Source organism: Aythya fuligula, chromosome 8 (assembly GCF_009819795.1).
Source record: "Aythya fuligula isolate bAytFul2 chromosome 8, bAytFul2.pri, whole genome shotgun sequence".
NCBI lineage: Eukaryota > Metazoa > Chordata > Aves > Anseriformes > Anatidae > Aythya > Aythya fuligula.
The window spans coordinates 26288455-26352987 of record NC_045566.1 but is presented as its reverse complement, the minus strand read 5'-3'; the positions used below and the strand labels follow the sequence as shown (position 1 = coordinate 26352987).

Sequence of the window (64533 nt, the reverse complement as noted above, 5' to 3'; positions counted from 1 at the left end):
ATAAGAACAAATTAAAATATAGGTGTGACTCAGGAACATGTTCTGCATTCAGAAAGAGTACATACTTAACTTTCAACAACTAAAGTTACACCTGTACTTCTGTGTTTTCCTGAATTAGTTATGTTTTTTTTTTTAATATACTTTGGAACTAAGTTACATATAAGACACTAAAAAGTATTTTACCTGATATGGATTTTTTACATTGTTTCTGGAAAGCCTGTTTAATCCCTCCTGTATATATAACAACAAACACCTGGAATTCAGGAGCTTTAAAACCTCAAATGATTAGACCTAAAACAAGTTCCTATGTTCCAAGTCACTTGCTTCTTGTATGACTAAGAAAATACCTAAAAGTTAGGTTGACTTACAGGAAGACATGTTTATGAAAATTCTAAGGCCATCATTTAGGTATGATGGGTATGGGTCCACTGTAAAAGGTCACAAGATTTTAAAAGCCCCAGAAGAATTTTTGGAAAAGGTGGGCTGTGGTAAGTGTAATAAAAATGTTTTTAGCTTGCTTTTAGAAGTGAACACATGGATATGAAGTCTGTGTAAGTGAAAAAGACCACCACCACTGGTTGCTCGTGCAAGTTCTGCTTTTGCAAACGTGCCAGATGTGATCTTGCTTACTGCATTGTCAAAGATAACAACAGTCAACATGGAAAACGATTAAAATTTAATTGTCCAGAGCAGATGAGCAGAAAAACTGAGCAAGGACTCATCCCCTTCTGCTTTGTTCCTGTCTATTCATTTCAAAATGTTTTAAATAGTGATAATCTCTTCTGTACACAATCTTTTTGTTGCAAAGTATTTTATACTTTAAAGTTTATTCCAAGTGGAAATGCGAAGCATTAAGAAATAAAACCAGCAGCTCCCAGATGTCTTTTCCTTCATATTCCCTTCCTTTGCTCACCTTCCCTCTCCCCTGGATTAGAAACCCATTTGCCCAGTTTTATTCTGAACTTATATCATAGACCTGATTCTTCACTGTCACGTGCCTGGTCATGCACCCAGCAGTTGTACCGAGCCTGTAGCCAGTGTCAGGCACCAGGAACAGATCTGACCACGAAGCTATGGATAATGGTGTGGATGATGGCTGTTGCTAATAGTTGTTGCTAACAGTCTTAACCTCGGGAGATAGTGGAACGAACCTTGACTAACAATGATGTATCTTGGTTTTCTCACTTGTGTCAAGATTTCACAGGGCTTCTGAAGAAGCTGTGTCTAGAGTACATGTCCTTAGTCTAAATTAGGGCTAGCACTAGAGTAGGGAATGTTCAGGCTGGAATAAGATCTAATGCATATATATGTATATATTTTTAATAATACTGTGTGATAACAGTGAAGTAAAATGTTTTAATTGACAATACCAACCAGCAACAGCTGCTTTAAACTACTGTAGTAGGGAAAATCCACAAACAGCAGTTTATGGAAAGTTTTCTAGCCTGTAGTACCTTAGTCCTGATGTTGGAAAAAGGCTAGGAAGAACACCGTGGGGATATTATCTTTAATTACTACTATGAAATTTGCCTACGTAAGATGCTCCCATTTATTTTTCTTAGCTCTTCTAGAGGTTACAGCACTCGTGACAGAAAGGGCAGCAGCTGAGGGGTGAGGTGTGCCCTGTAGCCCCTGGTGAAGAGGCAGCGTGACCAGGTTGATGTGATGCTGCCAGGCTGGCAATGTGCAGATGAAAGACCAGTCACATCCTGCTGCAATCCTTAGAAGTGTGCTTGTTGACTTTAGCAGGCTCTGGGTTGGATGTACATGTATGAGACTGAGCAAGCAGTCTATAAAGGATTCACTGATAGATACTACAATGTAAGGATGATGTCTGAAATTGAATCTCTGGTATGTGGATATATATGTTATATGATATGTTGTATATCACTGGACGTCAGGAGGGGGTTCTTCACAGAGAGCGTGGTTGCACACTGGAACAGGCTCCCCAGGGAAGTGGTCACTGCACCGAGCCTGTCTGAATTTAAGAAGAGATTGGACTGTGCACTTAGTCACATGGTCTGAACTTTTGGGTAGACCTGTGCGGTGCCAGAAGTCGGACTTGATGATCCTATGGGTCCCTTCCAACTCAGGATATTCTATGATTCTATGATATGCCAGCCTTTAAATCTTACTGTTACAGTATTTTTTTAAAATACTTCTTCATAAGTGATGATAAGAGCAGTAAAAGCGGGAGAGTTAGGAAAGTATATTTTTTTAATAGGTGTTGCTAAATGCAAGTGATTGTCTGAATAATTAAACTTCGGTGTCATTATGGAAATGTACGTGTATGTATGCAGTTTCTGCAAGGTAGGAGTTTTCTCAGGGCATGATTTTGGAGGGGAGTGTGCTCTTCCTGTTTCAGGATGATACAAAAGTGCAGGAACAGTTAAGTATTTTTCATGTTTCAACTTCTGTTAATTTGCAATCAGAAATGAAAACTTTCAGCTTGCTTGATACTTACAATGTGTTGGTTTGTCTCCCGTTGTCCTTTTTGCTCTGCTTACTTTTGTGTCTTTTCCAAGATTTTTTTGTTTGTTGGTTTACATCTGTTTTTCCCATTGGCAGCTTTCATGTCCTGCCCATCTCCTGGAATTGTACTTGTGCCAGGGGTTTTTCGATGACTTCTCTTTCTGGGCACTGTGTAGTACTCCCTAATTCCACTGTTCTCTTCTTAACGTTCCAATACCATCAGGGTGTGTGTGCAGAGAGAGAATACTACTGTTTCCCCTACTATAACTGATGTTTTTTATTGGAAACCTACGGAATAGATCCTGCCCTCTTTCAGTAAGAGAGATCTATTTCCTTTATGGCCATCTAGGTGCCTGAACTGTTTTCTGAGGAAAATCCTAAGCGTGATTTTATAAATGTTACCTTTAAAGACTAGAGCTAGCTTAGCTGCACTGTAAGATAAATTTTATAATGGGTAATTTAATTCAAAAAACACGTTGTAGAAAAATAAAATGCAGTGTTATTACCATAATGACAGCTGTTAGGTAAAGCTTTATTTGTACTCTAGTTCAGAGGAAAATGGATATGTCTCTAGTTTTTGAATTGTGTATTCAGGTCTAAGAAGTTTAAAGCAGTTAGCAAGAGTTTTTTACCAAGTGTGAATGAGAGCAAGTACTAAATTGTGTGCTTTTTCCTGTTGAATTATCCTGAACTATACTGAAGTGACTGAATGTTTTGTTTTTCATTCTGCTTCTGTATGTGAAGAAAGTTTTCAGTGCTCAAAAGAGGTAATTTGTTGGAAGCATATGCGTGTTTGTTGGTGGAGCATGAATAGACTTTAGTTTTCCATCTTCTGGTCCTGCTTTCAGTTTTCCTTGAAGCCTGTGTGTGTCTGAGTGAAACCAGCAGCAAATACTAGAGAATGGCTCTGTTAGAATGGGAAAATTTAATTGCAACAGAATTATGTTTTTAGAAGGCATGGTAGTGAAGGTGGATGAAGAGGAAAGCAAGAGAATAACATAGAACTACCTGAAGAAGTTTTTTTATTCTATTTATCTACTTCAAAACATCATTATCTAATCCACTGAATTTTTAGGCAGTTTCTAAGTTTCCCTTAACTTCCAGAGAGGTTGCATGTTATTGAGGATTTTTTAAAGATTTTGGTAGGAAAGAAGTACAAATAGCTGGAATGCTTTTTGAAAAGTGGCGGCGGAAAGTGTGCTTCACAAAGAGTTGTGCTGTGTCCATTCATCGGTATATTGTGACCCTCGCTGTTCCTGGAGATTTTGGTTATGCACACATGGGAAGGTCATCACAATTTGAGTGCACAGAATTCTACTTCATTTAGTTCTCTTCTGCCATCTTTTTAATTTGTTTATAATATTTTCTGAGTAGCTTTAAAGAAGTATACCTTAGAGTTAATTTGGAAACGTTTTCAATGTACGAAACTGTATAGGATGTCTAAGCCTCATGTAGAACAACTTGATTTAAATAGTCTCCTATTTCAATATATATTAGAAACATGGAAAGAGCAACAATTACTTTAATGGTCGCCCTAAACTAAATGTATGTGTTTACATTTATATTTAGTAATAAATACTAGGCTCCAACAAAGATTTTTAAGGTTAATTGTATGTGTAGTTCCCATTTGAAATCACTGCCACTACAGACGTGATTAAATTTAAGTCTGTATGTAATTGGCTTTCTGGGTTAAAGGTGTCATGCAGAATATTTGTTCTTGAAGAAATAACCCATATGATTTCTTTCTTCTACAGAGTCTCAAAAGAGAAATTAACTACAAAAGATTTATGCATCTGTCTGGTTGTTCTGTCCTCTACTTGTTTAGTCTTCACTGCTCTGGTTAACCTTCACATAATCACTTAGCCTACCACCCAACAGTTCGGGGTACTTACATCCCCATCTGTTATACGTGGGATGCTTTACCTACTCTGATGTGACAGCTTTTCCAGCATTTAATATCCTGCACTTTGTTTCCAGCAGGTTGAAAAACTGCTAAGTGGATTGGATGGTTACTTTTCTATTAGCTGTTTATTCAGCAAGAAGGCATGTAAAGAGTTCCTCTGTTATGTCAGCACCTTTCACACCACTGTTTAAGGTTAGAATTTTATTTTTTTTTAATACCATCTGTAACGGTTTGCTGTAACTTTGCTGTTTTCTTGAAGGCTTCTGTATAATTTCGCTTTTCCCTCTGTCATTTCCCTTGTACCCATCCAGCAGCGTGCAGCCCCCTGCATCTTTAAGCCCCTCCAGTCATATGACTCCAGTATTACATTTGGTCTGTTTGTTTGGTTGGTTAGTGACTATCTATTGCTAAATGATTCATAAAGAGCGTTTTGTTTTTATGTGAATAACTGTAATGTTAAAGAGATTTTTACTTCACCTTTACTATAACACCTATAGAAATTTATTGGAAATGGATAGAATTACAACTTCTTGCTGCAGATCTGTTTGACCAGTTAACATAAACATGTAAATATCATAGTCCATTACTGCAGACACTAATCCGGGTGCTCTCCTGCTGAAACAAATGTTGATCCTAATAGGATTCTGCTCATTTAAGAATTGCACAATTTAATTCTCTGCCCATTCTGTTAATGTCAGTAATGATGCTTCTTGACAGCTTCTTAAAAGCTGTGTGTGAATACTGCCCTATATTGTGTGTGGATATTACCATACAGTCACCATATATTACCATATCTTCATTTACTGATGTTATGAAGTGGAGCCCATTTCTTTAGGATGACTTCAGCTGACTATATGCTTAACTGCAGACTCTCATCAACTGCTCCACCCCAGTACCTATCAACTAGCTCTTTCTCAGCTGCCCTAAAGCAACCAGAGGCCGGGTTGCTCTGCTGCCATACAGTATACACAGCTGTGGTGAAGCACAAGGCATTCTCTTGGCTCTTACCTGGGCAGGGCAGGGAGCAGCCATGGTTCCACTGTTAGCACTGAGTATGGAAGTGGCAGTCGAAATCAAGGGTGCCAGAATCGGAGCCATCTCTTTGTAGTACCCAGTGTAGTTGAATGAGGATGAAGGAAGGCTGAAACTTCCTCTTTAAGGGAATATGTGAGCCCGGGTTGTGACGGTCATTGCCCTGCACACAGTTAAGCCAGACAAAGAACATCTGGGGCTCTTAGTTCTGCACAGTTCTTCATAATCCCGCATAATACAGGCTTTGTCTTAACAGCCACAGTACAGTCCTTACAGCTGACAATTTACTAAATGAGGGAAGATGCAGCCAGGGTAAGAGCATGCCTGTAGGCATTGCATTGAATCAAGGGGATGGTTATGTGAAGCAACAGAAGTAACCCCTGGAGATTTTGTACAAGAAAGTGGAGATGATGGGGTATATATCTGTAAGTTTCTCTTTGGTCTGGCAAATTTTGTCTGTGGCAAGCTCTTCCCTGCTTTATTTTCTGTTCTTAACAGAAAGGAAGCAATTGCCTGACTGGAGAATGTAAGGTAGCAGGAGAGATATCATTGCAATGAACCCCTGCGTTGATGCAGGTCCAGCTTGTTCAGTTGAGTGAGCAGTTTGCTATGCATAGGGCGTCTGTTGGGATTGGGTACTTAAGTCTCTGTCTCAGCTGGCAGTGTTTTCTTTTAGGATTGGGAAGAGCAGTAAGTTGTGGTCACCAGAAGAGAGGCACTGGGAAGCAAAAACTGGCTTAGTAAGAAAGCGTACGCAAAGTAGAGAGCACAGTGCCGTATTTTCTTCCTTTTTACCACCAAGGCTTTAAGTGTTTTTTTGCTGGTATAATTAGCAACACTATTTGTCTTCTTTGAGGGAAGAGATGAATTGGAGGTGGGATATCGAAGCACAAAGAGGTGAAAAACAAGAATTATAAATACTATTTTTGTTGTGTTGTGTTGTAGAAGCTCTAGTCAGAGGCCAGGATGTCACAGTGCAGAACAAAGTGATGAACTATGTTAGTTCAGAGTCAGAATGATAATGTTTTAGGTAGCAAGCAGTAGCAAATAAGGCTTTGATATTATTATATTGCTCTGATTTCATTACTTGAGTCCCACAGAAATACCCTCGCTGCTGCTGGAGAGCAGGTTTCCTGTGTATCAGCAGAAGATTAAGAGCCATCTGCATGGAGATGCTGTGTGTCTGCACTTCTGCTGGCTCTTTAATCATTGAAGACACACTGTCATGCTTCCCAGGGCCAACACCCTCTTATAACCACTGCCTACCTTTGCAGCTTCTTGCAGAACAGACGGTGTTGGTAACACAGAAGCCTTTTCTCTACCTTATGTTTTTTGCTCCCAGTCCCACTGATCTGGTAGGAGCTCTTTGTTCTTACTTGTCTCTTGTCTGTCTAGCCACACTTTTTCCTTGTTCAGGTTGTATAGTGCAGCAATGCTCTATTTTCAAGTATTTAAATCACTAATGTCAAGGGGAGATGTTTCCCTGCAGCTTTAGTTTACTCTGAAGCTGAATGGAATGAGAATGAGAGCCATGACTTAACTCCTCGTCATTTCACACAGGCTACTTGGGACCGGTGAAGCATGTCTCTGGCCTTTTTCCTTACATATCCAGCATGTTTGGCTGAATTGCAAATATTGTCAGCGGAATTGCTGTTTCATAGGCTTACTTAGTATTAATTTGTGCTTAACTGTAAGGCAGGCAGAGATATTCTGGGGGCCAACATGCTCTAGACATCCCCCCCACCTTCTCTCCAAGGAAAAAAGAAATTAGCCTAGAGAGCAGAAACATTTCTGGGCTACTTTTGTCTGTTGGTATTTTCTGGCCCTGTTCCTTCCAGTATTTCCTTTGAAATGATCTCACCAGACATATCCAGAACATACCAATTGATTGGTATATTTTCATTCTCTCTCTTAGTTTTTAATTGCTGAGAGGTTTCTTCCTCTTGGGCATGAGCCTAAGCCACCACCTTTCCACAGCTCTTTTCAGTGCTTGGGCAACTGTCGTAGCCTTCTTGCTTCTTGATACCTCACCATTGCCTGAAAGAGAGCTTCTTTAGCATGGGCTTCGGCCTCTGTTGTGTCTGAAATCTAATTTCTATGTATCTTGCTAGTTGCCACTGAAAACAATATTGCCGTGGCAAGAAACTGTACAGAATGACCTTGTCCTAATAGGTTGTGTGCCAGAAAAGAAAGCTGGAGCAGTGAAATTGGACTTTAGCACAGCTCAGTTTTGAATCATTGGATTTAAACAAAACCAAACCATTTTAACATGGAAATTCTAAGCTTGCGTTGTGTAAGAATGGTGTGTTATTTTGCCAATTTTTTCACAACCTATCCTAACACCCAAGTCAGCTGAGTTGTATTACGAATTTGCACAGATTTAATCCACTGAGTTGTTCAGCAGATAGAATCCCATGAGTCTTTCATAAGAATTTCATATTGCTTTCCTTAAAAAGAAAATACGTCAGTGGAGTCTTTAACATATAGCACAAAAGTCTCCTTTTACACTGCAGTACTTCAGACTTTAATACCCAAAGGGTTAGAAAACACGTAGTGATCGGGAGTGCAAAGTTGCTAATCAGAATTATTTTCAATATAAAAACTAAAAATGCATAAAGTGCTAAATTGTTTATTTAGTATAAATTTAAGTGATTCCAAAATTTAGAAGTATATATTAAAACTTATAATCTGAGTTGAAGCAGGCATTATCATGCTGGAATTTTTTGTAGCCAATTTACAAATCCCAGAAAAATAAGGTTTGCATGGAAAGTTCTTGGCAGATCTCTCTTGGAACAGTACAAACTAAACTGCTTAACAAGGAGGCATTCATTATTTCTGTCTTGCTACCCTCTGTTATTGTGGAGTCACCAGCTGTAAGGTTACTGGCATCTTTGAATTTTTCTAATAAAAAGCATAGGGAGCAGTCATTCAAGTGTGGTAGTGAGAGATCTGTTGTGTATTTTAGGCTCACTTTCTTTTTTAATAGCTGCCATACTTTATCAACCTGAGCTATCGCCTGCATGTTCTCACAGCAAACAAAGTTCAGGAAACTTGCTGAATTTCAGGACAAATCTGTGGCTTTATCTTCAGAGCTTCATGGACCTGCAACCTGTGATTAAACAGCCTGACAACTTAGGGCCACAACGTGCGAGAAGTGGAGGTTTGTCTGCTTAGTGTAACTAAGTGGTAAATAGTGATAAATGGTTCATAGAAACAAAAGCTCAAGAGAGTTAAAGGCTTTATATTCTTGAGCATTTAGTGATATAATCTCCTTTTTTTTTGGTAACCTTGAATACTGTAGTCTTGTATAATTGCTGTTTATTAGTAATTCCACTTACTCAGTCCTTTCAAGGCCTCAGCTTTATCACACCTTAACTGTATTTGCTGTTATGCGTTGTCTAAAAGAGACAACATTCTCTTTTATGCTGTAAAGCTTAATTATACATTACTGAGTTTAGATATATCCCATAAGATAATAGTTCTTCAGTTTTATGTTTTCATATTTAATAGTGTTCTTCCTTGCTGAGCTGTGTAAGAATTACATTTATGTGAAAAACCCATACGTTATCCAGTATTTGGTGCAGTGCCATTCTCTGATCAGAGGAGCCAAGCTATGTTCCGAGAGTGTCTTCACTGGACTTGGAGGGGATGGAGTGGAAGCTGTTTTCAAATTCAAGAATAATTTCTACTTTTTAGGTTTGGATTTGAGGGGATATTCTGAATTAATGTCCTGGTACCAGCAAGTGCGGAATTAGCTGAACTTGAACTTGGAGCTCAGTTGTTTTGTCTGAACTGGGTTTCTTAGAAGAATGTAAATAAGAACAACCTGAGAAACCTGTAATTAGAGCCAAGTTTTGACAAGGTATGTGTTCAGAGATGGACTACTAAGGCCTAGGGTGAAGTTAATTTTCGATTTACACAGATTGCTCCTTTTCTTGTTTACCCAGTCCATCTTCAGACTGATCCATGGGGCTTTGGTTTTCTCAGATTAGGATGTAGCATAAAATGTTTTACTCCCTTACATCCTAGGCACTTTATGCCAGGAGATAGGTATAAATAACTCCAAGACTTGCTATTCAGTGCTGTTACTCTGTCATTCTTTAATCTCTGCTTTTGTGTTTTGTAGGATGACTGTTGCACATCTATGCATACAGTAGCATTTGTCTGGGAGGACAGTTCATCCTTGCCATGCATGAATATCCAAGTGCCAGGATAAATTTAGTTAAATGATCACATTAATGGTAATTATTTGTATTGATGAAGCAAGAAAAATAACTGAGCAAATTGAAATATTGGAATTTTAACATATGCTTTCACACATTGCCCAGGTGTTTTAAGTCCATAAAATCTGAGTAGTGCATTGGTTCTGTAATGGCTCGATTGTGGCATTTTTAGCTATATTGAAATACATTTTTAGAAAAAATAAAGAAGTTCTACTACACGGGAAGCTATCTTATTTCATCTTTGCATAGAAATACTTAGAAAATGATTATATGAAGAACTAAAGGGGCAGAACTATATTTGAAGTCTTAGTTAAATGACACTGAATCATTTCTGGCACTAACAGTGCTATATAATGCAAACCATTTGTCCACTATAAAATTGTTTTTCCCTTTCAAATTTCAGCATGGTAGCTTTCTGTTGATAGGTTCTACATGGAGTTAGGTGTTGTCCATACTGGTGCAGCTGGCATAAACACTCTATTGTGTATTCTGGCTGTTAGGACAGAAAGGTGATGCTGCTAAGGCCACATCCAGATTACTTTTTTACCACTATGTTATTTGTTACAGCTAATGAAAACCACGGCCTCACAGGTGATAGGAAAACAAACAAACAAACCTTTGGGCAAGTGTTTATACATTATTTAGTACAGAGGAACTGGCAGGAGGCTCTAGCCTTGCTTTTCTAGCTTCTCAAATTTATATATATGGTGTTTATGAAAAAAGTTATGGGAAAAAATGAGTGTTAGCCATAGCAAATGTTAACAGTTGTTTTGCTCATTCTTTTCTCTGTGTAAGAGAAGTAAACAGGAAAGAAACACTTCTAGGGAAGGAGCAGTGAAAATGATGCACATTATTTTGGAGATAAATTAAAGTAATAAAATGTTTTCCTTTTGAGCTCTGGTATACTTTTCTGTTAAAAAGTCATGGACAAAGGGTCGGCTCAGTGACCAAGTATCTATATTGCAAGAAAATGCTTTTGGGAACGATTTTAGCTGAAGATGCAAATTTATTTAGGTAAATTAGTCACAATTACTTCATCCTCTGTTTTGCTTGGAAGTCATGTACAAAGTATTTAGCACGTGACAAAGATTTCTGCTAGTGAGAAGAATGCCAAATAAGTTACAGGTCTGCAAAATGAACGTCAGAGATCTTCACGGTGAGTCAGTGGAAAAAATTATCCCTGAAGTGTATTTTTTTTTTTAATTGAACTATTAAGACTGCATTGAATACTCTGTGTACAGGGTGACGTTTTAGATTTTAAAAATCTGTAGGCTAGAGCCCAACAATAACAGTCACTCTGAGCAGTAGCGGAGGCTGACATAAAGGAAGCTTTTGAGACTTGAATCCTAGAGCTGTGTAGCCACCTAGCCAGCCGCTAGCAGAAAGTACAGGCGCTGGAAGGCTCCTCTGTTTTGTAACAGCTGCCACTGGCTGCCAGAGCCAGGAGTGGCAGCTGGCAGTCAGCAGCAAAGACAGCCTGAATTTGCCTTCTACCCTGGCAGCAGTGAGTTAGCTTTTGTAGATTCATTTAGAGCCTTTCTGCCCTCTAATAATTTCTGTGTGAAGGATTCAAGTAGGCCTTCATGGGTAGGCAGAATAGGACCAAACGTATTGTAGGGAAATAAGGTTAAACACAATGATTAATATTGGCATAGATTTTAAACAAGACTGGTAAAAAGTCTAGTTTCTAGCAGCTCCCTTGCATGTTTCCCAGTACATTCTTAGTCCAGCGATTTCTGTTTTCAAAATTAGTAATGCTGGTAAGAGCTTTAGTGATGTCATGGACATTTTTATCCAGTTATTCAAAAAGCTTATAATGGATTTTTCTTTTCAGTCTGCCACAGTAATGGATCACAACTGTCCCTGTAGTGCAAATGCAACATACCAGAGCATAAACTCTTAAGTTTATTGGACTTGCTGGTTAATGAGAAAAGGGCTTCATCTCTTAAGAAGCAATATGGTTGGAAAGGGTTTATTGGGGAGGGAGGTAGAAATGCACGTCAAACATAGGTCATCTACCTTTTGTAGAATACTTCCGTGGATCTACGCTAGTATCACAGTCACATAATGGAAAAACATGGATAAAAGTTTAGTCTAGCCACCTAAGGAATTGTACAGTGTAATAGTTGGATCTGTAACATTAATAGAGGAGAAAGAAAACTGATGACAGAAAAAAAAGCCAAGCTGAGAAACCCAGAAGCAGTGTGTTTTGTGTTTTGTAAACATGACATTTAAAACTCCTAAGTAAAACAAGAAGCAGTAAATGAAATAAAAGGAGAAACAAGAAGTAAAACAAAAATACAAATAGCAGAAATAGGTGATGATTACTGCTTCTCATCTGGCAGGCTTAGCACAGAAAAATCAATATATTCTGTACCTGTGGGAATCTGGCATTCAGTGCCAGAGCTTCAGGGTTGGACTGCTGTTTGCTTTTTAAAAACAAACAAACCCACAGCTCAGTAATATACTTTAAGTATTCAGATTTAAATAGACTTGCATTAATTCCAATTTTACTGCAAATTTCTGCAGAGACTAGTGTCAACCAATGTCTCCATAGAAAGTGGCTATTCAAACAAAGAATGCTCAGGAAGCCTAAAAATTTCAGTACAGGCTTTCTTTTACTTATTATTTACTGTTTTTTTTTACTGATTATTTACTAACAGGAGTTTGCATTAAGCAAAATTTTTAAAAAAATAAAAATCTGGGCCTCAAAATAAATGTGTGTTAAATGTCAGTACTACATCAGGACAATTTATATGAATAATAGCAAAATCGACTAGTTAATGGTTAGCTACCATTGTTTATTTTTAGATTATCTAGTTTTTTTTTTCCTGTGTGGTTGCTTCAAAGCTGTAATTCAGAAACCAGTGGAGTCATTGACTCACTGATTCACTCAGTCAAAGAACTATTCATTAAGCGTGCTTTGGCTTTGAGCTGCTGTTGACTACCTTACCTACAAATCTGCAAAGTGGCTTCTAAATCCCTAAACACGATAGAAACAAACAAAAACAAGAGTTTTGTAGCATCAGGTTGAGCAGACAAAGGGCCAATCCCCAGGTAAAGGTGTGTTTGATTCCATGTGGTCTGAACGGAAAGGCAGCCTCCTTCCTTTTCCCCCTACCAGCAGATGTTTTGTTGCCACCACATATAGGTGCTGTGGCATGTGCTTTTTTTTTTTTTTTTATTTTTTTAATTGCAGGGAATCATTCTGTAAGTGACATCATTGTAAATTTCTTGCTCTTTATCCTGATCCATAGGATACATATGGGGACAATTAAAATAATACCATAAAGAAAACCTAAAATACCACCCTTGATACATTCTTTTGAGGCATAATTTAATTTTTAGATTTGTCAGTACTGCCACTTGCCACTTGAGGGAGTGACGTGTTAGGCTCTATTTTGACACTAATTTCAGTTCATTCTCAGGATGTTTACCTACACTGGGAGTTCACTCCATTTGGAAGATGCAGACTTTGCATGAGGGTATTTTCGCTACAAAGAAAACTTAAAATGTACCGTATTAAAACATTTTGGACACGTACCTTTTGAGGTGTATTTATCTGTTAATCAGACCCTGTAAGGAACTTGTGAATACCTTCCTTGCCAGATTCTTGGAAAGCTGCCTACAGGTTGTGTTCTGGTAGAGGTTTTAATTAATAGGGGTCGCTCTGGGCAGGTATCACTGTGGAGAGCTGCTACAGCTAAGCAGCTCCTTGAAATGCTTGTGATACCATCTCTGATTTACTATGCACAACACCTGTTTCTTCTGAACATGCCTGGGAATAGAGGGATTTTAGTCTCCTGATTTAATCCAGTCTTGTGTTACTGAATTATTTACTGTTTACAAGTGATGCAAAAAGTCTGTTCATACTTCTTCTATAGAAGGGCTGTGAGATGTTAGAAACTGTAGGGCAAAGTATCTGGTATTAACTTGAGGGCAGGAATCCGAGATGCCACACTTGCTTTCTGTGTATTTGATATGGAAGCCATGAATGAACATGGAAAAATCTTTTTGGTATCATTTAAAATAGACCAAAAAGTGGCATCATTTAATGTTGGTAATTTGTGTTTGAATGAGTTTTCATTATTTGCCTTTTCGTCTGTAGTGAACGTCTTCACTATTCCAACAGAAAATTGTATAAATTTATGAATTGAAATTATCTGTTGTGGTAAATCTGTGTCAGTATGCATTAGCTCATTTGCACGTGTGGGTTTGTGTGTGCTCTATTACATTGCTATAACATTAACTCCTAATATTTGTTTAAGAAGTTACTCTGAAGAGTCATATTAATTAGATAAGGAGTATGTTTGGACAGGGATTTTTAATAACAATACTTGATGGATTTCTAGTAACCACGCATGATAATTTTTGTAGCAGCTATTGTACTGTAACACATGCAGCATAGAGTGTGAAGCTCATTTCACTGCTAAGACAAGGCGATTGTAAATTTTTAGTGCTTTAAAAAGTAAAAACATGACTACACTAAATCCAGATGCTAGTACTATTTTTTTAACATGACCTGGAAACCTTAAGATTTTTTGATAAAGATATCCCTGGATAAATTGTGCAGAGTATGCTTAAATGATTGTCCTAATTATTAATGGCTTTCTAACAGGACTTAAAACCAACTTAGTTCAGCAAGCGTTTGAACTAACTAGTTTTCAGGAGGAAGGATACCAATACAAAACTCCCATAGGATTTTTAAGAGTATCTTATCTGGGCATATTTTGTACAATCTGGTGAACTCTAGAGGTACAAAACTTGAAGTTCAAAATTTTATTTAGATGTCATTAGCAGCATCAAGAGCTGGAAGAAGGGGAATGAAATTTGCCAAGGTTATCTATTCTTATATTTTTCAGCATTCTTTTTTTAAGCTTGGGAAAGTGAGAGGAATAGAACGTGTATTATCAACAACAGTCAAGACAGGCTTTCTGTTTGGACAAGCCCAATTTGTGTTACATTTATAATTGTGTGTTACATAACAGTGGTGTTAAAAATGCAACATAACATGTGCATCTCCAAAATTATGATATAAAAAAAGTACCTAATCAGAAAATATTCATTATTAACCAAACAGCGTTCTCGTGGAACAAATACGGTGTTGAGCAAAAACTGCAAGTCATGCATCCCGAAATGAATCACGGAATACACCCACCAGCTACATTATTCCTTCTGCACTTGGCAGCTCAGAGTGTCAGGAATATGCACTACAAACAAAACCAATAAGGAGCTGTGCTATGTGTGGCAGGTATTAGCTGGTCTTAGGAGTTTGGGTGTAATTGAAGGGAGAACTTTTCTCTCATGGCAGGTTGAGGCAGAATGGTAGCTTTCTGCAAAACAAACAAGCGATTTTACTATTATAAAAAGTTATTTTAATGTTCTTTATATTCACTTGTTTCCGTTAGGCTAACATTTCTGTCACAGAAATCTACTGTTAGCAAAGAAGTAGAAATAGCTGATACCCCAAATAAAACATCCCATATGTATATGGTCTTTATAGAATACGAAGCATATTGAACATTGTTCAAATATTGGTCTTTATTTAGTAAATGATGTTTTGAATTTCTGGAAAGGACTGCTCAAAAATGGAAGTAAGAACAGGAAATTACTCCATGTTAGAAGCTTTCTGGGAGGGAAAAAAGTCAGTGCAAACAAAGAGGAATAAAAGAGGCTGAATTAGGGAAAGGTAGAGATTTTTTCAGGCAATGAAGAATGCAAAGAGCGTCTTGACAGCTTTTTCGGTTCTAGAAATGCCTATTTAATCTTTCCAGTATCTTATTGGTGTCCTCTAATTGTACCAGTTAATTAAAAATCCCTCACAGACGAAACCCTCCCACATGCACAAGATTAACCTTGCTCTTGTGAGAAATCCACCACAGCGGAATCCAGCGTAGCGTAGGCCAAGCCGCTGTGTAAGCGTGACTGGATCCTCAGAGGTGCAGAGCCCAGGGCCAGCTGCTGCTGGGGCGCCTCACCTGCCCGCCTGCCCCAGCTTTGTGTGCATGTTTGAACCCTGTTCCCGGCTCCTCTGGTCCACTTGACTGCCACAAAAGTTGGCAGACGGGCTGCCAGCACTTATCAGCTGATAGCAGGAAGGCAGTGGTGGTGGTCACCAACTTTCTGAAAGCTGCTGCTGCCCTTCTGCAAAATGTGATAAATTCTGGTGTTCTCCACCGTGACATAGCAACAGGATAAGTACTGAAATAAAATCATTTCCTTGATTGCCGTATATGAACAGCTCTGTCATGCCCTTGCACCTGTTTTAAGTGGGCAAACAGACGTGCTAGGCATTTATTTAGCGTATTTTGCGCCTCTGTCACACGCAGTGATGTGTTCTGCGAATAACTCGGTGTGTGTCCGCGGCACCTCAGGCAGCCCCGGAGCGGCCCAACGCCGCTCCCCCCGGCGGGCCGCTCCCCGCTCCCTCGGCGCTCCCTTCCCTCAGTTCGCCCCGCCCGCCGCCATTTTGTGAGGGGAGGCGGGCGGCGGGGCGGGAGGCGGTGCCGCTGCTGCTGTGACGGGGAGGAGGAGGAGGAGGAGGAGGAGAAGGAGGAAGGAGGAAGGAGGCAGAGGCGGCGGGCTCCCCCTGGCAGCACGGAGGTGGGGGTGCGGGCAGGGCGGGGGGCGGCTGGCGGCCCGGGAGGGGGGCAGCGGGGGGAATTTGGCTCCCAGTCCCACAGCGAGCGGGGGGCGGCCATCCCCGAGGCCCCCGGCATCGGCCTGTGTGCCCGGGCGGCGGTTTTAGCTAATCCGGCGTCGCTGATGGTCCTTCCTCGTTCAGAATTGCTTTGAATCGCACAGGGGAAAAAAAAGCTCTCTGTAAACACGGGGGTGGCTTCCTGTGCCTTTAGAAAACTGGTGTGCAAAGGCGCTGACGGATTGGTGTGCATGGCGTGATTCATTCCGAGTAAAGTTACAGTATTTTGTGCTTTGCTTGTGGATTGTGCTATACCGAATGATCACTGAGAGCATCTGACGTTTGCACAGAAATCACAGAATTTCTAGGTTGGAAGAGACCTCAAGATCATCGAGTCCAACCTCTGACCTAACACTAACAGTCCCCACTAAACCATATCCCTAAGCTCTACATCTAAACATCCCCCAAAGACTTCCAGGGATGGTGACTCCACCACTTCCCTGGGCAGCCTGTTCCAGTGCCTCACAACCCTTTCAGTGAAGAAGTTCTTCCTAACATCCAACCTAAAACTCCCCTGGCGCAACTTAAGCCCATTCCCCCTCGTCCTGTCACCAGGCACGTGGGAGAACAGACCAACCCCCACCTCGCTACAGCCTCCTTTAAGGTACCCGTAGAGAGCGATAAGGTCGCCCCTGAGCCTCCTCTTCTCCAGGTTGAACAAGCCCAGCTCCCTCAGCCGCTCCTCGTAGGACTTGTTCTCCAGGCCCCTCACCAGCTTCTTCGCCCTTCTCTGGACCCGCTCAAGCACCTCCATGTCCTTCTTGTAGCGAGGGGCCCAAAACTGAACACAGTACTCGAGGTGCGGCCTCACCAGAGCTGAGTACAGGGGGACGATCACCTCCCTAGCCCTGCTGGTCACACTGTTCCTGATACAAGCCAGGATGCTGTTGGCCTTCTTGGCCACCTGAGCACACTGCTGGCTCATATTCAGCCGACTATCCACCATCACTCCCAGGTCCTTCTCTGCCTGGCAGCTCTCCAACCATTCCTCTCCCAGCCTATAACTCTGTTTTGTTCCATGCTTCCATTTTGTTTTAAAGTATTACTTTACATTATATCAACATGGCAAAGACCAAAATCATTTAAAGGATTATCCTCCTACAACTTGTTGAGGATTAAGGGTTGGTTCCTAGGTTTGAAAATTTATTTCTTCAACTTCTTACCTTTCTCAATGATAGTAGTTTCTAACATCTAACAATTTTCTTTCCACTGTACAGAAGCATGTTTTTGCCAAGATCTGTTAAAGTCAAGAGGAGTGCTGATGAGGACAAAAGTTGTACAGCTAAGAAAAATAAGTTGTCTTCTGGAGAACCTTTGTTAAAGGAGAATGCTGAGCTCCAAGACTGTAAATCAGTTACAACAGAAACTTCTGCTTCAAGATGCGATTCTAATGAACTTGTACAAGAATGCACAGAACCTGTAGCTATTCCATCAAATCTTGCTTTGGGTAATACATCTTTGGGAAAGGACAACCAAAACACCAATGAAGATGGCTCTTTGGAAGAGCCCATCAAATCCTTCAGCAAATCCCAGCGTTGGGCAGAGCCTGGAGAACCTGTATGTGTTGTCTGTGGTCGATACGGAGAGTATATCTGCGATAAAACGGATGAAGATATTTGTAGCCTGGAGTGTAAAGCCAAACACCTTCTGCAAATTCAAGAGAAGGAGAAAAAGCTGAAATCTGATCAGCCCACAAAAGCAGAATCTCAAGCAGAAGCTGACCTGCTTAATACCCCTTATTTCTACAAAGATCACTCCTTTATTTTAGGCTTGCAAGATGAGCAGGTTGAGAACCTTAAACTGCAATTAGGTATTGCAATCCAGGGCCAGCAAGTTCCAAGACCCATTATAGAGTTTGAACACTGTGGTTTTCCTGAAACTTTAAACAGCAATTTAAAGAATTCTGGTTATGAAGTCCCAACTCCCATCCAAATGCAAATGATCCCTGTTGGTCTGTTAGGGAGGGATATTGTGGCTAGTGCAGACACAGGCTCAGGAAAAACAGCGGCCTTCCTACTCCCTGTTATTATGAAGGTTTTAAAAGAGGTAATAAAACTGCATGTATTTAGATAAAGTGGTTTGCAGCTTTGTCTCCAGGATTCTCAGTGTAATTGAGAATGTAATTGCAGTATTTTTTTTTTTAATTGTAAATCGTTTATTTATTTTACTTTTGACTCATGAGCATTGGTTCTTGGGGGGGTGGGGAGTGTGGAGTGGTCTGTTGATTATTTTTAATGATTTTGAATGTTTTTTCACCTTAGTCAGGAGCTAAATCATCTCCATTAATATTACTTAGTGATGGTTTCTGCTTGTTAAGAAAGCTAAATACATTTTGAGGTAAACTTCCTAATGACTTAAAATAGGAAATGAAAATGATTCCAGCTACTCTGCAAGTAGTTGTTGCAAGATTGTAATGCATCAGGTGACTGAAAAAAGATTTTTGACATTTATGTGATTCCTTGGAGTAATTTGTGTTGAAATAGTCTTAGCTGACCATCAAATAACTACGGTAATTTGGGGTAATATAACTCCCCATATCATCTGGTTTTACAAAGAGCTTGTAATATCAGAGGGAAGAAAGGAGTTAAGAAAACCTTTGCTTCAGAAGAATGTGAATTTATGATGAAAAATAATAGCAAATGGTGTTCTGTACCTTGTATATTAGTTCACTGTTGCTTTAGTGGCTTTATTGAAAAAGTGATGAATTAGAATATATTTGAAAATTCTATACCTTATTCTAATAGATGTTTTGGACTGTTTAGATGTCTAAGTCATTTAAAATATATATATACATATATAAAATAAAAAAAATAAAGTAACTTAATCTTCAAAGTACTATATATCATTAGGGATTATACAGAAGCATTTATCAACAGGAGTATTATACTCTAGTACCTCTTCTGTCTGATTATCATTAAAATTTGCATGACAGTTATATTCTTATAATGGCAAGCACAAAATTGGATTCTCAATGATCAGTATTTTACTACAAGATCTCTTTAATTCTCCCTCTTTGGGATACGCATTGATGTACTTGGCAAGAAAAGATTTTGTTTGTTTAAAATAATTTTCATTTTGATGTAACAGAGCGATGAGGCATTAAGAACATAATGGTAATCTGGTTATGAGATAATATTTGATGGTTCCTGTCTTTTCTTCATCTACTTAGAAGCCTTTTTTGTGTGGTGGTGAGTTTTCAGTTATTTCCGACTAGGCAGCGGTGTTTAATTTAACCAAGTTCTTCTGGATACAAGTATTTAACTATGTAGCTTCTCTGATAATGCAGCAAGAAAGGAATAACCTGCTTCTGTTGGTCATTTGTAGATATTCCAGTTGAAGAACAGAAATAAACAAATAATGATCCAGAAAAATACTGGATCCAGAAAAATACTAACGTCCTGTATTTTGAGTTCATGTGGAATTTATTCTGAATTTCTGTTGTAAATTCAGTGCAGTAACTAAAATACAAAACTAAACAAACAAAACCAAAACAAATCCCAGCAGGTTTCTTTGTTTCTGGGCCTTTTTTATTGTCAGGAAGCTATTCTAACAGTGCACTTATTCATTATTTTTTGTTTTTAGAAGTTGAGTAATTGAGGGGTAGACTTCCTCGGTATATATTGTTTCAGGTATAATCCCTTTCTATATTCTGTCTTCAGATCACACAGAAAGGATATTAGCAGTCTAATTGTATCTGCACTATATATTTTGTATTTTCGTTTTCTGAGATGTAATCTTGAAAGCTTCTAACCTAAGAATTAAAGCAATTCTGAGTTCAACAGATTTCCTACCTCCCCCTCCTTTCTAGGCAGAAACTCCATCTGCCCTTATTTTGGCACCGACACGAGAATTAGCAATTCAGATAGAGAGACAAGCTAAAGAACTGATGGCTGGTTTACCAAACATGAGGACGGTTCTCCTGGTAGGAGGTTTACCACTGCCACCGCAGCTTCATCGTCTCAAGCAAAGTGTGAAGGTAAGGACCACAGGGGGAAAGGTCCTTTAGAGAGTTGTGTTTCCATGATATTCACAGCAAAGAAAAATGTTACTGTTGACATATATACAAAGATGCGGAGTTTTTCCTAAGTAAGTGTAAAGTGTTAAAACTATTGTTGACTATTGAAATTTTTACAATAATGCTTTTTTACATTTTACGTTAAACATACAGTAGCCTTTTTGGTTTTGAAAAAGATTTGCGCATAACATTCCACTTTCAAGGACTGAAACATGCCATTTTATTAGTCAAAGAGTTGTAGTTTACAGCAAAAATAGTTCTTTTTAATGCAGGTTACAGTGCTGGTACTTAGACATTACCATTAGAGTACTAAAAATCCATTTCTTTTTAAGTCTTCATAATTCATGAAGTTATCTATAAAAGTTTCTGGAGTTATTTGAACATAAGTAATTTCACCAATTATTGCCCTTCTTACCTTAGTGTTGTAACTTTATAGTTTTTCTAGGACGATCATCTCTCCTTTAAGGGAATTTTTAATTCCTGTTACTGTCTTTTTTTTTTTTTAAGGTTATAATAGCAACACCTGGAAGACTTCTAGAGATCTTAAAGCAAAATTCTGTTCAACTTCATGGCATAAAAATTGTTGTCGTGGATGAAGTAAGTTTTTAGTTACGAAGGCTGTACTGCCTATGCAGAGGTCCTTGAAGAGTCACTGTGGGTGCCTAGTCAAAATGATTAAACGTAAAGAATGCCTGCTATAAAGATAAAATACATTTCTTATGTATGAGACAATTTCATTTTAACAATTTTAAATGCATTTGAACAATGTATATTGTTTTGGCTACAGAGGGCTTGCATACCTGACAGCTAAGATAATACTGCTAGACCATTGTGAACCAGTTATTTTTAATTTTCCCATGGTAGCTTTTCTTCTAACTCAAAGTACTCCGCATTTGGATTATTACATGCTGATCATACACATTACGGTTCCTCTTTGAATTTGAGCTCAGGATTTTGCTCTTTATTAAGGAGTCTGGTACAGATCTAGTGTTTTTCACTCAGGTGGACACCATGTTAAAAATGGGTTTCCAGCAGCAAGTGCTGGATATTTTGGAAGACATCTCTCACGATCATCAAACCATCCTGGTGTCAGCCACAATTCCAGTGGGCATTGAACACCTAGCAAATCAGCTTCTGCACAATTTTGTAAGAATAACAGTTGGAGAAAAGAATCAGCCATGTTCCAATGTTCGCCAGATTATTTTGTGGGTAGAAGAACCATCTAAAAAGAAGAAACTGTTTGAAATTCTAAATGTAAGTGTAATATTTTCCTCATGACAACTTACAAAAGTGCTTGTGTGTCTTTACAAAGCTCTGTTAGGTTCTCATCTTTAATTCTGATTGGTATGTAGTGAGGAGGTGGAATGATGTTGAACATGTAACTGCACTATTTCAGTAGTGCTGCAATGCAAGAACTTTAGTGGCAGTTTTAGGAATTACTCCAGCCCTGTCACTCACACCTCCTTTTCTGCAGCGAACTGAGTTAAAAAAGACAATTTTGATACTTTTGTGATTCACAGAATGGCACCTCAAAGATTTGCACTGGTTATCTGTGAATAGAGGAGGAACAGGATTTTCTTAAACTGTCCTAGTTGCTTTATGGCATAGGGGTGGTTTGTCATTTTAAAGATCATGGAAAAAAAAAACAGAACAGTGAAAGCTTTTTTTTTTTTTTTCTTGAATCTTCTATGTATGGATAATACAGACCTTAATTTCATATGAATATTTTAAGAGTACTTTGGGGAGGGTGGCTGAGGTTATGCAAGAAATAAATAAGAATTTTTAATTGAACCTCAAAACTTAAAGGAAGTCAGAATTATCATGTAGCTTTTTTTTTAAAGAAGGCTTCAGACTTCTGAAAAGTGTATGTATTGAGAAAAATTTTGGTTCTGACTTTACAAATAATTATATGTTCATGATGTACAAATTTGTGTAGTTCCATGGCTGGCATCATTTTCCTTCTTATCTAGAATGTAAGAATATTTATTCATCTAAAAGTGTTGTTACTATTAGAGATAATCAGTAGAGATTGAATCCAAGTTTCTGATGATGAGCAGCAAACTGTTGCAGTACCTTCTATAAACTGTTTTATTTTCCAGGATAAGAAACTCTTCAAGCCCCCAGTGTTGGTATTTGTGGACTGCAAGTTAGGAGCAGATCTGCTGAGTGATGCTGTTCATAAGATTACAGGACTACAGTGTACATCTATGCATTCCGAAAAGTCTCAGGTGGAAAGAACAGCCATATTACAGGTTTGTGCCTCATATAGTACAATGGTTTTGATAGATTTAAAATGGCCAATGTAGTTTTAAAGGTGGCATAATTTGAATGAGTTACATCATAATTTACTGCTTTTCTGCAGTAAAACCTGCAGTATTGCTGGGGGAGAAGAGGAAGATGGATGGGACCAGGCAAAATTACAGATGAGACCATTTTAAATGTAAATAAATACTGGACACTACTATTTCCTTTGTTATTTGCTTTGAAACAGGAATTTGAAGATGCATTTAACCTTAGTTGATGCTTTTTTATTAGTATTGTGGTTTTGGTCTCTCTCTAGCTCTTCATAAATGATACTCCTGTTTAAATCAAGAATAAAAGGGGGCTATTCTTTCTTTCACAATGGAACAAAATCATTGGTCCTCGTTACATCCAACATACAGATTTGTATATTCTCATCACCACTATCCCCTGTGCCTTAACAGATATATAAATACTGTCTTCCATTTCCATGGGCCTCTCTCAATTCCCAACATGTCCGTAAGAACCAGCAGTGACTTAGGCCCCATCTGTTCAAGTGGTCACTCAGGACAGGAGAAGCAGCTTGGATTGCTGTGTTCACTCAAATCCTTGTGAGGTTAGCTCTTTGTTGCTTCTGCAGTGTCTTGCTACACCATACAACTTAGAATACAGGTTAGTTTCACCCGTCTCCTTGAGGCACACACTGGATATCCCCATCTTTCTACATCAACCACCAAGTGCACCCGGGTCCTTGAGCAAAGCCAATCCCACAAATAGGTTTGTGTTTTCCTAAAGGAGAAGCCCACAGTGCCTTTCCCTACTGCTTCCCTGTGTTTACTGCAGGGAATTTCTCTTCCAACTGTATGTAAGAGCTTGGTGTTATACCACAACTCTATGAGTAACTACAGCCTATGATTGGATGTGTTTGAAATACAGATAAAAAATAGTAATTTTTGTTTTTCTTCCCTTGCCAGGGATTGCTTCAAGAAAAATATGAAGTAATAGTAAGTACTGGAGTCCTTGGACGAGGGCTTGACCTTGTCAATGTCAAATTGGTAGTAAATTTTGACATGCCTTCAAGTATGGATGAATATGTACATCAGGTAAAAATCAAAAATCTTGTATTAGTTATTTGTCAAAGCATTATTTGAAAAGTATCCTGAAATATGACATTCACCTATGGAAATTTAAATTGAGATGCAAACATAAAGATAATTTTTATCTTCAGAAGATTGTCAAGATTGTCTTTATAGTACAGTGGCTTGACTGTCTTATGTGTTTTTATGCAAGTTACTAAAAATTCAGAACACTGTTCTTGCATCTCCTGTATGTTGCCAACAGCTAGAACATTGTTCTTAGATTACTTACAATTGCTTGCAACATTATTCTTTCCAATTTGTACTCTCTTTTGTAATTGTATACATATGCAGAAACCAAAGTTTACCATGTTTTTACTGTCTGTCTGAAGAAAGGCCAAACAACCCTCTTCCTGCTGCAGCTGATCTGTAGTGTGGGGTATGCATGTAATACAACAGAGGAAATATACTTCTTTTTCATTCCCTCTTCTTACTCAGTATCTCCTCTGTCTGATCCAGTATCTCCTGTGTCTGATTTTTTGTATGTTATGTGCCTGAGGATTTCCTGTTTAAAAATAAGTTTTGTGAGTTGTGTGTATTTACATATATGTAGTAGCAGGTCATGAGAACTGATTACTACCCTCTTTTTGCCATTCTTGAAGCCACTGTACTCTATAACTCTGTGTACAGTTTTGAGGACATCACTACAAGAAAAGCCAACCAAAACCAAAGTGGAACGAATCCAGACAAAATCAGGGGGGTGGTGCACGTGATACATGAAGAGTGGTGAGGGAGCTGTACTTGTGTGGGCTGGAGAAGAAAAGGCTAAGGGGAGATTTAATTGCTGTTTTCCATTTGGTAATGGGTGGTTACAGAGGAGACAGAGACAGACTATTCTTGGAGATGTACTGTGAAAGGATGAGAAATAACTTGCTGCAAGAGAGATTCTGACCTGATGAAAGGGAATGATGGTTTTCATAAAGAGAGTGGTCAGGCAGTGGAACAAATTGCCCAGGGTGGTTGTGGGAACTCTGTCCTTGGAGACATTGGCAACTCAGGAGGACGACACCCTGAGCAACAAGATCTAACTTGGAAGTTATCCCTGTTCTGAATAGAAGTCCTCCTAATCTACAGTATTCCATGTTATTAACTGCAGTTACTGTCTGGCTTTTTATTATCTTTCTGTTTAGATTTCAAACAAGTTGTAAATAAAAATGGTCTTTCCTCACATCAGAATTATGCCAGTACTACAATCCTATTTCTTCTCGTAAATAAAGAATCTTAGATTCTTCTCTAAATTTTAAAGCACTTTGGATAATACTAAGAAATAACTTTAAGTCATGAGAACATTGAAAGAAAAGTTTTTTTTTTTTTTTAATGGTAATATTTGTACATATCCTACTTGATGTACAGGTGTGTGACATTTACTATAAGCGTATGATTGCCTATATAGGCTGTATCATGAATCTCAGTATCAACATTGGACTTCTGGTAAGCCCCATAAGCAAGTGATAATTTTAGGTGCATTTCAATTAAAGCTTCAGATGTTCTGAATTTAGGAAGTGAGTGTATCAAATCTTTGTGTTTTGGGGATGAGATAAAGAAATTTGGCCTTTTTCAGCAACTAACGTTTGCACCTAAACCTGTTTTACAATAGGAAATAAAGGAGGTATGAAGGAAATCCATTTGATATTGATAACTTAAACTGAGTTTTTGCTTTTTCAGGTTGGAAGAGCAGGGCGGCTGGGTCACAGTGGAACTGCAATAACTTTTATCAATAACAACAGCAAGAAACTCTTTTGGGATGTTGTGAAGAGAGTAAAACCAACAGGCACCATTCTTCCCCCACAGCTGCTTAATTCCCCATATCTTCATGACCAAAAGAGGAGGGAACAACAAAGACTTAAACAGTTACAGAATAGTCTTGTAACAGGAGATAATATTATGGACATCATTAGGAAACATGACAAAAATAATTCTCAGAGGTAACAAAGACATAAGTATATTTGTAATTATAATGGAAGTGTGGCAAAAAATAAACATAGAATTATGATGTCTTGTATATTGCCTTTTTAAAAGGAATTTACATATTCATTTTTAAGGAGTCTAATTTTTACATTGATTCAAAGATCGAAGCCGAAATTCCTTTAAGTGGTATATTCTTTATTGCAGCGCTGGGTGCATGGGGGATCTCTCCACCTATCGTGCATACCCAAAGCAGAAAGCAGTCTTGAATTTTTACAATCAATATTCTACAAGCGCCTATACATATTCATCACCTATCCCTGCCTTCCCTCGCTTCTCATGCTAATTAGCCTTTTGGCACCTTGTGCCCGCGTAGAGCCTCCCAAGAATTGTGGGCAGGGGTCTTCGGGACGTGAGCAGTGGTCTTTGGGAGGAAGACCCCGAGTCTTCCTCACAGTGTACTTTTCACCTTTGGTCAGGATTCTGCTGAGTTGGCACATTTCTTAATTGCAAGAGCTGGCTTTTGCTGATTCTTCTGTTTGTTGTATCTTTATCATGAATTCCAATGTTCTGTTTCGAGATTTATAGTCCTTACATCTGTTTCTCTGTCTGTCTGCCGCTTCCTTATCTGGGGATTGTCCCTGCCTCCCCAATGTCTCCTTAATCACATCATTATTTTGAAATACAAAATACTGGGTTGTAACAGAAGTAGTGCCTAATTAAACTATTTTGTATAAGCCTTTTTTTTTCAAAACCAGTAGTCTTTTGTCTTAAAGCATAAATGGAGAAGATACTGTTCATCTTGTTCTAATATTTCTAAGTGATCACTTCAGACTTCCTAAGAAACATTCTCCTTGTGTAGTGGGTTTACGTGGCAAGGTTTTGGTAGCAGGGGGCCATAGGGGTGGTTTCTGTGAGAAGGATCTAGAAGCTGCCCCATGTTTGGTAAGGGCCCCATTGTTTTCCAGAGCTGAGCCAATAAGCGATGTTGTTTTGCGCCTCTGTGAGAGCATATTTAAGACAGGGAAAAAAACGCTGCGCCACACAGCAGCCGGGAGAGTGAGAGGAGTGAGGAACAGCCTTGCAGGCGCCAAGGTCAGTGCAGAAGGAGGGGGAGAGGTGCTCCAGGTGCCGGAGCAGAAGTCCCCTGCAGCCTGTGGTGAGGCCCATGGTGAAGCAGGATGTCCCCCTGCAGCCCATGGAGTGCCACGGTGGAGCAGGGTTCCACGCTGCAGCCCGTGGAGGAGACCACGGTGGAGCAGGTGGCCCTGCACCGACAGAGGCTGCCGCCTGTGGAAGACCCCTGCCGGAGCAGATTCCGGGCCGGACCTGTAGCCCATGGAGAGGAGCCCACGCAGGAGCAGGTGATCTGGCAGGAGCTGCTGCCTGTAGGGGAGCCAGGTTGGAGCAGTTTTCTCCTGAGGGATGGACCCCGTGGTACGGACCCATATCTGGAGCAGTTCTGGAAGAGCTGCTGCCTGTGGGAAGCCCACGCCGGATCAGTTCATCAAGGACTGCATCCCGTGGGTGGGACCCCACAGCACAGGGGACGAGAGTGACCGAGAAGAAGTGGCAGAGAAGAAGTGCTGTAGACTGACCATAACCCCCATTCCCCCGTTCCCCTGCGCCACTCAGGGGGAGGAGGTGGAAGAGAGTGGATGGGGGGGGAAGGTGCTTTTGGTTTCTTTCCTTTGTTTCTCACTTCTCTTGCTTGTTAGTAATAGGCAATAAATCTTACTATCTCCTTATGCCGAGTCTGTTTTGCCCGTTACAATAATTACTGAGTGATTTTCTCATCCTTATCTCAACCTTTGAGCCCTTTTCACATATTTTCTCCCCATTCCTCTTTGAGGAGGGGGAGTGAGAGAGTGGCTGTGGTGGAGCTCAGCTGCCCACTCAAGTGGAACCACCACACCTTGTAATTTTTATGTCATTATACTAAGTTAAGATCTTTGTAAAGGACACCTTTTGCGCGAAAGGAATAAAAAAAACGTGGCAGATGAGTCTCTGAAAACAAGCCATGAAGCTCCCCCCTTTTAGTTTACATAAAAGCTTCTGCTGAGATTTCCTAATCCTCAGGATGGTCACTGGAGGTCTGTTATGAATGTATAGACAGGTTTTGTTTGTAAACAGTAATGAACTTTTCAAAAAGAAAACTTAGTTTCACCTTTATCGCCTACAAACCACTCCTGTTCAAGCACTTTTGCTATAGTAGAAATACTTGGTTGTTAGTGTAACTTCATTGTAGAGAAATAGGGTAAACTACTTAAGGAAGAAATCGGATTTTTTTTTTTTTTTTTTCATGAAAGTGGGTAATTAATATATAACCGATTGCATTTTCTTGCTACTTATTTAAGTGTACCTCCTGGTAGTCCCCGGCACCAGGTGCTCTTTTTTCTTCCAGGAAAACAGACTAATACTCTATCAATCAAGATAACATTACTTATAGAGTTACTACAACTTTTTTTTTTTTTTTTTTTTGGACTGAGGCTAAGAAATTATTAAGTTGTTATTTTTGTCGAAGTTTTTTCCTGCCTTACTATGTCCCTGTCTGTCAGACAGCCCTCCCAGGTAGTTATGTGGTACCGCTAGGTGCTGTCTGTCTGCTGTTTGGCCAAAGGACAGCGGTGTGAGAGGATGACTTTGGTATCGAGCTGATCTTCAAAAGCTTCATGGCTGGTTTGGTTTGGTTTTGTTTTGAATCCCCCTCCCCTGGCTGGAGGTAAAAGGCGCAGCTATGACCTGCTGCAGGACAGGGGGCCCAGGGTAGGGGTGTGCTGTGTAAGCACAGGGTACTCGGCATTGAGACACAAAGCGGCTCCGTGAGGCGGGGGCAGCTGCCGTGTTCCTGGGCCAGGCCCTGCCGTTGCTCCCGCCTGCGGAAGGGGGGGGCCGGGCCAATCCCCGCCCGCCCGCCGCATTCAAACGGGGCCGAGGCGAGCGCGGGCGGCGGCCGCTGCGCGGTGAGGCGGGGACGGGGCTGGGGACGGGGCCCGGGCTCGGCTCCCTCACGGCGCCCGGGGCGGCCCGCGGGGGTCGGGGCCTCGGGGGTGGTGGCGGTCCCCGAGGGGGGTCCCTGAGGGGGCGGGCAGCCGTGGACGGAGCCGTAATTTCAGAGCTCAGCATTACAAACCCCTTCTGCTGAAGCAGGGGTTAGGTTGCCGCTTTGATATACTTCCTTTTTTTTTTTTTTATTTTTTTTAAATTTTTATTTTCCCCGTGACCATTCACTGTTTTTATCTCAGCGATGCACGCAGTCCTTACAGGATCTCGAGGCGGATGATTCACTGTTGATTTTTAACGACGAATTGCTAGCGCCTGACAGGTCTGCGGAGCGTGGTGGTGGCACTCCTACAACAGCCCTGTTGCATACGCAGCAGTGAGAGGGTGTTTTTCTATACGGGTTGTTTCTCATCTTTTCCACGTTTAAAAACGTGGAAAGTTGTATCCATACTCTCTTTACAATTTTTCTTCAATCTGTTAAGTTAGTTATTTGTCGCTTTAGCTATGCGTATATGTAATGTGGTGATCCAAAATAAGTTCCAAACGTATTCTACTAGGTGTCTTTATTAACTGCCTTATTTTGACACTGGCTTTTATATGAAAGAATCCTGAAAAAAAAAATCTGTTCTCTGTGTTTGCAGCTTTCCTAGCCCTCGTTAATAATGTTTTTATTCTGTTGTTAGTCGTCAAGCACCGTCAGTGTGCGTAGTTCTGAGTGAATGGAGGCATGAACTTGAATTCGCTTTACTTGGGAACCGTTGGAAATCATTAGGAACAAATGTCTGTGGTCATCTTTGTTACTAAATAATTAGATTGTCCTTCGTATTAAATGGTGCTGCTTCATGATGTTTCTGAAGCGAATCAGAGAATTCAATAATTGGAATCAAATAGCCTACTGTGGGTAGAGATTGTCATTCAAGTATAGGATGGCTTCTTTTCTATTTTTAAGTGCTGGAGGTGAGATGGGGACACTAATTGTTAATGTTTGGGAACATATATTTACTGCAGAATATGTAAGGAGCTCTTTATGCCCTGAAATACACCTCATGTCTGTCAAAAGCATACAATTTTTGCTTTGTTTATCCAGGTTCAGCGAGAAGAAGCAACGAGATACAATCTTCTAGGAAAGCTGTTGTATCGGTTATAATCCTAATGTTAACTTGCTTGAAGACAAAATGCCTGTCTACAAGGTTCCTGCAAGAAATCCCTCAGAGACACAATGTACTACCACTTCTCAGAGGATTTCTTCACGAAGTGCTCTTACCAGCAGCAAAATGTATGGGCAGCAACTGACATCACAGATGTCAGGAAAAGAAAAAGATGGTCTTCTTTCATCATCTCAGAATAGGATTGAGGAAGTAAATAGCACCTATGTGATATCAGCCTGTAATAATGCAAACGACGCATCAGTTACATTGAAACCTCAGGACAGATTAACGCTTCAGAGGAGAACAAGAGTAAGCAAAAACTTGGTGTCCAGTAGTGAACAATCGGATAACAAAATAAGACAGAGCATAGAAAATACACAAACAGGCAAAAGATGTACTCTACAGAGGCGTGTGAGGACTGGCTCTGTGGAGAAGAGTAAAATTAATTGGAATGCTGTGCCTGGAATAGAAAATAATGACTTTGCTGCAGAAAGAAATTACAAGACTGCGCTTCGACCAAATATTAATAATAATGATACTCGGCATGGTAATCCAAGCTGTAAATTAGCTGAGGGTCAGTCAAATACGAAGATGCATTTTAACCTGAACAGCAAGGACTTGTTTGGCAATGTTGAAAATGACAAGTGCACACCTGTAAAATGTAAGACAAGCACTGCTGACTCAAAACTTCAAAATGAAGCTCATATATCAGAGCAATTAATTACCTCAAAGAACATTAATAGGATATCAGGAGAGCAACTGAATGAAAAAGGTGATGTAAATAAGCTAGAGGAAAAGCAAAGGTTACAACACTTAATGATAAAGCATAACAGTTTAGAAAGGCCAAGGATACCAACAAAAGGTTCAACAGAAGGATTTAAGCTTACACCAAAGAACAGCACATTTCAGGATCGGTCATCTCTGTCAGCTTTAAATAAACGACCACTTCATCCTCCGTTGGTGTCAAAAAAGAAAACCGGTGTTTCTAGTTGTCCTCCTGTGAGTAGAAGTGCAAAAGAGAAAGTAGAAACGCTTACAGAGAACAATAGCACTGAGGAAGATATTTTCAAAGTAGAAAACAGCAAAGTGACTGTAGCTGTGCGTGTACGGCCTTTCAGTAACAGGTTTGTATCTTGGACTTGTTTCTGATGCTACATAATGCCTTCTTTAGTGTATGTACATTTCTGTTTTATTTTCTGAATTGTTTGTTTTTCATTAGCCAAATAATATATACTTCAAAATTAGCAAGTATTTCAACATCAAGGTGAAGATTTTAAGAGGAATTCATTTCATGGTAGTTTGGGACTATGCTTTAAATTAGCTAAAGTACTTGAGCTTGAATGTTTTTTATGTTCATCAGACTGGTCTGTTTTTAAACAATGATTACCCAACTTTTTATTTTCATAAGGTGATTGATTGAAATTACTAACTTAAAGAATGTAGCTTATGCCTTTTTATTTTTTTTTAATTATGTTTTTTCCTTCTGTTTAGAGAGAAAAATGAAAACTCACTTCCTGTAGTCTCCATGAGTGGCTCAGAGACAGCTGTACGAAATCCAAGCACAAACCAAGTTTACACCTTCAGTTATGACTTCTCTTTCTGGTCTTTTGACAAGTGTCATCCTAATTTTGCAAGCCAAGCAATGATTTATAAAACTTTGGCACTGCCACTCCTAGAAAGAGCTTTTGAGGGATATAACGCTTGTCTTTTTGCTTATGGGCAAACTGGTTCTGGAAAATCATACACGTAAGTTCCTAAAAATAATTGTTAAAATATTGTAGGCACCAATTATTATGCAGTGTGAAGTTATGAGAAGAGATTGTATGTAATAGATTTAATAGTTATTAAGTTGTGTTAAAATGTTTTTATACGTTTTAAGACAATATAAATAATGAAAACAATAATATTTAAAACTATTTTCTGCAGTGGCAAAGCTGAGCAGGAAGCATCTAGGCCAGAGGTGGAGAGGGGCTTGCATTACTACACTGACAGGATGCAGAGAATAGGGTATACATACATTTTAGGATATGAAACATCTATAGGTTTCATGTTTATAGTACAATTTACTCATCTTCAGTTACTCTAGGGTTTCTCTTTGCCTTGGCTTTTCTACCTATCAAGGGGTGAAATGGAAATTATAAAAGACCTCAGATATCATCATGTCCACTCTCCTGCTTAAACACATGCCAACTTAGATGAGGTTTATTTCTGTAACTAGTTGTTTCTGTTACTTAAACAAACTTGTGATGTTTTAACTTTAGCTTTACAATTAATATTAAAACTAGCTATAAAGAGAGAGAAAACTGAACTCATGTTTTTTGTAACTACAGGATGATGGGGTTTGATGAAGACCGAGGGATAATTCCAAGACTCTGTGAAGATCTCTTCAGTCAAATGGACAAACAACAGGTAGTATGTTTATACGTTTGAGCTTCTGTTGAATTATGAGGAGACTGGTGCGTTTCAGTATCTTGATAACTGTTTCGTTCCTTCTCTTTATACCTTAGTGCTGATCCACTTACTGCTAATGCCTGCATTTTATTGCTGATTGAAATCTTATTTTTGTTGCACATCTGATTAACAGGATTCTCTAGCTAGTCCAAGCCAACATTGTTTGCTTCCTGAGTGACAATAACGTACAGAAGAATTAAGGGCATGATAGAATAGAATTCAAAGCATATGAATTAATCTTAAAACATTGTCACGTTGATGTGAAATACGCTTGAATAGTATTCTAATTCTGTTTTCCTAGTTGAGTATTGCTGAAACTACTTAAATAAAAATTAAGCAAAGCCCGCCTTAATTCTTGAGGCTTAAAATTTGAGTTGTAAATAATGTTTTGTTTCCTTTTCTGTTCTGAGAATAGCTTTTGTGTGTGTGTATGATGATCCTTTCCAGAATGATTTAAAGTGTTTTTTCTTTCTGTTTCTCCCCACGTTGATTGGTATAGTAATAGTAATCTTAGAGAATCCTATTGAATAGAAGGATCTGGTAAACTTCTAAAACAGAAAGAATGATGAAATGTTTCTTGGGCTGTATGAGTATTTCTTTTTGTTATTATTAGGTCTTGTATCACCTTGAAATGAGCTATTTTGAAGTTTACAATGAGAAAATTCATGATTTGCTTGTCTTCAAAGCTGAAAACAGACAGAAGAAACAACCAGTAAGTTGCACACAGAAACAAGTATACACACAATCTCAAAATAGTGGCATTTATTCTGTAAATAAAAATACACAGATGGCAAGTGATCATTGCTTTGTTATCTAAGTACTTTAAATTGCTGGTGGAATTCGAGGTTAAAAAAAACAAGTCTTAGGACTTCAAGCAAAATGTGTGGCACTTCAGAAATGCTAAGCAAAAAATCTTGCTGAAATAGAAGCAAAGTGATTCAGTTGAATCTCTAAAAATTGTTAACGTCTTGTATCTGCAAAGTGAAGAAGATATTGTCAGCCTTTATGAGAAAGACCTATAGAATATTATTTATCTAGGACATCTTCAGATTATATTGATATAACATACATAATTCAGATTAATATTATTAACATATTAATATAATATAAATATATGGATAATGCATTAAAACTGCATTTCATCCACTAAAATCTCTCTCCTCAGTTCTTGGTCCTACTGAAATGTCAGTTCACTTTGAAAAATATCTGTGTATTTCTCATTTTCTGGGATGCCTGTTTGCTACTGATCCTAACAGTCGTTTTCTTTTTTAACTGTTCTTACCAGCTCCGTGTAAGAGAACACCCGGTGTTAGGACCGTACGTGGAGGACCTAACAGTGTAAGTCTTAACTATTCTCAGGAAATCCTAATTACATCAGGAAGCACTCCCTTTACTGTGGGGATGATGGAGCACTGAAATAGGTTGCACAGAGAGGCTGTAGAGATCTTCAGAATGGCATTGGAGAGCTTCAAAAGCTGCTTGGACATGGTCATGGGCAACCTGCTTTTGGTATCGTTCCCTGAGCAGGGGGACTGGACCAGATGATCTCCAGAGGCCTCTTCTGATCTTGAGCATTCTGTGTTTTTAATAGATCTATGGCATAATCCTGAAACAGCGTGCTGTTATCTTGAGGCTCTGTGAAAGCCTGTTAACTCACGAGTGAATTAAGAAAAATCTTAGTTTCATGCAGTTTTGCAGAAACACATACCCTAGTTTGACTTGCTGTATTTCCACTGGCCTATTGGAATAATAATTGGAATAATTGGAATTATTTTAGTAGGTTTAGAAACAAATGGAAGTCTAAAGACAACAAGAGTTTTCATGGTATATTTGTATTTTGTCTGTAAGTCAGGAAGTGTTTCAAAGCTCATGTGACTGGGAAACTACAGAAAAAAACAGTCCGAATACAAACTTGTTTTTTTTCTCCCCCTCTGTAGGAATGTTGTCAGTTCTTACTCTGATATCCAGGTAAGATTTATTTGGTTATATATCTCCTTGCTGCTTCTGTTGCTGCTGAAAACTATTCCATGGAAAGGAATAAAAAAAAACCAACAAAACACACTTTACAGGTTGCCCAATATTCTGTGATGTTTCGCTTGATGATGCTAAAGTATAAAGAGCACTAGTCCTATGTTGTGGAGCTGAGTAGATGCGTACAGGCATGTGTCACTCTCTTTAAGTGGTTACCTCTTAAACTCAGGTTTTGATTTCTCCCTTATAGAGTTGTCATTTGTGTTAATAACTTCATTTGCAAACATTTTAAACTGCAGTTGATTAATCAAATTACATTTTGGTTTCATGTTCTGGCTTATTTCTTACAGAGTTGGCTTGAACTAGGGAATAAGCAGAGAGCGACAGCTGCTACGGTAATGAATGACAAGAGTTCCAGATCTCATTCTGTCTTCACCCTTGTCATGACACAAACCAAGGTATTGCTGCGTGTGTTTTAATTATCTGTTCAACTTGCATAGTAGAAAATTGTGTGATGCCTAGAGAATTGGCAGAGTATACTTGAATGAGGTGAATAAAGGCCAGTGAATTTTTAACGTCTTTCTCTGCAGCCAACATGTTTCATCTTATGTGCTTTGATGATTACATTCTGTTCTTTCTGTTCTACGTATATTTATAGAAGTAATGTAAATACTCCTAGACTGGCAGATCTAGGAATAGTTTCAAGTAGTTCAGGATATCTCTCACCTATTTGTCTCCGGAATATGGGCACTACACTTTTTTGTTTCTCTTACAGATGTGTAAGAGACAAAACCTGACATTGTAAGATAATCCTGAAAACAGAAGTAGAGCTCCTCAGTAGTCTACACACTGTCAGTTTTCTCTATTTACAAATAACTTGTTTGCTTGTTCTTGGCTGTTCTCATTTTTCAGCCCAATTATCTAGTCTGTCATCCTCCCCTTCACCATTCTCACCCCTGGATTACTACTTCTCTCAATCAGAATTAGCCTTGAGACTTTTCCACTGACTATTTAACTGATCTTCATTAATGTAAGGCAGTGACAGCCTACTGATTTCTGTGGGTAATGGCCAGAGGCAATAGTCGAACTTCAGCAGCAAACTATGGATTTAAGTGGATCTGGTTTTGTGCAGTTCATGCTTATATAGTTATTCAACTGCAAACACTTAATGCTATGATTAATGGTATAGGTTTAGTCACCTTCCAGAAATGTACACAAAAGTGTCCTTGCAAAAAGTAAATGGAAATGTCAATTTTTATTTATGTATTTTTTAAGTGAAAAGTTTGTTGTTTTTTTGTTTGTCCTCAGGGTTTTTATTTTGATTCAAGTGCAAGCTTCTCTACTTTTTTCAGGTAGGATCTGTGGATGAAGAGCAACGTGACCGTAGTCTTACCAGTCACATAAATCTAATTGATTTAGCAGGCAGTGAATGCTGCTCTACAGCTCAGACCACTGGAGAAAGGCTGAAGGTAAACCACAATTGGAAATGTGTGGAGCAGGGAAAGACAGACTCCATAGAATACCCTTAAACTTCAACTCCCAAATATCCTCACATACCAGGGCTCTTGGGCAAGACACTCCCTCTGCCGTGCGGGCCTGGTGATCATCTGAAAGGAATGAGTGTGAACTGCACGCATGAGCAGCTGTCTTTGCATTTAAGTCTCAGATGCTGTACGCAGAGTTGAGGCTTGCCCCTTTTCTTGGGATTTAGTAAACAGTTTTAGTAAGATCCTTTCTTTCAGTCTGCCTGACTGAAATGATTTAATGGTTCTCAAGACTCTTTAAGACTGGGGTCTCTGTTATTTCCAAGTGAAGATCTAGGATATTCTTGCATTATCTTGTTTTTTAATTGGTGACATTTAATATGGCACATCTGTACCACACATTGAATAAGTACAATTAACATCGTTAATCAACAGTCATTAACATCACACAAGTAAATACAATTGTATTATAATTATTCTTATTTTTGCTTTGTGTAGGAGGGTGTGAGTATTAATAAATCACTCCTAACCCTTGGAAGGGTTATTTCTGCACTCTCAAAGCAGTCTCAAAATGGAAAGAAAACTTTCATTCCTTACCGGGAATCTGTCCTTACTTGGTATGTATGCTCCAGAATTTTTTATATAGAAGTAGAGGCCTTTTATATAGAAGTAAAGGCCTTTGCAGGTTGTGGGTTCCCCTTCTGCACAGGAGCCATTTCCCCCTTGACTGCTGTGCAGCCCACCCCTAGACCCCTACTGCAGAAGTAGGGTGATAGGAGAGGCAGGGTAGATGGGGTTATTCCATCTGATTTGGGGTCTAGTACGTTCATCACCTTTTTTCCTCCATATGCTTCACAAAGAAATGTGTTACTATGCTTGGCTGATACCACCCTCACTTTAGTATTGTTCCTTGTCTGTCTTACCATGGAACGAATGTTTCAGCTCTTTTGCATCATGTATCATTTGTTTTTCAACTACTTGCTTGTTATGTCATCTTGCATCAAAAACTTCGGTTTTGTAATGCTTCTTGTGTTACTGGTGATGGGTTTGCTAGCAACAGGTTGAAGTGATTTGAACTAAGACAGATGCTTTTAGGTGGCTTAGCACAAAAGTTACTTCCACATCCTAGTGCTAATTTCGCAGTGACATTCAGGTAAGGACAAAGTATGGCTTGCTGTTAGAGCAATTCCCATGTTTCTGCACCCAGTACAAATAGTCTTTCTGCTTAGAAATCTGAAACTCGCATTTCAAGGTGACACATAGAGGGAAGAATAAATCAGATAAAGAACAAACAGGACCTTGGTTTGTACTATAAGTAGCTGTCAATCACTCTCCCACTACTCTCAAAGTTGCAAGACCCTAGGTATTTTGTATTTATTCTGTTCAGATTTAACTTTGATTTCCGTGCTGGGAGGGAGAAAACTAACTTCTGATTTCTGCTCAAATGAAGGTTATTGAAGGAAAGTCTTGGTGGAAATTCACAAACGGCTATGATTGCCACAATAAGTCCAGCTGCCAGCAGCACAGAAGAAACTCTCAGCACTCTTCGCTATGCAAAACAAGCTTGTTCAATTATCAACACTGCTAAAGTAAATGAAGATGTGAATGCCAAGTTAATCAGAGGTGAGGTTGACATCTGCAGCATTTAATAGCTTTTTTTCATTTCTGTCTGGGTTTAACTTATTACTCATAAGAAAGATTACTACTAATAATTGTGCTGACTGACCACTGGTTTATTTACTCCTCTAATGTTTGCTAGTCAAGATTTTTATAAGTTACACACACTGTCATCTTTGAGACAGTTTTGCTCTTTCATTAACTTTTTAAAAATTGATTTAATTCATAAATAATACTCTGGTATGCCCCAATGATGCTTACTGCTGAGTATTATTTGTGTTCAGTTTTTCTTAATAACACACTAATCAGGTGCTTTGTGATTTTTAAATACAAAAATCTTTCCTCTCTGGTTTTCATGTATAATCCTGCAACTAGTCTAACAGGATATCTTCTTTGTAATTCTATTTGTCTTTGTGAGTTGTGTTTATATTTTTATTTTTTTTCTTTCCAAAGACAGTATCTTGGGCAACAGTTGAGAACCTCTAACAGGGAAAGATGTTTTGCTTTTAATTAGATACAAGGATAAATTTTCTAATATTGTACTGAAATGTCTAAATACTATTTTATCTGTGATTTGTGTGTGTATGTACTGTGTTTTTGGTTTGTCTAATATAGAATTGAAAGCTGAAATTGAAAAACTGAAGGCACAGAAAAGTGCTCAGAACACTGATCCTGAAAAATACAGGCGTTATTTGCAGGAAATAACATCTCTGAGGATGAAATTGCATCAACAGGAGAGGGACACAGCAGAAATGCAAAGGTGGGACAGTCAATAACATATTTTAAAAAAGCAAGTGGGAAAATCTATATGGTTTAATTTTGCTCCTAAGACAGTGTTAAGTTATTTTTCCCCTTAATATATTAAGGGCCTGGAAAGAAAAACTTGAGCAAGCAGAAAAGAGGAAATTAGAAGATATAAAGGAATTGCAGGTATGTTTTCTTTCTTCCACTTGTTCCTTCGCTTTACATAGGAACTAGGACAGAAAAAAACAACACCGGTGATTCTTGCAGAAGAATTAGAGTAGTTCAAAGATTTGGTTTCATGAATGCTGTTCTTTTAACAGATTAATATAGATATTTGGATACACAGAGTAAATTGTCTTTTTTGCTGGTATCTCTTTTATCTAGAAAGCAGGAATTGCATTCAAAATGGACAATCACTTACCAAACCTTGTTAATCTCAGTGAAGATCCCCAGCTTTCTGAGGTGCTGTTGTATATGATTAAAGAAGGAGAAACTACAGTTGGAAGGTATACACCGAATTCAAAACATGATATCCAGCTTTCTGGAGTGCTAATTGCTGATGACCATTGGTACGTAGTATTCTTTGATTTTGTTTTTCTTATACTTAGATCAGAAGTATCTCCTGCTCTGGCCTTTCTCCTACTTTTGGAGTCGCTCTTCCTTCTAACAAAATATGGTTTTCTAACTAGGGAAGATATTATTGAAGGATAATTTTTGTATTCTTCAGTGACTAAGGTAACTTCCTTCTATTTCTCCCTAGAAATCTGTTAACCAAGGTAGTTTAACTTCTTAGTATATTTTGTTAGTGGAGTGAAATCTTCTGTTCATGTAGAAATTCTGGAGAAGGACGTGATCAAATGGTGCTGTCTATAACTCTCCCATTCAACTTAATGTAATAGTGAAATGCCTTTACAATTTTCAATTAAAACTGAAACTAGAGAACAACTTGGCCAGCTTTCTGAAATGTTTGAAGTGCATCCTGTGCTATGGATCCTAGACAGAATGCTGGAGGAAGTTTAACGAATCAATTACTGAAAATAGGAAAGACCTGGATATGTTGAGAAATTACGCTTTATCAAAGAAATGCTCAGATGACAGGGTATCATAATGATTTTTTTAGTAGAAGGTTCTTAAATTTAAGTACAGATTCTCTTCCAACATACAGGTCACTCAGGAGTTATGTATAATGTAACTAAACAGGAAGAAGACACTCTACATGTAGAAAAAGGATAACAGCACACTATGTGCAGCATGATTTTTATACATTAAGAAACATCGCTTACAATTAACATAAGCTACTGATACCACAAATGTTTCTTGTTTTCAGTGTTATAAAAAATAACCTTGGCCAAGTGAGTATTATTCCACGGAGAGAAGCAAAGACATATGTAAATGGGAAATGCATTTTAGACCCGACAGTTCTGCATCATGTAAGTAATTGACTTGGTAAAAGAAGAATATAAGCATATGTAGATTTTGTAGCTGTATTAATGTTACAATTTCAGACTAAAGGTTTTCTAAGAGGGCTCTGAAACCTTTAAATACTTCTGTGTTCCCCTTCAATTTCTACTTCTACCTTCTCTGTTTCAAGCCTATAAATATAGAAGTTACAGAACAAACCTTTTTTTTTTTTTTTTCTCCTGTAGGGTGATCGAGTGATCCTTGGGGGAGACCATTATTTCAGGTTTAATCATCCAGTAGAGGTTCAGAAAGTTAAAAGGCCATCTTGTGGGACTACACTTTTGCATGATGGTCCTAAAGATTTTGAATTTGCAAAGAACGAGCTGCTTATTGCACAGAAAACTCAGTAAGCATTGTATTTTTTTTATTCTAAGAATAAATTCACAGTTGTTAATGCAACTATGCAATAACTTTACTAAGAAACTTAAGATCGTTAATTATTTCACTGTACATGAAAGCTGGAAAACAGTGCTTATTTTTAATTCATTCTATAATGGAAATGTAAGTCCCAGATTTAGCTGAAATGAATGTGTGTGTGTGTGTGTATATATATAAATAATATGAGGTGATCACTACAATGCAGTTCACTTGTCAAGAAAACAGACCACCATTTAAGAAACACTAAGCTACAGAGGCCACTGAGTAGTTTATCTCTTTAGTTGCATTTCTCCCCAGGCACATAATGAGTCAGAAATTGACTTCTGATGTTTCAGAGAATGGCACAAAGCTGAAAAGCAAACATGCTACGAAAGGAGATGAGAGACCAAAGTTATGACCTTGGTTGTCTGTGATAGTGGAGAATTTGAGGTAGTGCAATGTTATTCGTAGTTGCTTCTTTCCTGGGAGTTAATAAGTGTGAGTCTCATTGACTTAAAATATACTTTTCTTCATCTTAGTGTGATTTAGCAAGTTTCTATTACATTTTTTAATTTTGCAACATATAGATAATACAATAAATTTGGAAATCAAGTGGAGTGTGAAATACTAGGATTTTTTTCTTTTTCACCTGTGTCTGTTTTCCCCTATGAAATCAAAAATACCTACGTAAAAAATAAAAGTTGTGAAATACATTTTCACTGTTAAGTTTGGAGGCTGTAGAGTAACTCTTCCTGTTATGATGGAAGTGAATGAGAATATAATCCGTATGCAAGTTGTAAGAGATTAAAGCCAGCATTTTATGTGTATGATATTTCCGTTTGTAGGCTTGAATCAGAAATTGAAGAGGCACGACTCAAAGCCAAGGAAGAAATGATGCAAAGTGTCCAAATAGCAAAAGAGATGGTTCAGCAAGAACTGACATCACAAAAAGAAGCTTATGAAAGCAAAATAAAATCACTGGAAGCAGAGGTGGTAAGTTGCCTTAGCATCATCGTATAAAACATAGCAGTAAAGTACAGTAAGTCAGAAGGTAATGAAACAGAAGCAGTGGTATGTGGGGATTTATTGGTTGTGTTTTATGTGGTGGTTATTGTTCTTTTTTTTTTTTCTTGCATATCGTAACATTGTCTTAGGGAGTTATTAAACGTATATACATAAATAAAGTCACTGTTGCTAACACAAGAAGTTGTAAAGTAGATATCCCCTTCAGAATTATTTTAGTGATTTTGGTTTATAGGATTAGTTAGAAATTAAAATATTAATCCAGTGTGAATTTGATAAGGATGTAACTTGTGATTTTTTGCATGCAGATTTTCTTCTATGTAAATTACTACAATTTTAGTGTTTTAGTGAACATGTTTTTTTTCTGCTAAGTTTGCATGCTTGTTTGTTATATAATGTAAAAATATTTACAAGACTATTATTCTGTATATAATTGTGCATCATGGCAAAACAATAATAAAGATGGAGTACTTTATTTCTTAAATGTGCTAGATGGCATAATGTGATGCTTGTGAAGCTTTCATTGCTTTCATTCATATAACCTTTCATTGCTGGCAGTGGGCTTGAGTAGTCCACAGGAGCTGCATATTCTCAACGTATTGAAGTAAAAATAAACCTTAATATCTGCTTACAGGGTGGATCAGAAATGCTGTACAAGTAGTATACCTCCTTTTGTCTGTCCTTTATTATGTTAGAGAGAAGAATCTCGTAAGAAGCAAATGCAAGAACTGAAAAACCAAAAAGCTGCAACTAAAATACAGGAGCTAGAGAAGGCAAAGCAAACTCTTGAGCTAGAATTACACTTCAACAAGAAGCGTTTGGAAGTGGAGACCTTAGCTACCAAGCAGGTATTTAAAAACAAACAAACAAAACAAACCCGAAGCTTTTTAGGTGATAAACCTCGTCTTTTAAATAAATCATTGCACCACATGAAATGTTTGGTTTTTGGGCAGAAGGGAGGGATGACACAGTGGCCTGGGGGAGTCTTTTTCCTAATATTTTTCTTCTGTGTGGGTTTTACACAAATAACTAGATTGCTTACCTTCCGAGTATGCTATAGCATACACTTTGGAGATAAACTAGTACTGACCTTGTTATTTCTTATGTCACGTGAACCATTTTGCTTGTACGCCAAAAGGTACGACTCTAACAATTAATGTGGTGGTAATGTTTTTTGGCTGGTATTCATATATCTGACTTCTGCAATAAATTCTATCTCATTTTTTTAATGTTACATCCTTTTCATTTTAATATTTCTTTTAAGAATTTGAATATGTAAGTAAAACAAGAAAATTTAAGTTTAAACATGAAGGGCTTCATACTGATGGCAGATCAGGAAGATAAGTTTCATTCTGCTCTAATAGTCCTTAAAATGACAGCAACAAAACTATTTCACATAAGTAAACACCATTGAGTGTGATAGGCTTCTTTGTTTTTTTTTTTTTCCTCTTTCTCAGGCTCTGGAAGATCATAGTATTCATCACGCAAAGATACTTCAAGCTCTGGAAGCTGAGAAACAGAAGATTGCTGAAGAAATACAAACCCTTCAGAAGAACCGTGGAAGTGGGAATAAAACTATGACTAGTATGTGTGTACATAACATTGCAGGAGCAATGCTGACTTCTTGCTCAGTGGACTTGGATTTAGTGGCTGTGGACTGTGGACCCTTTTTTTTTTTTTTTTTTCTTCCTCTAACACTTCTCTAACAGTCTGGAACAATGAGAGCCTTATGGTTCCTATGATCCTTTACCTTCTTAAGCAATGTTTATCAGACAGTGCAAAGAGATCTGTTTTAATCAAAAGTCAGGGTGGTTTGGCAGATATACATGTAGTCTGCATTTTCCCCTATTACTTAAAAGCCTTTCCTCTGTCTGGCTGAACTAGTTAAGATTTTAACTCACTGGGGAAACTAGACTAACAATTGTTTCTGTTTAGTTTCCTACCTCTTAGTAGTGTACTACGTAGTGTCTAGTGTTATGTCTCTATGTGTTTTTATGTCTTTTTATGTCTTTATGTGTTCTTTTTTTTGAAGTGTTATCTTGGCTGGGAAGGCCTCTTTTTTTTCCTTTTTTCCCCTCCCAAGCTATTGAGAGAGCTACTAATAGCTAAACTCTATTTGATTTTTTTAAACTTTTAGCTGTTGCAAAGTGTTTGATCAGTTTAATCAATATGTCCTATATTCTTTATTAGTTCCTCTTAACTGGAATTCTTTGAAGTTATCTGTGATGATCAAAGAGGCCAACACCATTAGTAATGAACTAGGGAAAAACACTGTTTTCTGCAGGTGAGTATCTGAGTGGATTTATACAAGTATGGTGGGGATGCTGGAAGTGCACTGTACTGTTTGTTTTTCTTGTAACAGCTTTTTGTTAAACTGAACATGACATTTCACTTTTCTCAACTAGGTTTAGTGTAGTGTGTAGCTTAGCAATGTTGGTTTGAAGTGTGTTTTTTATTAAGACTTTAAATGTTTACATTAGACAATTCATTTTGGATCATATGTGCTTTGGAGGTGAATCTCATGATATCTCTGTCCATCATGCTTTGTTTTGCTTATTAAAGCAGTCCTAAAACACCCAGTAAAAACCTCAGAACATGCAAACAGCAGATAGCAAGAATTCAAATCCATTGTACTCTATAGATCTCTTGCTGTGCTGTGTTACTTGTCAGTCATAGCTGAAGAGAGCGTTCTAGAAGTTGATCCCTATAATGGCCAGGTGTTCTTAGCAGGAGAACAAGAACTCTGCCAGTAGGGTTCTGTAGCATATATTTAGTTCTGAGTTTCTTGAGAACCAGGAATTTGTATGCTAGTACTGACTTCTTTCTCTGATTACAGAGATTCCTTTTTTGTTTTTCATAAAAATAAGTTTAGTGGCTGATACTTAATGTTTGTGTGTTGTGAGAAATTTGATGTCCCAGGCTTGGATTACTGGGCTTGTTATCAACTTCTTTATTTGATCCTTCCTGCAAATACTTTATTTTTGAAACATGAATTAGTGTTTTTATACTTAGTTGTCATTATTTTTTAAACTTTCTCAAATTCTTAGGCACGACAAAGTTGATGATAAAACAGGAACAGTATCTTCTATTCAAGTGCAGGTTCGTAATATCAAACTGGGAATAGCAACTTTCTGGAGCCTGGAGAAATTTGAATGCAAACTAGCAGCAATGAAGGAACTCTATGAGGTCAGTAAGAACTGAGGAGAAAACACTAATAATTTGTAGTGTTTTCTCAAAGGGAATACAATAATCATATAGGATGGGAAGCTTGGTGTTTGTTTTTTTTTTTTTTTTTTTTTTTTTGCAATGTGTTCTTAATTTTATTTTTATTTTTTAAACGTGTGCTCCTTTATTACTCAGAAGGCATATGAGAGCTCTGAAAAACTGTATTTTTTTTTCTAAACTTGGTATTCCTATATCTCAGATGCCAGATAGTTGGTTGTCTTTGCTAAACATTGTATTTATTTATTTTTAATCAATTATTTATTTATTTATATATATATATATATATTTAAATTATTTATTTTTAGCAATTGCATCTCAACGTAGCTTGCAGTCCATTATCTTCTAGACTACATCTATCCTAACAAAAAGAAAAACATTGAATCTGCTATTGTACAGTCAAAATGTTGACTTCATCTACTGGTTGTATGCTTCATTGTCACTCTATTTCTGCTTAACACTCCTCCTCTGTTTTCTTTGTTTTCCAGAGTAATGATAACAATAAAGCTGCTGATGTGTTTTATGACCCTGCTGATGAGTGGGAACCTGACCTTTCGGATGCCTCAGTTTCCTCTCTTTCCAGGAGAAGGTGATAATTTGTAGCTCCTTCAGCTATGCTTGAAAGAAAGCAGAAGTTAATTTGTATAATTATGTAAACGTGCTTTTCTGCCACTCATATAACTTTTTATTTACGAATTCTTCTTCTACCTTTTTATAGTGCCAAACTTATAAATTAAGTGAAAAGTTATGTAACCATTTGTGAGGAGCGAGGAAAGTTAAAGCACAGGTAAAACAAGTCAGGCAGTACCAAGGGCTCAGCTTAAACACAGCTCCCAAAATGAGTGGCGGAGTTCTTTCTGAGTCTCCTTCCAGCTGTTTCACAACTTAAAGGTTGGCTGAGGCTTCTCAAATTGCTCTCTTATCAAGAACTGGCCTTGGGTGCCAGGGACTAAGTAAGCAACCAGAGCCAGCCTAAAGAAGTTTTTGGCTTGTCTGATGGTGGAGAGCTTCGTGGAATGTATCTGTTTTACCAAGAAAAAAAAACTTCCCATTTGGCTTTACAGAAGCAATTTAGTCTGTCCAACAAACAAGATCCAAAAGAGTACATATACAACTTTTAATATAAAAAAAATATATTATAAAAAAGTACATATAAATATTTTTTGTCTGGTGGTTGTTAATATTCATTGCGTCTTCAGTGGGCACTAGGGGAGAGGTTGGTTTTTCGTCTTTTATGTTTTTCTTCTCTCATCCTTTCTAGAAGTAGAAGTTTAATGAAGAACAAGAGAATTTCTAGATGTTTGTCTGGTATACAATTGCAACCAACCCATGATACACAAACTTCCTATATTTCAGGTATTTATTGATATACAGGTAGATCACCTTTCATTTCATACTGAGAACTTGATGAAAATACTATCTGTATAAAACACATGTATTTCTAATACTTATTTTTAAAAACATATGTAAAAAAGTGTGGGCCAGAGAACAAACTGGAAAATGTCTTGTTTGTAACGTATTCAAGCTGATAATATCAAGCTGTTAACAGTAGATCTGTTTTTGGTTTCTCTGATTGTTTTTTTAGAGTGAAGACTTCCTAACCATCACTCTCAACCCTGTTGAAAGAGTTTTACTTAAAACATTACCCCATCCTTAACTAAGCAGTTTTACTGGAGATGAGGATAATTCATGTAACAAATTGCCTGAGGCTGAATCCTGATACAATCATTTGGAGACTGTGCTTGAGTTGTTGCTATTCATTTAACTGCTAAGGTTTCCCCTAGCTCTTTGTCAGGTTTTATCTGTTTTTTTTTTTTTTTTTTTTTGGTGAAAAACTAGATGCCTCAGGCTTGCAAATGTTTTTATGGAGTTATTTTAGATTGGCTGAGGTTTATTTTCTGTGTCTCTGTAGGTTCCATTATTGAAAAAGATGGATTAATGTTAAAGAATTTCACTGGGGAATTTCTTTGTACTAACTGAATCTAAAAACTATGTAGAATTACAAAATACAAAATAGTCATTATATGGATTTTCTGACTGCTTATTCTCGTGAAGAGTTTCTTGCCAATGTATTTTACTTTTTCACCTTACAGGTTCACAGAGTAAATCCAGCATATGCCCAAACTTCTCTGAATCACTTCTTCCTGGAATTTGCAAAGAATCTGTAAGTTCAGCTTTAGATTTACTGGAACAGAATCATGAAGGGAGAAAGAGCATAGCAGATCATCTCCTAAGGAATTTGTTTACCATTTTCTCTGGAGTTTCTGCCATTTCAAAAGCCTATGAACAGCAAGATGAAGAATGTCAAAAAAATTGTAAGTCTCACTTTCATAACTATTGAAGTAAACATTATTAAACGTCTTGTTTTGTCTTTCGGACTTACAAGCATTCATATGTTTGCTGAGGGAAAGAATAAATATTCCTACTTTTATTTGCAGAGCAGACCTGCTGATAGATCTCCTATTTCTTTTTTAGTTTTCTCTACTGATCATGCTGCTCAGTCCTACAGCATCAAAATTACCTCTGTGTTTGGCCAGCTTGTGGTTCTAGTCAAGGTTTGGCTTAACCATGTGCAAAAGTGCCCTAGCTCTGTGAAGACTGATGAAGAATTGAAACAGGAAGTAAAGAACCTGGGAGGCTATTTACAGTTACTGTTGCAGGTAAAGTATGTATTTTGGAAGAAGAAAATATAATTCAGCTGCTCTGTGTAGAGAAGTTCTGTGCATTAAAACAATATAGACTACAGATGGGCTAAACACAGTTAAATATCCAGCATATAAAACAACAAATGGACAGACCTATGGAAAATGAATAGCAAAGGGTATGTTTGTACCGGCTAAACTGGTACTTTTTTTTTTTTTTTTGGTAGTTCAGTGTGATGTAGACTTCTGTGTCTAGCCCCTGACAACAGCAAAAGCTTGTCAGTATGCTGTCAGTCCTGATCTGGTAGGTTCTACGTCCCAAGGATGGCACAGAATCAATGTGATGCATTGCTTTTGTTGTGGGTGGATGGGGTGGTGTTTTTATTTTTTTTGTTTGTGTTTTTAACTATAAAATTAGAATTACTATAGCTACTATTAATTGGATCATACCCGTATTTCTTTGAGTCACGCAGGTATCCTAAAAAGTATCTGTAATTCATATACCAGTTTTATCTGACAATTGAGCAAATCCTTCGAAGTGATGATAGGAATGCCACTTAGCCCTCTTGTTTTCCATGAAGGTAAAAGGGGAAAATAAAATATGCAGTGACAAGAGTGATTGCTAGTTTGTATTCTGGAAAGTGCTACTGTTTATGGATTTATAAAACCAGTCACTGGTAAATGTTATTCCTGGTACAGCCTTGTGAAGAGTAATTCTATTTTAATTGTGTAGTATAATGATACCATTTTTCTTTATGGCTGCATTGGCTTCTCTTTTAGATGTAGTAGATAAGTCATTGGAAGTGGGAAGATAGAAAGCTGAAAACATGTTAAACTATCATGCAGTGTAAACTCTTGCACTGTAGAAGTCTTGTGCTGTTTGACCAGAAATACTTGCTAGTTTCAGTGAATGATAACGCTTTTGTTTCTAAGGGATGTTCTTCAGATATTTCCTCAATGGTAACAGAAGCACAGAGCAAAGTGAACGAAGCAGTAAAACAAACAATTAAATGCATAGGACACTTGGCAGTATTCACAAGAACTGATATTTCCATTTTTGAAGAGAACGACATTCCTGCAACTGGTCTACAGGTGAAAAAATGTTTGTTAGAAATAATGACTTTGTAGATGAGTATCAAAAATACTTGAGCATGAAAACATAACGTTTATTCCAAATGATATCTTTGTTTTTTTCCTTTGTATTCTTTGTGCTTCTGTATCCTAGGATACAGCACTAAATAATGAAGTAATTTACATGTTGACATTCACTTTTTTTTCAAGTAAACAAGGTCATAATTATAATGGTTATATAAAACAATTTGATCAATTAAGTGTTTTCAGTTTATCTAATACTACTTTTTTTTTCCTCTGGAGGAAAAAATGTGTTAATATAAAAATGTGTTAATGCCCTGAATGTTTTTGAAATAAAAAACAATGAAACAAAAATCTCAAACTTTTAAGTTTGTATAACTTTCACCTACAAGCAAGAAGAAATGCTGTGCTTTTAGGGTTGCATCTCTGCAGAGATTGCACAAGTATACCTACTTCAATAGAATTCAATATTTATATGAGTAATCTGGCTGAATACCACACCCTATTTTTAGAAATCTGAAGAAAATTGGGGAAAAGGAGGTTAGAGTGCTGAGCCACTGTGATCTGAGAATCACATGTGTCTGAATAGGCCAGCGCTGAACAATTCGTACCCCACAGCCCCAAATTGTTTTTAGTCCATTATGGAAAATCTATTTTAGCTTCTAGGCCTAATCAACTCCTTTAATCGTTATGTTTTGAACCTTTATTTTAAAAGGACTTTGTACTTGCTGTTTATGATGGAGTAGGTTTGGGGCTGGACTTTCTTACGGATACAATACAGGAAAAAGCAAGAATGGTGCAGAAAGAACTATTGAAACAACATCCACAAAATGAGGTGAGATTTCAAGAAGATTATAAACAACTGATACATTTTTAGAGACACTTGATCATATTTTTTATTTTTCATCTGTTCTTTCTAGAAAGATTGTGTGGCATGCTATTACAGTTGAACAGAAGTTTGAGATGGGTGATACCAGTCGTGCAGATTTTTTTTTTTTTCCAGTGTTTAGCCTTTCACCCATATGTAATCTGAACATTTAAATGTATTTAATTCAGAGTAATTTCTGAATTGAAGGGCACTCTGGGGACACGTTGAATAGAATTTCATAGTGTAATCATGAGGAAGAGGGAGAATACAAAAAACTTTCACAAAGATGCCACTGGACAAAATGGTGAAGATGCCATTTTTTATTCTGTATACCGTTCTTAAGTTGTTTTGTATAAAACAAACAAACAAAAAAACACTTAGTAATGTCTTATGATCCTAAAAGTTAATTGCTATTTTATAATGATAATAGCAAACACCTCTATTTCCTACACCGTTATTGTTGAGAAGATGATGAAGTTTAAAAGACTTTTTTTTTGTAGACTTTATTTTCACATATGGTTCTTTTGCTCCTAGTCCCAAACAATGTGATGTCTAAATATTGAAATAGTTCAGTGTTATCTTTTAACATTTTTTGTACAGTCACGACCAATGGTGGCAGTGTACCTGTATCTGAGCAATCCTGTCTTGTGCCATGGATTTCTGTTTTTTTTTTTTTTTCCTGTCAAAGCTGATAAACTTGCAGGGCTGTGGCCAGTAAGAAAGTCTGAATAGCAAGTTGGGTTAGATATGATACATATTTCTGAAGAATTTATTTCTGTTCAAAAATAGATAATAAATGATCTGGACTAAATGGTTCATATCAGTTGGAAAAGAGTGATAAACTGCTAGTTGCAAGGAAAGCAAAAATTTCTTTTTACTCAGATTTTCACTGTTTCTTAATCCTACAGGTAGCAGTGAAACTGTCCCATATCTTTCATATTCCTGTCTACTTAACTCCAAAACATTTCATGTTTCTAGCAAAAAGAATCAAGCAGTCTGCTTTATCAATATTTCTGTTCACTTGCAGCAGATTCTTATCTACCAGCAGGGATCCTGTACATGCTTGTTGTTGGCTGAGCTAATGTTTTAGGTAATGTCTACAGCTAGTGCGAAATTGCTAAGAGAACACAAAGGTATTAGCTAAGAGCTTACCCCTGCCACTTAGAATGGCAGCGATATAAAAATTACAGGAGAACCTTTCTTTAGTGAGCACTTACTTTTGCTCATTTGACCCTCCTGCGTTAAGGGGTTATATGAAGTCTTGCAGATATGTGAACAGGTAGACAACATTGTTAATAATTTTATTTGAAAAATGCATGTCATCTTGCAGAAACTTTGCTCTTGCTTTTGAATGTTTTCCTCATCAGCATGCTGGTGTTCATTGTTATGCTTCTAAAAGATTCACGTACTTTCACTGTGCCTTGAATGAAGTGTGCAATATAATTAAAAATTCTTTTGTAGATTCAAAATCGAATAAGGGATGATGCTGTGGCATTAGCCAGGTTCCTTGAAAATAACATATCTTCTTGCAGAAAGGTAAGGGAAATGTTTCACCTAATGTGGGCTTTGAAGCTGGGTTTTAAATGTGATGGATGCACTTAACAAAACAAATCTGAAACTACCTGGATCTGAAATTGCTATATTTACAGTTTCATGATGACAATTCCTGCTCAGTGGCATTCTTGTGATTGGAACATTGCAGCTGTTCTAGCCACTGCATTTCCCCTCAAAGATGCTTGGTTTTCATTTGACTTGGTGTTTCTAGAGGTACTTGTAGCTTATCCTCATGTATTTGTGTTTATTATGAACACCCTGAAGTTCAGTAATGCTAGGGTAATAATGGTATAAATAGCTACTGCAATATTTTATGCACACAGCTATTGATATTTTGAATTAAAATGCAGGACAGATGTTTTAAAATGCCATTAAGAGCATTTTTGGGAGTTAGTTTATTTACAGTTTTTTTTTCTCTTTTCCTTCTTTCAATGATATGCACTTCTTTCCAGAGCTGTCTTATGTACTGTAACTTAATATCACTTTCATACTATATTTCAGTGGCCTGTTTTGTGTAACTAAATCCATAATGATGTATTAACTATTAAACATTCCTGTCATGTACTTGGGTCTTGTAAAATTGCTTTTTATTAATACAGAAAGAAATAGAATCTCAGTTACCAGAAGAAGATTATGTGTATATGGAAATCAAGAGAAGTACTAAGATCGCTGTGAAATATTTGGAATTGGAGCAGTGCCTCGCTGAAGTCTATCAGATCGTTTCTTCTACATTACAAGGTATTTACCTGGGTTATTGCCTGTCTTGCTAATAACATGTAGACTAAAGGAGACATGTATAGCAAGAGGAAGGGAAGACTGGTCTCTTTTTGCAGAATATCGCATTTAATTCTTACAGTTTTTGTTTCTCATAGGGTCATTCAGAAACACAAGCCCTCTCAGGAGCTTCGCAGGAGAGATTTGTTTCATAGCTGGATGTTTGTACAATTATTTCAATTCACTTCCTTTGGCTTCTACTTCTACAAACAATCCTATCCAGAGAACACCCATGCCATTTATGAACTTGGATGAATTGGACTCTCTGGTTGATTCCCTTATTGTGAATTTTGAACTTGACCAAGGGCAGCAAACTCTGAAATCTCAGCCTCTGTGTAATGAAACTACTGAGACCGAAGGAAGACAAAGTGAAGCAGGTGGAGATGAATTTGCTTCGAAACTGAAGGGGATTCCAAAACACACACACAAACTCCAGTCACCACCTACGTTTCCAGAGGAGCTCTCACTTGGCAAGATACAGTGGGTATAAAATACTACTATCAAGAATTCAGGGAAACTCTATGAGGGGAAAGTAATATATCACAAAAAATATCTTTAGTGGTTTTGTAGTCCATTGAAAAATCTTGGCCTGAAGTAACAGTGATAATGCTCTTCAACTCATTCTAAAGTAAGTTCATGAGGTGTGGTGTTGCTAGAGGTTATCTTTGATTGCTCAAATCACTTTCAGTATTAATTCACAGTGCATTAGAAGCATAGCTCTTCCTAAATAATATGTGAGTTATCCCATGATGCTGTGGAGAGTTGCACTGATAAGCAATCTACAAGTAAAACTAGAATGTATGTATTAGAGATGTAGGGCTGGATGGGGTTCAAGTTCCACACTTTCAAGGTAAAAAATTGAGGCAAAGATGTATCATAACCAAATCTACACGCATCGCTAAACATCCTTCACAGGTATTCTGTAAATCTAGATGACTCTGTACTCAGGAATTGTAACAAAACTCCCAGTGATAAATGCAGACAAGATTCATTCATGTCACTGATGCTGGAATTTAAGTCTGAGAGGATGTTGTGCTCCACTGCTTCCGTGTCACCTGTTGGATTAGCTTACCATTCTGCCTCCAGAAGTTAACGTCGTGCTATGGCCTAGGCTTAACTGTGCTACTCTGAGCTATTTACAAGACTATTGCTGTATGTTACTCAATATGTTCCTCATGTTCCTTTGTTACTTGTACTGGGCTGTGATTCGGTGAAAGAATAGGGAGCAGATCTTTGTTTTTGCCTTTTGTGGATTGTTTCCTATACTTTTTGCTTTTAGAATGACAGCAACATTACACGTGGACCTTCATTAGGCTAAACCAGTGACTTTGCCAGTCAACTACTACCTTGTGCTTTTTACTGTAGACATAGTTTATCATGTACCTTTAGTCTGTTGGCTGAAGCCATTGAAAGCTAACTGCAAGGATGAAAATGTTTTAAGAATATTTATTCCTTAATACTGGGTTCTAGGAGGCCTGGACCTCACACATCTTGTTCATAATCATGCTGAGAAAATTGGGAGCTGACACTTAAATGTTTTTTGTTTATTTCAAAGCTTCTGAGCCAGGTATTCATAGCTACCATCTTTCCTTCTGAGAGAAGAGGCACAGCATCTTGAGAGATTCAGTCAGTGAGAACAGTTCAGGCTCTTAAAACCATATTCTACAAATGGACTACGTTGAAGAGAATCAGTCATCATTTTTCTGTGATAACTTTCATAGTAGTAACCAATGCTGTCATTCGGTGGTTTTGTGCTTATCTGCCGTGATGGAAATGTGGAAAGGTAATTATGCTGTTATGGTAATTATCCATAACCCATATATCTTTTTCTGAAGATTAGTGTACCTTAATATTTTGTCCAAAAATGTCTTGCAGTGCGGTTCTACCATGAAAATTAATTGACACTTTTTATCTGCTAACGTTTATTTCACATGAGGTGCAGTGTTGCTTAGTTGCTTTCTTTAGAGACATTTACAAGTCTGCTCAGGGGTTAACAAAGTCTATTCAGTTATTCAGATTTTTATGCTTTTAAGTGTGAATACAATCCTGGTATATTTATACTTCTGTAAATGTACAATTTTGTATTTGGCTGAAAATTTTAAAAACATTTGTGGTTCTTCTGAATCATGTATCTAAGTGCAAGCATTGTGAAACTAAATCATGTAACTGATAGCCAGTTTCTATGACTTCTGTAAAAACCTGTACAACAACACGTGTAAGTTCTTTGTCAGTTTTCTTCTGTTCACAGTTGCTTTTGAGACCTTCCTTTGCTGGTAGTATTGCAATGTAACATTCTGAAATACTAATAAAAGATATTTTTCTATAGCACTCAGGTGAAACCAGAAGAGTGACTACTTTAAGTTTCTCTGTTAAGATATTTAACAGCACACATTTAGATGCTGAATACTTGTGACTTAATCTACACGTATTAAAGTCACAATACTCCCTTCTTTTCACATTTGTTAATATTGTGGTGTTATGCCAAGTTTCAGTTGCAAAGATATTAAAGTGTGTTACTTGCTGACATTTCACCTGCTAGATGTTTAATCATGTTTGCATTTTTTTGTATTTAATGAGAAGAACTGGTGAGAAGTTATCTTGTTTGTTACAGTTCTGTGTATTATTATTAGAATTTGTTTACTTATTTTTTTTTTTTTTTAAAGGAAAGAACAAGTTCGTCATAACTCAGAGCTCACACTGGCTTTCAGTTTTTAGCCTTTATGAAAACCATGAGAAAAACACCGTGCAAACAAATTGGTTTCTGGTAGTTTTAACTGAGGTAGCAGAAAGTTGATGGGCGACTTCAATCCCATCACATCTGGCTTTTGAACGACAAGTGAAAATGTTGCCAATAGCTTCCTGCAGCTTGTGTTCTCCTCATCCATGCTAAGGTGAATTGTAGAAACTGATTAAAGCACCTTGTTAATATCATATTTACATTTTAGTATGTCACCAAAACCTACTTCTGCTAGTGTTTTCTTCAGCTTGGTGCCCTTGTTACAGTTATACATCATCGAAGTACTTCACTCTTACGGTATGTATGGTGACCATACATCATCAGGGTGGGCTACTGCTCATAACATATTGCATTAATACATCAGCGAGCCTGGCTGGAGCTCCAGTAATCTATTGGTGTAATATACCATCAGAGTAAGGTATATTTATAACTATAGGCTGGTCAATCTATAAATTACCAATGTCAAAGAACTGGGATCGTGGCAGGCAGGCAGATTTTGGGATGGATTGATATGGCTGTGAATGGTACGTTAGTTTTTGCCTTTCCAAGTAGTTAGAGGTAGGTGTGAGTTAGGCCTGGGTCAGCAGAGCAATTGACGTGGCTGAGCACAATGTCTACATCACCTGCTGGGCATAGTGGTGAAATGAAGTAGAGCCTCATGCTGCTGAGATGAAGGATTTTGCAGTCCTGACTTATTCTCCATCTTGCATATTTGGAGATCTGACTCTGAAGTCAGAATCTGAATAGCTTCTGGCAGACAGTGGTAGTATTTGTTGTGATAGTTACTATGAAGCACAGTTTCAGAATAATTTTTACTTTAGTATGTGACAGAGTTGTTAATTACTTCCACAGAAATGCATTAGTGTGAATTTCCCTGGTGGAATTGACATGGGACTGGTATCACAACCAGCAGTCATTAGAATACCTTGATTAATCAACTGCTGTTAATAGGATTAAGATGTTTACTTCTAGCAGGTAACTGTTCACAGTCCTTTTGCTTATTCGTTCGGTTCTCCTGCACCCACACTTACAAATCACTCCTCATTATGGGGCTGGAGCAATGCAACAACTGTGAGGCCAATCCCAATGTCTGACTCTGAAGTGAAGGGTCGTGCTGGCTCACCTGTGGCTTTTAGGAAGGTGCCCAGAGAGTCTCTCAATGGGGCCTTTCTCTCATTATGTGTGTGCACCCATTTACCTCAAATTTACAGTTCTCAACTGTCTCCGAAAGGGGGGAAAAAAAAGTGAAACAATCAGAAACATGCACAGAGAGGGGTGGTGGTGGGGAAAGCGTTAAGAATACATGTTTAGAGACTTGAACAGGAGGTATTGTTTACTGAAGTTATAATGGCTCTATTTTTAATGTATTCATTTAATCAGTAGTTAGTGGGTATTTTCTTCTCTCTTCTTCTCCTTTGATGTCCTTTTTTATTCCCCCAAGAAAACATTCTTCAATCAGATTTCCTTTTTTTTTTTTTTTTCTTTTTAAGTAACTAGAACTTCAGGTGGTTTTCTGATGGAATTTTAATAATTAACGTGAAAGGAAAGGGACTGGGGAGTTAGCTTTGTTTTAATTTCAAATACAAAGTAGTGGGGAACGTTATTCAGGTATCTTCCCTGTAGTTGCATTTGAAAATCGGAACAAAGAAAGCTCTAACTCACCAACCACATTCTCTTTGTAGTAGAAGTAACTTAAAGAAGTTACTAAGAAATAAGTATTTTTCCCTTCGGTAGTTTATTTGAAAAACTTTATATGGAAATGTTAATATGTTGTACTGATTCTGAGAGCATTGATATACTACTTTACTATGTTTTACAACTCAGCCTCTAGTTTTATTTGTTTATAGTAGAAAAATAAGACTAAATTTACACATCTTAATATCAGCTAGCATGATGAGATAAGCTACCACACTAAAATGTCAAATAAATTGATCTTTGTTATTTAAATTGGTCAAAACATAGGAATCAACTATGGATTAGTTTGATGAACTAAGCAGTTCATTTTTATCCCATATCAGGATAAAATAAACTTTGTTTTAGACACAGGTAACCATCCTGAGAGAAGCATATCTTCATAATATGAACAGCAGATTACTTGAGAAGCATTACATACAGCATTAGCCCATCTTTTGAGGTGTACTGTATGTAAATACACTTTAAGAAAAAGGCATGTTATACTTATGCCTCTTAAAGGACACATGCCAGTGTTAGAAATTAAGTATAGGTAAACTCTTACAGCACTCATAAGAATACTGCAGATGAAGAAAAACCGCAAGCTGCCATTTAATTTTGTCTAGTAATGGCACCTGCAGGCAGAAGAGGAGACTACATCTGTTTCTGCGAATGTTCTGCGAATACAAGCTGCTGGCTTTGGACAGGAAATTTCTTCACATTCATTATATACCTTAACATACTGTGATTAGAAGAGTCCTGTTGCTTACTGAAGTTTGTACAACTTTTCTAATCTCATAGTAAGGTTGTGGTTTTTATTTGTTTTAGCATTTTCATTTGCTTCCTAGCTTTCAGTAGGAAGTGAGATAGTGTTCATGCCTTTTCCAAAGGATGGGTTGCTCAATTTTTGAAGTCCTTTTACTTTTATATTAAAAAGTACAAATCATATTTTGTCATCTTCTGTTTTATTTTTATTTTTATTTTTATTTTTATTTTTATTTTTATTTTTATTTTTATTTTTATTTTTATTTTTATTTTTATTTTTATTTTTATTTTTATTTTTATTTTTAGGACTTGGAATATATAAGTAACACAATTTGGCTAGACTTGATTTTTTCCCCCTGCCCTCTATTTAGTTGTTGTTGTTGTTTTGGCATGTCTGTGTTTGTTTTCATGTGTCTGTGTTTCTGACGATATTGCCTTCTAGAATAGGAGATGGTATTTTTCCTAATCCATGTTTGTATAACTTGACTGTTGCATTGAAAACAGAACAAAACTGAAGAAGTCTCCTGAGCTGACATATCATCAACCGTGAGCACCGTAGACAATATAAAAAAAATAATATTGGAGGTATCATTCAGTCTTGTAAGTTAATTTTGAAGATTTCAATTAATATTAGTAAATCAGAAAGGTCTATGAAGAGTTGAGGGAAAAAAGGGGAAGTAGATAAACTCACAACAGTCATTTGTAATAGTAATAACAAAAATCATATGAAGTTTAACTGTACTCAGTGTCTTTCATCCAGTTTCCTAAAGCCTATTACAAACATTATTTCATTAATATTTACACAGATATGGTAGCTTTAGTAACATTACTTACCTTGTGATAAGTTAGCGTCCAAATATATATATATATATTTTTCATGTAGAGTTATACGCAGGAAAGAGACAAACTTCAAAAGGCAAACAAAAAAACAACCAACCAAAAATAAGTAACCAACCAATTAACCACAATTTGGCTTGTTACTTAAAAGTGTGATTTTGAAACATTTATAGTGATTAAGATGTATGTTAAACTGCATTAGTACATTTTAGTACAATGCTCTGCTTTTGGTCTCATAGCCTATTTGTATTTTATATTGCTATAAAAATACATTTACTGAATTATATTAAAGTGATATGTGTGTTAACTGTTTCATCTATGATGTAATTTTCTATAAAATCAATGCATTTCTACAACTCCCCCTAGCGTGCGTACAATAGTATTGATAAAGAAATTATGTTGGAAAAACAAGAAGCTGTGATACAAACTCACATAAGTGTATTTGTGCAAATTTTTGCACTCTGACATAAAGGTCAGTATGTAGTTAGCTATCTGTATACATATAAATGTGTAAAAGGCATATCTGTAAAATAATAGCCCAAGAACTGGTCATGGATCTGAAATAAAACTCATTTCCCACAAGCTGAAGAATAGCTTTCGAGCTCTGAACAGGAAGTAGAACAGCTAATGATTAGTACATTTTGGTTGTGGTGATAATTTTCTAGTATCTTTGGATCAGCTAGTCTAGAGTTGTCTCAATGGTTTTATCTGCCTTCTAAGGATTTGTTCAGGCCCTGGTATTGCGTTCCCAGAGATTTATTATTATATTTATTTATTTATTTATTTATTTATTTTACTTTGAATATGTCTATTCATACACATGGACACTTTTCCAGTTTTCTGCTAAAGTCTGCTGCCTTTTATTCAAATCGTATGTTTCCTGTTTCTGGGAGCCTGTGCCTACATATTTTGACTGTAAGCTACTAGCACAATCTTGGGGTAGTGACCTCTCCAATAGAGGTCTGATCTCTGCTGAGACTGCATTGGGTGCTACTGCGATAGCTAGGTTCCATCAGGTGCATTAGTGGCTAGGGGAAGTTTGAGTGTTTCTTGGTATAGCAAAGTACTAGTGCTGGTATTCTTCAGGCATTATAAATAAAATAAAATTAAAAAAATAGAATGTTTTTATTTTAAGAATTGTGCTTTTTAGTATTTTTATTTGCTGTAATTACCTTAATTTTAAATGTACTCCTGCGTTTTCTGTAAATGTATAGTGTAAATCTTATTGTCTAGAAAAGGAGTGCAGAATGACAACTCAGGGTGGTTTCCATGAAGATGATGAACTATTGAAGATGATGGTCTACATGCAAGGGAAAGAAAATCAACCTTATAAACAGCAAATGGAATCTGAAATTCTTTACCATTAGTTTGTAGTATAACTTCACTATCTGTGTATGTATACAAGGAGACAAAAAACAAACAAAAAATAACAAACCAACCTAAGGTGAATCAACAAAATATGAAGATGAAAGTTGAAGATCAAATATTTAATGTCAAATACTTTGTTTAAAACATGGAGTGTCCTATAGGTTAATTCTGTAGTATGCTTGACAGTAGGTGTCCTAAGCAGCTTGTAAAAGAAAGTTGTGCCACAAGGGGTTTGACAAAGTCAGAAGGGTAAGAGTGGAATAAAATAAATGTTGTTTTTGAACTCCTGAGCCGTCCTCAGCAGTGGACAGCAAAGTTGATAAATGGGCCTCTGTTGGTCTTCTGTTTTGTTCCCCCACTGCCACCTTCCCCATCCAGGGAAATTCTTTCAAGATTTCCGAACTTGCTTCTTACCCCTGAAATATCAAAGCTATATTCCTGAAAGAATTTGTTAAATATTTATTGATTAATGAGAGTAGAATCAGAAAAGTTTCTATCACTGTTGGTTTAGTTGGCCTTCAGTTTTTGTTTGATTATAACCAGTAACATGCAAGATTAACCCCTTCTCATAACCTTGGATCTCTCTGCAAGACTTTTAATCAAGTGTTAAAACCACCACCACCAACCAAACAAAACCAAACAGCAACCCATCCCAAGTTTATATATACACTGCCTGCCCTGCAGCATTTAACCGCGGCGCAGTTCTTGTACCTGCAGCCACTAGATGGAAGTGTCTCACAAGGGTATTCGGGTTGCAACCCTTCAGGCGGCATCTGCTGAGGAGGCATGGGAGGAATCTCAGCTCCGACTAAAAGTTAACGCTCATACCATATTATTATCAAAAATTTCATTGCCATAGACAATCTATTTGGGGGCTTGTATAGCTTATAGAATACTTTTTATTATATAGTCCTGTAAGTAATTGTACGAAAGCTACAGCATAACCATAAAGGTGATGATAGCCGTTAAAAATAAGCACATTGCTTGACTTAGTTTTTCACATTGTTAGCATAGTATTTTTCAGTTTATTAATATTAATATTTTAAATATGCGATTTTGATTGTGCAAAATAAAATTCAATAACGTTTTTTCTCAATGTCATAAGTGTATTTCTAAAATAGTGTACTTTAATATATAAACAAGCTCAAGGAATAAATTTTCATCTGTTGTTCACTAAGACTAGTATAGAAGAAATCATCTTACAATTTCAAGTTTAATATTGGAATGTGAAAAGCAGGGAGAGATGATGGCCCAATGAAGCAAATTTTATGCTTGTTTATTGCTCGTTCTTCAGTCACTTCTATTCACCAGAGTGCTTTAAAATAAACTAGTGTTTTGCTGCACAGGATCTTAGATGGCTCTTTATTTTTCCTGCCAGTCACACAGGGGATCAAGGATGAAATTCAGAATGGAAATGGCAAACTGGTGTCACCTGTTTTAAGTAGCAGGTAAGAAAATGCTTGCAGTCTTTTTGTATTTTTTCTTTGTTTGTTTGTTTGTTTTCCCCCCTTTCTAAATATATAGATCAACTTTGCAAATACAAATGGCAAATATGTTCTCAAGGTGAAAATGAAGGTTTTATGTTTCTTCTGAATAAAAGGAACATTATCAAGAAAAACTGTTGATTGTCATCAAGAAGTTCAATAGTTACCTATTTGGTAACTTTTCTGTTTTAAAATATTGCCTGCTATATGTTAGCACACTTTACATCATAACTTTGCAATGTGTCTGAATGTATAAGAAGATCTGAGATATACTATAAGTATGTCTCTCCAGCCTTGGCTAAGCTATTTTGGAGAACAAGGTTGTAAATCAGATTGTGAGAACATTTTTGGGAGTGTTTCCTAATTTAATGAGCAATCTGCATTTACCTCCAATTTCACCTATGTCCCACCCCTCCAATAACAGCATAAAAAAGGAGAGAAAGCAATCCAACTTGCCTATGTATGGTGCTTACAAAAACTGAGACCATGGGTTTAGAAAGGAATTTATTAACTGTCTTGGTGGTGTGAGATTCTTCCAGAATTCTGTCTTTGCTTTAGTGGTGTCGCAGTGAAGTAAAAGAATTAACAAATATTATGAGTAGATGTGAAATGAAAGCAACACCAGTAAAGCAAACAGCCCCATCTCTAAAAAAGAAACAAAAATCTTTTTTATACCTAATAGGCAATATTATACACTTAGTAGACAGATCAGTATTGAATACATCTCCTGGTCTGCTGTTCTTGTTGTGTTTGTTTTTAGAAAACCAAGAGTTAGGTACATTTCTTGGCAGATAAATCTTAGAGAGGATTTCTCTTTGCAGAGTGCTAACGTACTTGGATCATAATAGTTGCAGCTTGATCTCTCCAACTTCTGATGCTGTTGAGTTGTAACACTATCTCCTGTTCTCCTGCTGTGGCTGGAGTTATGTGAAAATCTGCCGTGTTTCTTGTCTAGTAGCTCTCAAAGTGCTTTGTAAAGGTGAGAAACTATTTCCTGTTCAACAGATCGGGCAGGGAAAGGCGCTGTTGCAGAGCAAGTATGCAAACAGATTGGATGGCTCCTATCTTGGTTACACAGCAAATCGTTGCTTTAATTCTGTCTTTATGAACAGCCCTTATTGAAGAAATACATTCTTTTGCAGGGTCTTGTTTATATGATTGGTATTTTTAAGCCTTTAGGGAATAGCCTATGCATAAATTGTCACAAGAGTTTAATTCTTAATTTAGTATGTACTTTGCATGGAAACAGTTACAACACTGTACGGGAACTTATAGTTAACTTTCTAAAAACTAACTGTAGACAAAAATCTTCTATGCACCAATAATTGAAGTTGGCTTTACTGATTGAACTTAGGAGCACTGCATGCAGGTGAGCCCTGCAGTTTTGCTTACCTGTACCTAGAACCCCTCTGGACCCTGCGTTTATGTCCGTCACTGAAATGACCCCTTTTTACTCTGCTTGAAACTAGACTTCCACGCTATTCGTTTACAGCAGTGGTCTAGAAAAGATGAGACTTCAGTAAGATATACAATACATAAAACACATTTATGACACATTGTAGTGGCAATGCTGTATTGGTAGGTTATGATGTCCAGAGAATACAGTCCCATGCTATGTGCAGCACTGTACGCTGAGAAGGCACACGCTTCTCAGTGCAGAGAATACTGCTAAAGGCACCAGCGACCTCTTCTGCACAAATGCACAGAGATGCAAAACAAGATAAATGTCTCTTATTCTGATTCCTGAGATAACGGGGGCTTTCAGAGAAAATTCTAAACACTGAAGAAGAAATCCTTGAAAGACTTTGCTGTTAATAGTATGTAATAAACTGTTTTGTGAATGGCTGAAGATCACCAAAATATTTTGGAAACAGAATATTGCATAGAAGCAGATACTCCCAAAAATAGGTTCTTGTGACTGGTATATTTAAGTTAAATGGGAAGTTTTTTTGAAACTAAAGTCATAATGCGAATCTGAAATATTTTTCTACCTTGTCTAGGTGTTAAAAGATGGAAGCCATGTATTTAGCTGGATGCTGATACCTTTTACTGTTACACAGTTGTTAGCATGATTATTGCTTACCAGAAATTTTCCTGTCATGATATGTCTTCATTTCCTATGTCTTTTTGAGGAAGGATTCATCTGTCAGGCATTTTCAATAGGAAGGTAATAATTCTATATGTAGTGCACTAACCCTTTTTCCCATTTCTGTCTGGGCTGTAAAGTCACAATAAGAAGTACTAGTATAACTTCGTTATATTGAAAATATAACTCCAAATGCACAGTTAGATTTTATATTGAATAAGATAATTTTATTTTTACAGTCACTTTCTCTGACTGTGTCATTTGAGTATTTGTTTGTGTAAATAAGGAGCTGTGTACATTTCTTTTTACAACTTATCTATGTTCTTTTTTATGATGAAAATAGGTTAATAAAAGCCATATGAATATTCTACATATTCATGTAGAATAGTAATTTCTGACTGAGTTACTGTATTTCTGTTAGATTCATCCAGACCTCGTATGTGATAGATTTCCATGCTAGTATGTTTTCTTTGCAAATAAAGAGTAAGCACATTCTTATGTGTGCACACATCTGATCTGTTTTCTATTACTTCTGTACTTTCAAACGTCACAATATTGAGAGCACATTGTTATATTCCATTTTCATGAGATGCAGACCTCTAGGTTCATGCTGCCTGTAGTTGCTTAGCCTGTGCTTTGTCTGCTGGAAGCACTTTTTTCCCCCTTCAGCTTTTCTTGTTTATTTTTATATGAGGAATATATAGACATTTCTCTTCTAGTGTAAACTAAAACTCAGGTTATAAAAGTAGTTTGAAGAGAGTGAAACTTTTTAAAGTTTGCTACCGCAGGGGCTGCATCAGGATTTTTGTTAGATCAGGTATTTGTTTTTGCTATTTAACTTGTGCTTTAACTCAACATTTGGTAGACATTTTCCAAGCATAGATGAAATCTCTGTCCTGAAGAGTTTAGAGCAGAAAACAAGTGCAAAAACTTAATTGGGAAACTATAGCTGGGGATTTAATTCTCAGGGACTGAGAATCAACATTTCTTTATATTATACAGGTAGCTTTTCTTATGTCATGTTATTGTTTCTAGATGCACCATCTAGAAGGGTGAGTTTTACCAGTTTGGAGGGGAGGTCAAGGAATGGGGAAAAAAACAACAAACACATAAATTCCTTAAATCTCCAACATGATGATGACAACAAAAGGTAGGAAGACAATGTGCATAGTAAAGTGAGTTGCAGTTGTTCTTGTGAAGTTTTTCATAGTTACAAAAGTTGTTTCAAATGCTACATCACTTAAATGATTTGATTCCATTTCCTGAATTCCCCCGTCATGTTTGTGTCCATTCTGCAATATCAATGCATATGAAATAATCACCTATTTATCAGAATAATTTTAATAACAGACAAAAGATAGGTCATGTGATATTCCATGAAAACATGTAGATCTCTCAGAATTTTGGCCTGGTAGTACAAGATATTTAAGGTTATCATGAAAGATGTCTCTTGACTCTTTGACAGTTGACACCACCTTAAAAAATCAAGAAAGAATTCAAAAGTAAACCATTGCAGGCTGCCATTTCCTTGAGAGAGTAGTATAAAATATTGCTGTTTGTTCTGTGCTGTTGTATGGTAATTTTTCTATGATCTCTTTACTTCTGTATCGACTAGAAAACTATCAATGCTGTATAAACGATAGCAACTCTTAGCAAATACACATGTAATGAAGCTGTATATATCACATGGATTTGTAATGTAGCCTTTGGAAAATACCAGTGCCATTCTCTGGTAACTAGTAAAATTTCACAAATGCCACAACAGGTATTTAGCTCTTGTAAACCTATACCACTAACAAAATAAAAAGGTTGAATACAATTATTCAAAGATGTGACAGCTGCATAAATAAAGAGATTGTTAAAGTGTTGTATCAGACTGGGATTTTTTTTGAAAAACTGTTATTTAGCGCAAAGATACCACTGAATAGTAACGGGACTTCAGCTTCTATAGCCATTTAGTTATTCTGAAAAGCTGCTTCCTACTTCTAAACTGACATTGCAAAGAGATACACCGAGTGCACTTAATCCTTCCAAGTGGTGGCTATAAGTATCCAGGCTTCTGATTAAGTGCTTTCTTTGATGCCTGGTCGAGCTTAAAGCTTTTGGCCTGTCAACACTGGACTGAATTCTGTGTAACAGCACTGGGGGCCTGGAATTAGATATCCTTCCTCCTTGGTCCAAGAGAGCTCTCTCAGTCACACTTGACTTCTGAAAATCTATGGAAAGGTGTTCCTATCCTTTAACATCTCATGGAACTGGCATTGGGTAGAAATGTTTTTCGTCATTCTGCTTTTAATTATTTGTTATGTTCTCTGAATCTGCAACTTCTGCTTTGGTGTGGATAGACCTGGGGTCAACAAAAGCAGGAATTAAAATGCCTTAATGACTGGAGAATTAGTGACCAAGCAAACAAATTACAGAATTGCCTACTCAGTTGTTCTAGTGACCAAGTATTATTGCAATTTAAGTACTGAACAAATTAGACTGCTCCTTCAAAACCTGCAGAATTTGCTCATCCACATTAGCTGGTGGTATATACGGGTAGTG

The 64533-nt window shown here is 37.3% G+C and overlaps 2 protein-coding genes across 2 annotated transcripts; both read left to right on the top strand.

Annotated features, from left to right (window-relative positions):
• Nucleotides 1-16175: 16175 nt before the first annotated feature.
• On the top strand, nt 16176-25760 carry DDX59 (DEAD-box helicase 59). Its single transcript, XM_032192805.1, has 8 exons — nt 16176-16233; nt 17548-18376; nt 20139-20306; nt 20853-20942; nt 21348-21599; nt 22445-22597; nt 23561-23689; nt 25388-25760. Exons 2-8 carry the CDS (start codon nt 17552-17554, stop codon nt 25649-25651), a joined length of 1881 nt encoding a protein of 626 aa, XP_032048696.1. The 5' UTR covers nt 16176-16233; nt 17548-17551; the 3' UTR covers nt 25652-25760.
• A 4012-nt stretch (nt 25761-29772) lies between these two features.
• Nucleotides 29773-51927, top strand: KIF14 (kinesin family member 14). The gene is made up of 29 exons (XM_032191815.1): nt 29773-30902; nt 31270-31524; nt 32109-32187; nt 32843-32941; nt 33515-33567; nt 34167-34197; nt 34551-34658; nt 35553-35669; nt 36183-36301; nt 37135-37307; nt 37917-38061; nt 38168-38231; nt 38430-38614; nt 39373-39475; nt 39692-39852; nt 40709-40856; nt 41582-41734; nt 42344-42470; nt 43077-43170; nt 43934-44072; nt 44597-44697; nt 45370-45464; nt 46202-46423; nt 46584-46768; nt 47684-47842; nt 48558-48677; nt 50172-50246; nt 50864-51002; nt 51137-51927. The coding sequence occupies exons 1-29, from the start codon at nt 29806-29808 to the stop codon at nt 51526-51528; spliced, it is 4938 nt and encodes a 1645-aa protein (XP_032047706.1). The 5' UTR covers nt 29773-29805; the 3' UTR covers nt 51529-51927.
• The last annotated feature ends 12606 nt before the right edge of the window (nt 51928-64533 follow it).

Excerpts from the sequence above, each read along its gene's own strand:
- DDX59 (XM_032192805.1), top strand. The coding sequence starts at position 17,552 with ATGTTTTTGCCAAGATCTGTTAAAGTCAAGAGGAGTGCTGATGAGGAC. Across the intron at positions 20,307-20,852 it reads GTCTCAAGCAAAGTGTGAAG|GTTATAATAGCAACACCTGG; the intron begins GTAAGGACCACA and ends TTTTTTTTTAAG. Across the intron at positions 23,690-25,387 it reads TGGATGAATATGTACATCAG|GTTGGAAGAGCAGGGCGGCT; the intron begins GTAAAAATCAAA and ends TTGCTTTTTCAG.
- KIF14 (XM_032191815.1), top strand. The coding sequence starts at position 29,806 with ATGCCTGTCTACAAGGTTCCTGCAAGAAATCCCTCAGAGACACAATGT. Across the intron at positions 34,198-34,550 it reads GTTCTTACTCTGATATCCAG|AGTTGGCTTGAACTAGGGAA; the intron begins GTAAGATTTATT and ends TATTTCTTACAG. Across the intron at positions 40,857-41,581 it reads AATCACTGGAAGCAGAGGTG|AGAGAAGAATCTCGTAAGAA; the intron begins GTAAGTTGCCTT and ends TTATTATGTTAG.